Consider the following 72089-nt stretch of genomic DNA (forward strand, 5'->3'; position numbering starts at 1 on the left):
ACATTTTTTTATTTAGAGAAATGTTATGTTGTGGACATGCATCTTAGAATTTGTTATGAAAATGTTGTGGATATAAAATTTCTTTTTTTATTTATGGACATGTTGGTATTTGCTATATTTGTTTCAACATTAACATTTTTTGAAAAACAAATCATTTTTTAGGAAGTATTTTTGAGAAAAATATATCATTTTTCTATGTTTGGTCATAATCTTCAAATGACTTAGAAAACTATTTCTTAATTTCCCTTAATTAGATAGAGTTGTTTCTAGGAAATTTTAGTGGAATAAAACTATTTTATCTCATGTCAAACTAAATAAAAGAAGTTAAGAAATAGTTTTCCTTTGACCAATTTTTTCCTTGATATTACCAAACACTGAAAAATGTGTAAAACTATCTTCATATAAGGTTTTCCATTGAAACAAATGTAGGAAGAAAAAAAGAAAAATGTGTAATGTTATTTATGAGTTTGTGCATAGACACGAGTAAATCAAGGAAGATGGCTCACACTTATTAAAAATGATCATAAATTCTATAAATAGAAAATATATTTTTTTACAATTATTGACATGAAAAGTTATTATTAAATTGATATTATTACTAAATATACTCTCTTTTTTTAGAGAGAAAAACAATTTTTTTTATAGAGTTTTAACCTATGACATCCGCTATTGATGATTGTGCTATTTATTATCAAACCAAGACATTAATTGGTTTTTGATGTAGGCGGGGATTGAATTCTAAATCTCTTATTTAACCATCAGATACTTTACTTGTTTTGCTCACTATTGATATAGTGACCATAATTTATATTTTGATGATTATAAAATAGATGGGGAAAATTTTTAAATGTTTAAACTTCTTGTTTTATTATGGTTGTCATTTCTTTTTGTTTCTGGCTTCTATAACTAGGAACTAGGAAGTTCTAGAATGTCAATTCAAGATAAGACCAACTCAATGACTAGACAGTGACTACAATGGTTGTATCCTAACAATATACTATTAAAATGAGATTCCTCCTTAGTGCAGGTTAAGTATTTGATCTTACAATCTATCTTTCTTTAATCGACATTCACAAATCGATTAGCTAAGGACAACGAACAAGAAAGAGAATGACTTTGATAAAGGGTTGGACTGATTAAAATTGAAGGATTTTGACAAGGAAATTTTAAAAAGAAAATTGATCGAAAGGGGTCCTCATCAGTAAGCATATTCTTCTTTTAGGGAGGGATTTTTAACTATAATATTCATTTGAGTGGTTAATCGCATCATGATTCAGATTTGTGAGAAGTTACTTATCGAGTAGCTTTCAAGTTCCAACTACACCTTGCTGCGGATTTAGCATCACCATATAGATACGAAGTCCAAACAAGATCCCAATAAGCTTATTTATATATAATTATCTAGGAGCATCATCATTAACTGCCCATTAACATCCATGAGGGGTTTCATTCTTGCATGATATCATTACCTCTTTTCACCAAAATATACTACAATGGAACACTTTGTGTTTTATGATATACAACAAAATATATAGAAGATTCATGGGAGGTGCAAAATCTTTAGATTCCTGGCTTTTTGGAGTCACATGACTCTCCTTGGCATGATTTAAGGTGATGCTGTTTAGGGGGGAAGAGCAGTGTATCTTGATAAAAATGCTTATGCATGCAGCAAGTTTAGCTATTGCTGTCTCCCATAAGGGATATATGCCCACAATATAATAACATTTGGTGTGGATTCCTAGTTCCTACAATCTTCCCTTTCCATATTATATTTCCTGAAATCTTGTGCCACTAAGTAAACATGGCTGGCCATTTTTTGTGCGGGCAAGAGAGAATGTGTATGAGAGTTGGTACAGATACTAACAAGGAATCACCACCAATCATTAGCATAGGACCCTCTGTGTTCACAGGAAGTTTGGTTTTAAAAAAAAAGTTTGTGAATATCTTATCCACCAGTACTTATCAGTTATATTATTTTCCTTCCTCCTAAATGTGGTTTAAAATTAAATCTCATTGCAAGACCAAGAGTAGTGGCTTAAGACAAGGTGTTAGGATTTAGGTTTATGTTGGCAAATTCTTATGTAAAAAATGAGGGTTGTATATAATGGAAGTTTGTTAGGTCAAGTATTGGTTAATTGCTGCTTTGAAGATTGTGAGGTTTTTTTTTTTTTTTTTTTTTTTTTTTTCAAATGAGGGTGTCCAAACTTTTTCGAGTATTTAATTATTTCCTCGGGTGTTTGTAGTCTCCCGTCCCACACGCACCAAGTTGTTACAAGGAGGAATCCCATGGGGATGGCCCAAAGATGCTGGCAAAAGGTTTTGAACCTAAGATCTCATGGATATTATGAGCCCTTAGAAACCACTAGGCCAACTCCTTGGAGTTAAGATATTGAGTTCACAAAGGCTCGCTTGAGTGATCACTTAAGTCAAACATATACTTATCTCAACCCTTGCTCTAGCAAGTTTGTGGAATTTAGATTCTCGATGTTTCTTAAACACCTGTTAATAACCTAATCCTTAACGAACATATAAATACCTCTCCATGAACAATATCTAGTGAGAGAGATAGACAATCTAAGATCATTGAGAGAGCCTTAATTCCTTTTAAACCTAAAATGTTAAAAAACTTCTCCTTGTGAGTTTCCCTCAAACTAAATTTAGCTTTTAGGCCTTTACCTGTTCATTCTTAGAGGAAGTTCTATAGAAGAAGCCTAGAGTTTTGGACGTGCTATAGTGGTTTGTTTAGTCTACCAAGGTTTTATGAGTATAGATTGATTGTAACAACAATTTCTTTTATATTGAAAATTTTTTAGGGTGTTAGTTATTCTTATAGTGATTTTTCTTTTGAAGAGTTTTTTCGAAAGTTTTCCACTTCGACGTCAAAATCCATGTTTTACTTTTTATGCTTTGAATTGTGATGATTATTATTGTGGTTCTGTTGTATGTTAAACTATTATTAGGGAATCTAGATTTTTCAATTGTTATCAAAGTACATGTTCACTCAATTATAAATTACTTTCTTGAGTATGATCCTTGACCATCATTGTTAATGGATAAGTAACAGTCCCTTAGTATTCCCCCTTATTTTGATGAAAATCATTTTTCTTATTGTGGAGTGCATATGAGAATGTTCCTAACATCCTAGTATGCCAATGAAGCATAGGATAAAAAGAAGCAACTCATGAAGGTACCAAAATAGTGATAAGTTCTAAACCTTAGATGTTAATATATGGACCTAACACTTGAGTGTAAAAAGTAACAATAGAAGTTGAAGGAGAACCATAGGTTAGTTTCAAGCCATGTTGCTTCAAATACCTCTTTTAAATAATAGATTAAATTACTAATTTGGTCCTCTAAATAGTGGATAAAGTTTAATTTGATCCATCAACTATTAATTGCATTAATTTAGTCTCTCAGCTTTCAATATCAATCAATTTTATCCTTGGGTATTCCCTTTATTTAAATTTTATTGGAATTAATAGTTGAAATTGATTTGATTCTTAAATTTTTATACTTTATATAATAACCTTTTAACTCATGCTACAATTACAATGTTGACTAATTTCATTGAAATTTAAATACGGAGAAGATTCACGAATGAAATTGACTTGATTTGAAAGTTGAGGGACTAAATTAGTACAATTAATAATTAAGGAATAGAATTCACACAACTAAGAGTTGAGTGATCAAATTGAACATTACCTTAGAGTTAGAGGACCAAATTAATAATATAGCCTAAATATTATTCACCACACCTCGAGGTCGATGATCGAATTGATGTCCCACTCTACTAAATTAATTAAGGTCCATTGTCTAAGGCAGATGTTCTAGCAAAATCGATGAATTGTAATTTTTAACGTTGGCATATGCTTGGGCACCAATGTCAGTAGTTCCAAGTAGTACTAGTAAAAATATAATTAGTTAATTCTAGATAGTGATATATCCTACGTTTAGTTTAGATTAACAGTATACCACCAGTAGTGGAAATGTGAAAGCTATGTAAAGAAGGAAAATTATGTGAAAGCTGTTCGGTTCATTGTGGAATTGGGCATGTCACAATCAATATTTGAAGGAGATTGATAGTTTACAAGGCATTGAAATCAGTTGATGTGGGCCATTCCTCAATCGGTTAATATGTGAAAGACATTATGTCTATTTCCGGTTCGCTTCGAATTTTCTCTCTCTCATATTAGGAGGCAGAGTAATTGTGTGGCTCATGCCTTAGCCAAGAAAGCAAGATTTTCTTTTCCGTTGTTAGTCTGGATGGAGCATGTTCCGCCAGACGTGATTCTTGTTGTAGTTTCAGATTTATAGTTTTCTAATAATATTTTGTCGTATTGATTCTCAAAAAAAAAAAGAAAAAAGTACATTCTAATGATTTGAAAGAATATTCAATTGTGGAGGTGCCAAGATTAGCCTGAATAGACCGAGGTAAATAAACTAATAAAGAAAGAGCAACATATCCAAGAGAGCATCAACTATGATAAAGATATGTTTGAATGAAATATTTTATTCTCACTCTAACTCTATGCATAAAACGAGCACTCACAAGTTACAAATTACAATTAGGACTTCATGTATTTACTAATGATGACACTTATTACTAATTAAAGCAAGACACACAAATCCCAAAAGAGAGTGAGAGTGCTGATTGAGAGGTTTTCTTTTATTTCATACTTTATCCAATGGGCACTACACCTATTTTTAGAATCTGACGTGCATAATAGTCATTCTATGTTATACACAGTTGTATGAAATTTAGGGAAAGAAGGAGAACTATTGGTTATGGATATAGAACCAGGCTCATTGTGGGCATTCTTTTTGGATTAGTCCTGTCCTAAATTTCAGTTTTTATATGTAATTTTGGCCATTAGTTGCTTTATATTTTGTGCTTGATATAATATTAATGGGAAAAGTTACTTAATGCCTAGAGTATTGGTTTTGTGTTCATAAAAAAAAAAAAATAAATAAAGCATTGGTTTTGAAAATATTTTTAGAAATTTTTTATAAAAAAAGAAAAAAGTCAATTAATTTTTTTGATGGCTTTTTATATTTCTCATAAACATGTCAAAATTTTCTTTAAATGCTTTATTTACAGTTGCTCTAATAGCATTATTAACGTGATCCAGCATTGATTGCAATTCTTGCGATTTAAGTAGTTAAACTCAAATCTGTGTTCTTTTGTATACCCTACTGGCAATTAATCCAATACATTGTTATTGTTATTAGGGCCCGTTTGATTAGAGATTTTTAGTATCGTTGTTTAAGTGTTGTGGAAATACGTGTGAGTTAAAAAGTGTTGTGGAAACATGTATTTTATTGTTTAAACACTGAAAACTGTTGTTTAAACACTGATACCAAACACCTTTACCTAGAATCATAACAACCTTGGTTGCTTCTTGATAGGGTTATGATGAGTGTAATTAGGAAGATAATAAAGTCTACATTTCGCCGTGTCGTACAAATTGTGCTCCAATGGTATGACCCTTTGTGTAAAAATAATTAAAAGATTATGTGATGAAAGTTGTAAAGCTCAACCTTAGTGAAATTAAATATTATAAACAAAAGTCACTATTTCATTTATAAAAAAAAAATCTAAATATAGTCACTTAATTCAAGATTCAATAACACTTTTTTCAAAACATAACATGCATATATAAAAAAAACACTCACTCAAATGAAACCCTTCTTTTTTGGCTGAATTAGAAACTGGACTCTTCAGTGTGCAAGGACGGAGTTAGGAATTTTTGTTGGGGAGGCCAAGTTGCAGCACTAAAGAAAAAAGCTTAGTATTTTCAGTCAAAATTATATTTGATGGCAATCTTTCATAAAATAAAATCCATTTTTACCGTTTTCAAAGTGAAATTATTAAAAAGTTTCATTTTCGATACAAATTATCATATTTTATACTAGAGTAAGTAAAAAATCTTTAAATTGAATTAATGAAATTTTCAAAAATATGAATGATCCAAAACTTGGAGGAACAAGTTAGGCTTCAAACATATTTGAAACTATTTTGCTTTAATCCATTATGTGGCAACTAAAGAGTCCTTTCATCATTGTTAATGGATAAGTAACAGTCCCTTAGTATTCCCCCTTATTTTGATGAAAATAATTTTTCTTATTGTAGAGTGCATATGAGAACGTTCCTAACATCCTAGTGTGCCAATGAAGTATAGGATAAAAAGAAGCAACTCATGAAGGTACAAAAATAGTGATGAATTCTAAACCTCAGATGTTAATTAATATATGGACCTAACACTTAAGTGTAAAAAGTAACAATAGAAGTTGAAGGAGAACCATAAGTTAGTTTCAAGCCATGTTGATTCAAATACCTCTTTTAAATAATAGGCTAAATTACTAATTTTGTCCTCTAAATAGTGGATAAAGTTTAATTTGATCCATCAACTATTAATTGTATTAATTTAGTCTCTCAGCTTACAATAGTAAATCAATTTTATCCTTGGGTATTCCCTTTATTTAAATTTTATTAAATTTAATAGTTGAAATTGATTTGATTCTTAAATTTTTATACTTTATATAATAACCTTTTAACTCATGCTACAATTACAATGTTGACTAATTTCATTGAAATTTAAATATGGAGAAGATTCATGAATGAAATTGACTTGATTTGAAAGTTTTTTTTTTTTTTTTGAGGGGGACTTGATTTGAAAGATAAGGGACTAAATTAGTACTACTAAGTGTGTGTTTGGCAAAAATTATTTTTGCCAATTTATTTTATTATTCAGCTTATTTTTGCTATTATTTATAGGCTTCATTGTACTTTTTGGTATTATTCATGAGTCTCACTGTACTATTTCAGCTAACTTTTACCTTTATCTACTGTACTTTCAACAAAAAGTTTTCAGTTTCAACAAAATAAGTGAATCCCAAACAGATTCTAATAATTAAGGAATTGAATTCACACAACTAATAGTTGAAAGATGAAATTGAACATTACCTTAGAGTTAGAGGACCAGATTAATAATATAGCCTAAATATTATTCACCACACCTCGAGGTCGATGATCGAATTGATGTCCCACTCTACTAAATTAATTAAGGTCCATTGTCTAAGGCAGATTTTCTAGCAAAATCGATGAACCGTAATTTTTAACGTTGGCATTTGCTTGGGCACCAATGTCAGTAGCTCCAAGTAGTACTAGTAAAAATATAATTAGTTAATTCTAGATAGTGTTATCTCCTACGTTTAGTTTAGATTAATAATAAGTCACTTTACTCTTATTTCTTTAAGGCTATTAAGTTAATAGAAGTGCATTCATTAACCAAAAAAAAGAAGAACATTCTCATGATTTGAAAGAATATTCTATTGTGGAGGTGCCAAAATTAGCCTGAATAGACAGATGTAAATAAACTAATAAAGAAAGAGCAACATATCCAAGAGAGCATCAACTATGATAAAGATATGTTTGGATGAAATATTTTATTCTCACTCTAACTCTATACAGAAAACGAGCACTTACAAGTTGCAAATTACAATTAGGATTTCATGTATTTACTAATGATGACACTTATTACTAATTAAAGCAGGACACACAAATCCCAAAAGAGAGTGAGAGTGCTGATTGGGAGCTTTTCTTTTATTTCATACTTTATCCAATGGGCACTACACCTATTTTTAGAATCTGACATACATAATAGTCATTCTATTTTATGCACAGTTGTATGAAATTTAGGGGGAGAAGGGGAACTATTGGTTATGGATATTGAACTGGGCTCATTAATTGTTGGCATTCTTTTTGGATTGGTCCTGTCCAAAATTTCAGTTTTTATATGTAATTTTGACCATTAGTTGCTTTTATATTTTTGAAAACAAAAAAAAGTTGCTTTTATATTTTGTGCTTGATATAATATTGATGGGAAAAGTTATTTAACGCACTAGGTATATTGGTTTAAAATATTTTTAGAATTTTTTTATAAAAAAAGTCAATTAATATTTTTGATAGCTTTTTATATTTCTCATAAAAGTAGTGTTGAAATTTTCTTTAAATGCTTTATTAATAATTGCCCTAAAACTACCGTTAAGGCGTTAACATGATCCAACATTGATTGCAATTTCTGCAATTTAAGTAGTTAAACTCTTCAAATTTGTGTTCTTTTGTACACCCTACTGGCAATTAATCCAATACATTGTTATTGTTATCAGTTTTTACCTAGAGTCGTAACAACCTTGGCTGCTTCTTGATAGGGTCATGATGAGTGTACCTAGGAAGATACTAAATTCTACATTTCACTGTGTCATACAAATTGTGCTCCAATGGCATGACCCTTCTTGTAAAAATAATTAAAAGATTATGTGATGAAAGTTGTAAAGCTCAATCCTAGCGAAATTAAATATTATAAACAAAATTCACTATTTCATTTATATAAAAAAAAAAAAAAATCTAAATATAGTCACTTAATTCAAGGTTCAATAATACTTTTGTCAAAACATTACATGCATATAAAAAAAAAAGTCACTCAAATGAAACTCTTCTTTTTTGGCTGGATAAAAAAGTGGAGCCTTCAGTGCGGACTCATCCATCCTACGCCACGTCGCCACGTGATGACAGTAAGTAATACCATGTGTATCACTGGGGCTTTGTTAGAGCTATCGTTCAAACTCACCAAGTGAAGCAATTTGAATACTCCTACCATTAAGCCACATTTCTGCGGTGGTAAATGAAACTCATCTTTATATATATAAAACTAGAAAGAGCATTTATATACTGGGAAAAAGATTAATACGATCATCTATGATTAGAAGATGTAATTAGTTTGGATCATCAGTTCACTACCGTAATATTTTATGAAAGGAAAATAATTCACATTAGAGCTTACACTCGGTCATTTCTTATGAGCAACTATAGTAGTCCTTAAATTGGAAATATGACCCTTACAGAGACAAAGGCAGTATTGCAAATTAAATTAATTAATACAATTTTAATCTTTTTTTCCAGTGGCTAATATTTTTATGTTTGTGATGTTGAAGTATTCTAGCCCCCAAAAAAGCATGTATTTGATCTCTTTCTTCTATATGTCCAACACCATATTCTATATTTCTACTATAAAAGTTGGAAAAACTACCTTCAAAGCGCCAAAGCATTACAACAATATGCAACATAGCAACCTATAAATGCACATCCCAAAGTGAACTCAAGCCATTGAACTCTTTCTTTGCTCACAATCCCACAATGCCATTGCCTAGCCTAAAAATCATGTCACTTATAGTTCTTATAATCATTTCTAGTATGAAAAATTGCATGTCAATCTCTCCTGCAATGCCTTCATCAAGAGGAATCAAAGCGGCATAATGGTCATCAGATGATGAATTTCCAGCATCTCTCATCAATACCTCATTCTTCACTCACATTTACTATGCCTTCCTCTTACCTAAGCCGAGCACATACAAGCTACACATTACCTTCTTAGACAGAATAAAGATCAAAGAGTTCATGATTGCACCTTGTTTCAAAAACTCACACGTCAAAACTTTACTAGTCATAGGGCGAGGCAATAATGACTCAATAGTGTTCTCAAAAAATGGTTAGTAACAAGAAAACACGTTCTATTTTTATAAATTCGAGCATTAAAGTAGCTTGAAAATTCGGTTTCAATGGTCTTGACCTAGATTGGGAATTCCCAGCTAACAAAGTTGACATGTCAAACCTTGCCTTGCTATTCAAGGAATGGCAAAAAGCCCTAGTGAATGAAGCCAAGTCAAGTGGCAAATCACATCTCTTAATCACTTTTGCAGTATATTATGCATCGAAATTTATGGTCTCTGGAAAGCCAAGATCATATCCTAACAATGCAATTTGGGTTAGTCCAATGTGTTTTGATTTTCATGGGTCATGGAACAATGTCGCTGGATTAAACTCTGCATTATATGATCCAAAAAAAAAAAAAAAATGTTAGCACTAGTTATGGAATTGGGTCAGGGGCGGAGGCAAGGGGGGCGAGAGGGGGCAAGTGCCCCCCTTGACCTCCTAAAAAAAATCTAGAGTAACAACCTAAATATTACGTTATCAAGTATTTTGACCTTGACACAAAAACGTTCCACACCTAGAGACTAGAGAAGAAAGCAATATTAGGTGCAACTCTTCCTAACATTATTTTGTCTTTTTCTAAACAAAACAAAGTTTTGTGGGTCCTACTTAACACCCATACTGTTTTTCCTTGCCACATGTTCTCAAGCACTGGAAATTTTTTTTCTTGGGGTGCTTTTCTTAGGGCAATTTGTTCCTCAAATAAGGTATTCCCACATAATCATAATAAAAAAAAAATATATTTAGGTCCTTGTATATCAAACTAAAACCTTAGCGTTCCCTAATCTTTTTCTCTTCTACTTTAACTTTTTCATAATTTCAATTTTGAAACACTTTATTTTTACTATAGAACCAATTTTAACTACTTACTACTTAAAGAATAGAGTAAAAAATACTGAATTTTGCATAAACGAAAATGCAACTTTATAATTCTTTTATATTGATTTATTTTCTCAATTTATTTTAAGGAATAAAATTACATGTTTAAATTCTATATATTTAGAATAATCTCTTAATTTGATTGTTATTAACTATGATTTTTTTTAATATTTATTTTAATAATATGAAATATATACTTATAATCAATTGAGATTATGGAGAAGCCAAATTATAATAATGATTTAGATTCAAATTCTAAACAAACTCATATCGAGGTGTATTTTACTAATCTTCCAATTGAACAAATTAAATTATGTATGAAAAAATAAATTAGAGTTTATATTATATTAGATTTTGTATGACAATTGCATTAATAGTATATAATTCTATATCTAACATCGATTAATAATATTTAGATTAATTTTACTTTCAATCTTGTCATATAATTTTGCCCCCCCTAAACTGAAATCCTGGCTCCGCCACTGAATCGGGTCATGGATCCAAGTTGGTGTCCCGCCCCAAAAGCTAGTCATGGGTCTACACTTATATGAGCGGACATGGAAGCTCCAGGATCCGAGTATCAATGGAATTGGAGCACCCACAGTGGGTGTTGGGCCAAGAAATGGCACTATGGCACTCTTTGAAATTCTTGAATTTAACAATAAGAATAGTGCAACTAGTGGCAACTCTAGGAATTTTTTCTAAGAGGGTCATTAAGAAACTTAAATTAAATAAAAATTAAATTAAAAAAAAAACTTGAATATATTGAGTTATCGAAAACAAAAGCACACAAATATATGAAATTTTACAATTTCTTTCTACGAGTTTTCATATTTTGAAATCGTCTCATGAAAGTTTATTATCAGTTTTCATTATCTATTGTCAATATAAGTATAACCATTTTATTTTGTTAAGTTTGTATAATAATTTTGTTTTATGCAAATTGTGGTTATATATTTGTCATTTTTTTTTATGATGCCGAAAAATCGTCAGTGAGCTACACGGCACTCACGTGCTTGAAACAACGCCTGCACAACACAAAAAGAGAAGACCTCGCAGAGAGCACCGGTGTGGTGCCGGCCAAATACCCTCCGAAGGTCAAGTTAGAACTTCTCACAACTCTAAAGTGTTAGAGAGGGTAAATTATGCGTACCTTAGTTGGTGGGGGTATTGGGGTTTTTATAGTGGTAGAGGGTTGACCTCTCCTTATTGGATTAGAAGTCTTTTCCTTATAGGAGTCTCTTTAGACGTATTTTGCGAGATCATTTCCTTGTAGGAGTCTTTTTATTTAACACCAAGCGTGGGGCGCAAGATATTTCTTTATATATGCAAACATGGAGACCAAGCAAGGCCACGTTAGGGTCGTCAGCTTTGCCTACCCCCTCGTCGGGGTCGTCAGCTTCGCCTACTCCCTCGTCGGGGTCGTCAGCCTCGTCTACTCCTTCATCGGGGTCGTCAGCTTCGCCTACTCCCTTGTTAGGGTCGTCAGCTTCGCCTACTCCCTTGTTAGGGTCGTCAGCTTCGCCTACCCCCTCGTCGGGGTCGTCAGCCTCGTTAAGGTCGTCAGCTTCGCCTACTCCCTTGTTAGGGTCATCAGCCTCGTCGGAATCGTCAGCTTCGCCTACCCCCTCGTCGGGGTCGTCAGCTTCGCCTACTCCCTCGTCGAGGTCGTCAGCCTCGTCAGGGTCGTCAGCTTCGCCTACCCCCTCGTCGGGGTCGTCAGCTTCGCCTACTCCCTTGTTAGGGTCGTCAGCTTCGTCGGGGTCGTCAGCCTCGTCGGGGTCGTCAGCTTCGCCTACCCCCTCGTCGAGGTCGTCAGCTTCGCCTACCCCCTCGTCGAGGTCGTCAGCCTCGTTAGGGTCGTCAGCTGACATTACTCCCTTCAGCTTAGTAGTGTCAGCTTTCCATTTATAACAAGTTAACCCCGTCTTCCTAAAGCTGTAGACGTCCTAAAGTTGTTCGACTGCCATTTATGACAAGTGAGGCCGACGGGTCTATTTTGAATGTCGCTTCATGATACTATATTCATGAATATTCACATTCACAATTTTACCCTTATCATTTTTTATAAAAATATTTTAAACTAAATGAAAAAACTCAACTCCACTTGCATTGTATAATTATTAATTCACACAACCACACTCATTCATCCATAAATAATACAATAAGTTGTTGTTTGATTGTGAGATAAGTTAATATGTGATCTGAGTGTGCAAGATTTAAAACAAAGTGTACAAAAATATTTTTAAAATTATTAAAGCAATATTATATATATATATATATATATATTTTTTTTTTTTTTCAAGTCAGGGGGTTCAATTTATGTGCAGCCGCCCCTGTGCAACTGTTGTATATGACACCCAATTTGGATCCTATTATTCTTATTCGGGAGACTCTTGGATTGGGTACGATGATGTGGATTCGGTAAGTTTTGGGTTGATATTTTTTATGGGCTTTGGGCATGGACAAGGACTGGATTATCTCACAAAAAGGTAAACCTTATAGAACTCTGTATTTCAGGGGAAAAGAAGTTTAGAACTTGGCAAAACAGTTTTTTTTTTTTAATAAGTAACCCATAGTTACAACAATGAAAAAGAGGGGATTCAAATTCAAATTCTTTTAATAATAGAGAGTTGGTTACGCTACCGAATTACAAAATTCTTGACGGCAAAATAGTTTAAGCCTATGTAAGGAAAATAGTAACAAAATTTTTTGTCTGAATTGTACATGATTTTATTGATAAATTACCATCACAATGGAGTAGACACAATATGAGTTCAATTCTCACCGATCAGTGAGAAAAAGATTGGCTAAAATTTAATTAGAAAAATATAAACTAAGAATATCATGTTGATTTAATAAAAACAAACAGTGCCTTTAGGTCAGAATGGCCCCTGATGAACCCATTTAATTTAATCTCCTGCATGAGGACAATACAGTATTAAGTATACTACATACATTATTTGTAGAGCTCACAATGGTGTTACAAGACTAAGTCGTGTTATATTTAATTGGTTACAGCTTCAAGTGCATGGGGGCGACGACAGTGATGACTCTCAATAGGTCAACAATACATTTTTGTCCTGTGTAATTTATAATATTCTTTAATTTATGTGTTTATTTTGTTAACCATAACCGACATACAGTGCCTATTAAAAAAAAAAAAAAAAAACCAACAGACAGTGCCTCTAATTTAATCTAAGGCATTAGCTTAATAATATTAATTAATCAAGTAAAACATATACGTGTATTATAGCTGTACATATATAATTTTTTATTTTTATGATGATAATTGATTATTGAATGCGTACTGGCTACTACATTATTAAAACTCTAACTCGTATTATATTTGATTTCCTTACAGCTTCAAACGACAGTGATGGCAAGCCTATGATTCTGTATATCTGCAAAAATATGCAGTGACGATCAAATTGATTCTTGCAATCTGGGTTGGGAAATCAAGGGGAACGATGGAAGAAGAATGAATTGAAGCAAGTTTAGAGCCATGAAGAAGTCAATTTTTTTAAGATGGTATTTGTCCCACTTGATTGGATTTGCTAAAAGGTTACAGGCGAAGCATCTCAGGTTGTCAGGCAACTAATCAAGCGTTCGTTTGTCAAAGATTATTTTTGCCAACTTATTATACCATTCAGCTTATTTTTGCTACTATATATGGGTCTCATTGCACTTTTTAGTACTATTTATGAGTCCCACTGTATTATTTCAGCTAACTTTTACCTCTATTTACAGTATTTTCAATAAAAAGTTTTCAGTTTCAGCAAAATAAGTGGATCCCAAGTAGACCCTTGGAATTCTAATTTGGAGAATTCCGTGAATTTCTCTTGAAGGTGTGAAAAAATTGTAAAAAACTAGAGGAAAAACTGTGAAAAAATTTAAAACCGGAATTTGAATACAAATTTGTGTACCTTTTTTGTGTACCACTCTATGTTCTGCCAATCACTCTATACTCAGGTGTGTAAAGTGTTAAATTTCAAATCATAGGTAGACAACTTAAATTTTGGTCAAACCACAGGTAGGTAAATTGTAATTTGCCACAAACTATTATTTGTAATTTATTGATAATATAAATAGTCCATTTGTAGTAAATATATAAGTGTTATTAATACAAGGTTGGGAAATATAAATTTTATAAATTCATAAACGAAAATCATTTTGTCCAAGTAACTCAAATAATATAATTTAATTATATTTACTTATTAACATATATATATATATATATAGATTTGTGAAGGAATAAAAAAATTTAGTTATAATTTTACTATATATGAAAAAAGAATGAGTTAGTCACGTAGTTCATGGGAAAGAAAATGAAACATATAATCTTGTTTGGTAATAAGCTTGAACTTGAATCGTGTTCTAAATAAAATTAAATGAAAAATTTTGAATTTTTAGTACTCAACCTGGCTCAGTTTATTTACTACTCTCATGTGAGTTTTTGAGAAAGTACTCCAAGAACATATTCATAGGAATGTTACGGTCTGTCACTGTGGAATTTCGACAAATATATTTTATGATTTCTGCGTGAAGAATTTTGACTTAAAATGCAAGCTAGCGAGGCGGCTGTATTATAAAACTAAAGGAAAATATTAGGATTACAATTTTAACTACAATTTTTGTCACAATTTACTTACATAACAAGTTATGATCAGTAGTGAGATAAAAGTGGTAAGTCTATGTGGGTCCATAGCTCCACCATTCACGACTTGTCATGTGAGCAAATTGTGGCAAAAGTTGTCCTAGCATTACTCAAACCTAAAATGTGACCACAATTGTATTTGCTTCTTCTAGTTTCCTCCGCTAAGTTCTTGCCATCTCCGCCATGATTTCAATAATTTTCTAGTAGTGTCACTTGATTTCTAGGTATTTGACTTCTTACATCGCTGAAATGAAAAATTAAAGAATTGCTTGGTTTGATGACTTAATAGACCATTTAAACCTAAAATTTATCGAAACATCGACAAGAGAAATTTAAGTAATTGATGGCGAGTTAAACCTCAATGGATAATAGGACAGAACAATGTTTCTATCATGGATGTCAATACCGTATCGTACCGGCCGTACCGGCCGGAATATACCGTACCGGCCAGCAATCCGGTACACTCGACCCCCCTGTTTCGTACTGGAAAAAATACCGGCCGTACCGGCCATACCGGCCAATTTCGGGCAATACCGGCCGGTACCAGGCGTACCGGCCGGTACAGAAAAAAGTTTTTTTTTTTTTTTTTTTTTTTTTAAGTTTTGTAATTTTTGAATTTTTGTTAGGACAAAATGGTAACTTATTTGTATTAACTTATTAGTATTATTTGTTTTCTTAGTATGCAACGGTAACTTTTAAGCTTTCTATTTTATTTTTTTTCCCTTTTAATTGATACTAAAGTCTAAAACCATGAATAACTAGTTCTAAATTGAGGAAATGTTTTATGGTAAACTTTTATATTTATTATAATATATATATATATACACAAACACATACATACATATATATATATATATATATTTATAAATATAAAAAATAGCGGTAAACCCGAAACGGTACACCGATATTGACCGGTATCCGAAATATATCGTACCGGTGGCCAAACCGGTACGGCCTCCGGTACGGTATTGACATCCTTGGTTTCTATTCCACTATTTTCTTGCTGATGACAACAAATTAACTCAAGTAGTTTGCAGTATAAGAGAGTCAATTCATCCAAACAAAAAAGGTCAACAAAATGAAGTAACATAAGAAACAAACACCCCAGGCATGACCCATATTAAATGGTTCAACCAAGGTTGTCAAAATCAGGATCCTACGTAGGATCGTACGAGGTAGGTGGGATCATGGATCGTAGGATCGGATCGTGAATCGTAAGATTCTACATTATTTGAGAAAAAAACAAAAAATATATATTTGTATGTTAAATAATCATATAAATTGTACATTCATTGATATAATTACCATACATCACTACATTCATTTGTAAGCATTATTTAAAGATGCAAAAGCCTTAAAAAGTGACACTCAATTGGAATGTTTTTTATTTGAGTCTAACTGACACTCTCTCTATATTAGAGTGGAAAAACTTGGTTTATTGGGATTTTATTTTTCATTTGGGTCCAACTAAGCCTTCTGTCAAGTTAAAAAAGATTACAATAAATAAAGGTCATTTGGGATCATTAGAATCGTACGATCCTACCAATCCTAAATGATCGCTAAGATCCTTGAAAGATTTAGATCGTTTTGAGTAGGTGGGATTGTAAAATCGTAGGATCATAGAATCCAAATCGGGATTTTGACAACCATGGGTTCAACAATATATGCTCCTCAAATTTATGAATAAATTAAGAAGTTCTAGACATGCCTAAATTTCTGGTTAAAGTTTCTAAAAATGAGAATTATTATTTTACCGTACAACATCAAGAAATTTTACTGACTTCAAAACACATTATTTTTCTCTTGAGATCGATCAATCATCAAGAAATTTTTGCTGAATGACCTCAAAGCACATATTTTTCTCTTGATATCGATCAATCATCAATTCCCCCATGCACTCGAAGCTGCCAAACAATTAAAGAGAAACATATTAGTCTATATATTACTAAAAGATGAAGCGTAGCATTTAATGCTGCTGCGCTCATGTTGAGCCACGTCAGCGTCTACGTCATTATATTTTTTCTTTCCATTTTCTTATAATTATTTATAATATGTTTTTATTTCATATTTACACTTCTCCAACATTTCTCCCTCCCTTACCTTTTCATCTCCCCACTACTTCTCCAACCTTTCTCCTTCTCTCATTCTCTCACATTCTCATCTCCCCACTACCCTCTACATTAATATCATTCTTCATATTTGCCTTCATCTTCCTCTATTTTTGTCTCTTCTTATTCACACTCTCTTACTATAAATCTGTCACTATCTCTTTCATTCTATGCATAGTTTTCCCTTACAAAAAAAAAAAGGTTCTCTCTCTATCTATCTCTCTCTCTGTCTCTGTCTCTCTCTCCCTCTCTGTCTCTCTCTCACACACACACAATTTTTGAGTGGATTTTTATTTTTTATTTTTCTTGCATCTTCGTTTTAGGTTGATAATTTTTTATATTCTTTAATCTACTATAGGTTAATGTGATTTAGGTTTTCTCTCTCTCTCTCTCTCTCTCTCTCTCTCTCTCTCTCTCTCTCTCTCTCTCTCTCTCTCTCTCTTTGATTGTTAAATGTTATCCTATTGCGTTATAAAGGATTAAATATAAAAATATAATATTATTTTACTACATAGCATGATTTGGATAATTTAATTTGGTAGTTACTGTAATTTGATAACATGATTTTTATAGTGCTCAATTTAGATGTTAAACTATGAGACTTTAATCATTTTTGTTTATTTTTTAATCCTTTGTGGTGGACAAAGTACTCTATAATGCAATTTATTTAGAGAAAAGCAAAGGTTGGCTAAACAAAAGTTATTGGATGAGAGACAAATTTTATCTTTCGCAATTTTACTTTAATTATTATTATTATTATTATTTTATAATAATGCATATATAGAAATTTAATTCTTATATTTTGCTAATAATTGATTATTTGATAATATGTTTTGGGTGGACGAAATTACAATTTCCACAAAGAAAATAACCTTATTAGATTATAAATAACAAATTGTTTTCCTAATTGGTCCAATTAATCATAGTTAAGTTTTATTAATTTTTTTAGTTACTTTTTTCAATGTTTTGGATTGTAGGTAGAAAAAATAAATTTGAGAAAGTTTGTTTAAAACTAAAAGAATAATTTCCAAATTTTATATTCTTTTTAATGATTCAAAAAATGTCATAAATAACTTTTATTAAAAAATAAATATTTTCGTGAAATTGCCTTTTGAGTTCCTGAGAAAAATTGTATTTTTTTTTTTCATTTTGGTACAACAAAAATTATTAAATTTATGATTTATGACTGTTCCTATATTACATTTATGATTATTCTTATAATAAATAAAAATATAATTACAAAATACATTACTCTTTATTAAATTAGTTTAAATTGTATAAAAAAATTTAATAAAACCACCATAAAAATAATTATCATGCGCAATGCGCAAGTTCGCGGCTAGTTTAAATAAATCAAAACTACAACAGTAACAAAGTTGTTCATAAATTACATTCTCATGGGTGTGGTGGCATTTACAAATGCTACTCAAATTTCTTAACCAATTAAATGAGTAATTTTATGGATAATACACATTCTATTACATAACTTTTACAAACTAATAACATGTCACATTTTGTTATTAAAAATTCATTAATCATATTCATTACCAAATTTAGTATGGAAATCTTATGTGGTAGAATTGTATCTTTAGCATTTTCTTAATTAAACTTGTGGAAATAAATGAATGAAAAAACAAAAAAAATTAGTCATTTCAAAACAAGTTTACCTCGACTTGAGATCAAGGATGTCAATACCGTACCGGAGGCCGTACCAGTTTGGCCACCGGTACGATATATTTCGGATACCGGTCAATACCGGTGTACCGTTTTGGGTTTACCGCTATTTTTTATATTTATAAATATATATATATATGTATGTATGTGTTTGTGTATATATATATATATATATATTATAATAAATATAAAAGTTTACCATAAAACATTTCCTCAATTTAGAATTAGTTATTCATGGTTTTAGACTTTAGTATCAATTAAAAGGGAAAAAAAATAAAATAGAAAGCTTAAAAGTTACCGTTGCATACTAAGAAAACAAATAATACTAATAAGTTAATACAAATAAGTTACCATTTTGTCCTAACAAAAATTCAAAAATTCCAAAACTTAAAAAAAAAAAAAAAACTTTTTTCTGTACCGGCCGGTACGCCCGGTACCGGCCGGTATTGCCCGAAATTGGCCGGTACAGCCGGTATTTTTTCCGGTACGAAACAGGGGGGTCGAGTGTACCGGATTGCTGCCCGGTACGGTACGGTATTGACATCCATGCTTGAGATGGCCCAATCCTTATCCTTGCCAAGGGCCCAAAAGAAATATCCACCCAACTTCCGAGATCGTGCAAACCAGATGACCTTCATCGTTATTGACTAGACATCATCATACCCAATCCAATAGTCTCCCACATAAGAATAATATGACATAGTTTCAGTGTCAAATACAATGGTAGTTTTATTCTTATTGTTGAAATCAAGTATTTGATAATAATCCAACACACCATCAACTCCGGGCCGGCCCCACTCCTATTGCGGGTGTTCTGATACCATTAACTTCCAGGTCTTGGAGCTTCCATGTGTTTCCATACAAAGGTAGCCCATAACAAGCTTATGGGATGGTACACTAGCTTGGATCCATGACCCGATTCCAAAATATGTACTAATATTACTCTTAGGATCATATAGTGCTGAACGCTCTCCAGTTAACTTATCCCCCTTTCCATGATAATCAAAACACATTGGACTAACCCAATCTAGATATTTATGTATAGCCTGAATTGGGTATGAATACGGTTGAGGCTCACCAAAAATAAATTTTGAAGCAAAATATACAGCAGACATTAAAAGTAGGCGTGGTTTTCCACAAATCAAAGCTTCATTGACTAGGGCTTCATGCCATTGCTTGTATAACAAGCCAAGGTTGAACATGTCTGTGTCATTTACAGGGAATTCCCAATCAAGATCAACACCATCAAACCCATACTTTCTAGCTATCTCAATGGTAGATTTGATGAAAATTTTACGTGTGGCATCACTACTAACCATTTTAGAGAACACAGTTGGGTCACTAGCACCTCCTCCTATGGATAATAAGGTTTTGACAAGTGGGGTTTTCGCATGGAGCGTACCAATGAACTGGGGGATTTTTATTTGGTTAAATTAGGTCACATTGAGATTATATGTAGTTGGGTCAAGTAAGAGGAATGCATGGTAAATATGGGTGAAGTATGAGGTATCAATGGAGGATACTGGGATTGAATCAGATGATGGCCAATAGGCAGCCTTGATCCATTTAGATGGATAGGGAACTGGGCTTAGTGCTGGTGATACAGGATTCAAAGGGCTGGATTTTGGAGCAGGTGCACGCGGGTAGGGCATGATTGGTGAAGAAGGAGAAGTGTGTTCTTGTTTAGGACCTGGACCAGGATGATAGGAAGGAGAAGTTGGTTCTTGTTTAAGACTTAGATGCGGATGATAGGAAGGAGAAATGGGTTCTTGTTTAGGACCTGGACCCAGATGATAGGAAGGAGAAGTGGGTATTTATTTAGGACCTGGACTAGGATGATAGGATGGTGAAATGGGTTCGTGTTTAGAACCTGGACCTGGATGATAGGAAGGAGAAGTGAGTTCTTGTTTAGGAGAAGTGGGTTCTCGTTTAGGACCTGAACCCGGACGACAGGATGATGAAGTAGGTACTGGGGAATTATGATGAGGAGCCGGAATTTTTGGGGGCATTGCTGTGGAGTTTGACTCACAACGTTTGATGATTGTGTAAAAGATCACAAGAATTTGAAGGAATGTGAATTTTAGGCTAGCCATGGTTTGGGATTCAGAGCTAGGAAATAAATGTGAAGGTGATGGCTAAGGTCAATTTAAGATGTACGGATATATATATATATATATATATACACATATGTAATATAAAGATATGGTAGCATTGAAATTTACGTTGCATAGCTGTTTTGTTTGGAGGGTTGTGTTTTGGGGTTATGTTTAAAACTTTTCTTGTTAACGTTTTGAAGTTTGAACTTAATCTTGGGGACATTAGGAGTGCTGGACAAGGAAAATATCAAGCACATGCGGCTAAATGTACAAACGAGAGTCTAGAAGGCCTGACTGGAATTATTCAACATGGACACGAGAGCCTAGCTAAATATTACTAATTCCAATATATGAGGTATGCATAGTAATTTTCATTGTCTATTTTTGAGAAAGTGATATTTCAAGGGAATTGAATAGGATTTATAGACGAGTAAAGTAGTGATGTTATAGACATTCCGATTTCCGACTTTCTCACACCTTAATTGTGCAAGTGTGAAAAAGTTACTATATATTTATATATGTATAGGGAAAATTTTATTACCTCCTCCCTTTGAAATTGTGTTTTAAAATATGATTTCAACCCATGAGGTAGTGTGTGCATAGTAAGTGTACAATAATGAGTGTGTGATCATCATTACCCATCTATATAATATCTATAATTAAATTGTAGCATTTATTATTACTACGCTGCTTTTGAGCCACATTAGTGTAGCATTTTGGGTCCATTTATATCCAATTTTGTTATTTTGGTCTACTTCGGTCCATTCTATCTAATATGGTATATTCAGTCCACTTCGCTCTACTTTTGCCCATTCGGTCGACTTTAGTCCAAATCAATCCACCTTAGTCCATTTTGTCCAATTTAGTCCATTCAGTCTACTTCGCTCTACTTCTACCCATTTAGTCCACTTTAGCCCAAATCGGTCCATTTGGTTCACTTTGGTTTATTTGGTCCGTTTTGGACTAACTGGGCCTTAAATTGATTTTTTTTTTAGGTTACCTTTATTTTGGGCTCAAAATATTTATTTATGTATTCTTAATTTTTTGTTTCAAAAGTATGAAATTTTATTCTATTTCGGCCTATATCTTTTAATTTTGGGCAAAAAAGTACAAACAAAATAAGTATTAGAAATTAGAGATATGAGTCATAAAAAATAATAAAAATTATATATATATATATATATATGTATATATATATATTCAAAAGATTATCTTAAAATTCAAGTTTCATTGCGGTTTGAAGATGATAGAGACATGTAACCAAAAACAAAGCCAATAGAGGAGGCTACTAATTAAGGTAGTCTATGATACTCATCCAAGATGGTTGTTGTTGCGTGACAAGGAGGAAAGTCAAAGACTGGATGTGAAATAAAAATGTGCATGCCCATTAAATGTATTTGAAATTGCCAAGATCCTCATGTCAGAAGAGATTAGATCTGAGAATGACGCATATATATGAAGTTGTCAAGATAGTAATATCTATGATAAGGAATAGATTAGGACAACCCTGTAAAGTGGCAAGTAGTGATGGTGAAAAAAAGAACCTTAAATTTTTCCACAATAAAGAATAGACTAGGATGAGCCTAAAAAGCGATTGCTAGCAATGGTGTAACAAGGAATCTAAATTCAATGATGAAAGATATAAATTAATGGAAGCCACAGAAGCTTAGTTCAGATACCATAATAAAAAAGATAAAACATAACTTTGATACTATGTTAAAAAATAGGATATGTAGCTTTGAAATCAAGATAAGATCTTCGAAAAAGAAAATAAAGAAGTTAGAGATAGAAAGAAAGAAAAAGAGAAACAACATAGGAAATCAATGATTTAATGTGGTTTGGTTTCAAAGCCTTACATCTACCATATATGAAAAGTATTTAATTAATGGCTACAACTTTAGGATTAAGCTTTGTACTTTACAACAAGCCCATTAAACCGTGTTTATAGTATACTAAATCTTAAATAAATATAAGGTTAAAATACTTATACTACAAGTAGGATTATGATATTTTTTGTTCGCATTCAAATAAGGTTAGATACAATCAATTATGGTAGAACCATATAATAGATTTAGAGCCTTGATTAAGATTGAATCTTGATTAAGGTTAGTTTCAAATGTACTAGCCGTAAGAATAATGCAAATGTTTTTAAGCAAGTGAAGGAGTGGTATAGGTGTTAAAATATCTATGGTATAACTTTTTCTTAGGTGATCCATATTATAACTAGGTTACTTGAGAAGGAAGCAGCCACATGGGCTGACTTTTGATGTAAATCATGTATGTATGTTTTAAGATAAATTATGACTCCATCCTATCGTAGCACTATCGTTTTCATGAGATACAACCTTATCTTTTGGGTTTGAAACTGTTTCATTGGGAAGTGTACACCTACCCACTTCATATTTGAATTTAATTTCCATCAAAAAGTTCTTAGTTTTTACACTTTGAATATAGATACCCAAAGCGTTGACATCAAGGGTTTTTATTTATTTATTTTTTATCTATTAAAGATTGTGGCTTAATTAGGATTATCATCACCTTTTTAGAATGTCCTCGACCCAGATTGGTGGAGACAAGTCACAACTGTTTATCGTTATAGCATGATTCAGTGGGTTCGCTGGAAGAATTGCGTCTTGGGCGGTCGGTGTATCTCATAACACAAATCTCCCTCACAATGTGTGAATCTTATAATATAATTTTTTTATCAGTGTAATGTCTTTGTACCTACACTTATAGAAAATATACTAAGTTTCTTTTTCAATTGAAAAATTTTATAAACACAAAAAAAATTAACAACAAATTTGACACACATATTGATGTGGTAGATTGTTAGTGGTAGGTTAAAAAAATAATGTTAGTGATAGATTCGGATGATAAGCAATACAAGCTTGTCACAACAATATTTATAAAAAATATTGTCAATTTTTTTGTGTGTATAACATTGCTCTTTTTAATTTGCCGAACGCAGTCCCCAATCATATTTGTATCTTTCATTCATCATCTGGTTTGTTGGTAATTTATTTGACAAATTTCTATTTGTTTTTTATAGAGATTCTATTATTGTTCTTATTCATAATATCTTTGTTTGTGCTCTTTATGATGATTAGATTTGTTTGTGTTGTTGTTTACATAGTCACAAAAATAAATTAATTTCCTGCAATATAACCCAACACAAATGGGGTTTGAACAAGTAGTAATAAGGTTAGGGTTTCCTTATTAAGTATTATAATATGAGTGAAGGCCAACCATTGGCTAGATAGACTTCGATGCCTAACATCTTCTTAAGTTTGTACCCTAACTCCTAACTCAGTCCAAGTCTGTTAGACCTTTGTAAATGGAGTTCTAAGTGATTCCTAGCTCACAAAATAGGGTGGCGAATCCCTTCTCTACCCTAACCTTGAGTTAGCGGCATACTCTTGAATTCATGTGTAGAATGGAGTCAATGGACCCACAGTCCCACACCGAACCCAATCTCGCTTCACAACGGTAACCATTTTTAATCATTGATCTTAGCTTAGATTAGTTTAGGTAGGTCCTTTTATCTAGCAATGTTAGGCATTTCAATTCTTATTTTTGAATAAACAATTTGGCAATTCGAAGAAATAATTAAAAATGTTTTATCAATCCATGCCCGTCGTATTTATGATGATGGAGTCGTGCCTGTGAAAGGTTGCTTACATGCCTTCCTTATGATAACTGTGATTTTTTTTTTCTTTGTGGCACTTTTTTTTTAGAAGGATCAACCTTCTACACTGTTTTGGTTATGGTGACACCAAATCGTGCTGCCTTTAACTTTTGTTTGGAGTGCACTTTCGAGTTTTCAATCTTACAGTTTTTTTTCCCTGGTTATTGATTCATGTCCCTTGAGTTGGGCCAGCGCAGATTGCCTTACTCGGACTGAACCCTTGGGCAGTTCTTGGACTTGCTTAAAAGTACAATATTATACTTATTACGTGTATTTTTCTTTTGTAAAAGATTAAAATTAATCAGTTAAGAATGTAGACATGCAACCAAGATAATCCAAGGTCAAGATCAATTGAGATGTAGTATTTAAAGCAATTAACAAGTCAAAGATGTGTGGAAATATAAAAGGTAAGAGAGAAATTTGTTCAAGGCAAAGTTGGAAAAAATCCTGATAAGAAAATATTCTAATTAGTCTTGATATTTTGGCCACATCTCTTTACTCATTCTTGCGGATGTGAAAGGAATACTCTTAAGATCTAGAACTTTTTAGTTTTCCAACACTTCACATAATCGACCGTTTTCAAGGAAAAAAAATGATCTAGAAGTTGACTTACTGTTGAAAAACGAGAATTGACATTTTTCTTCTTCTTTGGGAGCATATGTTTTAGAGTTTTGGAGGTAATCTATATATATATATATAAAACCGAAACCTCTGCTAGCACCACAATTTTCCACGTCAGCACAATATTTAAAAAATAAAAAATAAAAATAAAAACATTATAACACCTCAAAACCCTAGCAACCTTATCCTCAAAACCCTAGCCACCTTACCTCTCTCTCAAGTTAAGAAATATAAAGCCACAGTTTCTGCAAACTCTACCTCTCCAAACGTAAATATCAAATCCAACCATTTTAATTTCTCTTTATATTTTTGAGGCTTCTATAGAGTTATAGTGAGTTATGCTGATTTTGTTTTGTGTGTGTGTATAGATGGTCATAATACTCCGGTATTCCAAGAGAAGTTTGTGTTTTCGTTAATTGAAGGCCTTAGAGAGATAAGTGTTGCAGTTTGGAACAGCAATACAAAAGACAATTTCATTGGTAGCGGAAAGTAATTACTTTGTCTCATATTTTTGTTTTTTGAATTGATTTTGTGTGCTTTTTAGACCCTTTTGGATCAATTTTGTTAATTGGATGTGTTTTTTTTTTTGTTTTTTTTAGGGTCCAATTGGGGAAGGTTCTTTCAAAGGGTTACGACGACCGCACTTGGTGTCTGTATACTAATAGTGGGGGGTAAGTGCTATAAATTACTAACCCTTTTAAGTGTATAATATGTTTTTAAAATTATCTATAATATTTTTTCCTCCGAAAATTTTATCTCTTTAATTTTATTATATTATGTTTCTTAAGCTATAGACAGATTTTCTTTATTTCTTATTTTCAATAATAAATCATTTTATTGCAATACCAGTAATTGTTTGAGAAATCCAATATGTTCATATCTCTATAGAATAGAGAATAGTAGAAGCCAATTTTATTACAACTACTTAAATTGAGTTGACTTAATTCCGTACAATTACAAAGTGTAGCATGAAAGATAATGGAATTAATTGTTGTAATTTTTATTTTCTTTCCATGTTTTGAATTTCCATGTTTTTATTATTGATGAGAAATTAAGGCTCAGTTATACAATATGTGTAAATTCTTCAGAAGGCTACTTTAAATAGTAAGTCAATGCGTCTCTTACATTTGGGTATTAGTTAGAATTATTTTCAAATGATTGTACCAATAAAAGTAAATGTGTATAAATTTTGTTTAACTATTCCGTGCATTGCACGGGTTAGCGACTAGTAAATATTAAGAGGATACGATGACAGCCACGTTTTTGGTTTCTAGAAAACCTTATTTTTCATCAATTTTTGAGAAATTTTCTTTTCTGTAGAAACTAAAGAAACTAAGTTAGGGTTAGAAGTGAATTCCCAATATTTTATGTTATCCACTTATCAATCTAAGCATGTTTTTAAAAACGTTTTGATTATTGAAATCAATTGTTCTCTTTTCATAATTGTTTTGTTAGATTGATGTTTAATTTATAATTCTTTCATAAGTCTATTCTTGGATCTTCTTATTGTTGGAATATGGTTTTATAATCTCTTTAGCAAAACACGGTAATTTTTTTATATATTACTTTTGCTATAGTATTGCCTCCAAGATATGCAATGTTCTAGGGTTTTCTTAACAAAGTTATTCTCTTCTAGACTAAATTGTTAAAACAATTGATTTGTAGAATCCACCAAAGAGAGTGTTAATAATAAAATTTATTTCTAACTCTTCTAATAGGATAGTTCATGTGTTTATTTACTTGATTTTGGAAGAAACTTGGATTTGGAGTGGATGCTTAACAATATTGGTGGACAAACCATGATATCCTAGTGATTTTAATTATTGAAATTTACCAAAATTTATTTGTGCTAGTTTCAATCATTTTTTCTATATATTCTTGGTTTTTTTTGACGTGTTCTTGTTTTTCTTTTCTCGGTGAAACGACAACTTTAGCTACACTATAATTTCATTCTTAAAATTGAACTACATCACTAACCAATCGTATTAGTAAAGACTTGAGCATTTAACACATATATTTTTGTGAATAAATAAAACATTTTATTAGTCTTCATATTCACACAAAAAAGAGAGAAGTATTATGTCTACAATATTTTCACAACACTTTCATAACAAATATTATGTGGTAGGTTGTTATTCGTAGATAAAAAATGTAGTTGCACGATTTTCCTGGCCCAAACCCGATTGATCAGGCCTTGGCCCGAGGCGCAACACACAATAAATACTTGTAGAGGATGGGTCAAAGAACTTAGCCTCAGTGAGCTTGGTCGGTCTGATGCATGGAAAATATTGTTGCAGGAATAAAAACACAAGAATGGATATTCAACAGAAGATTCTATTTCCTAGGTACAGATAATACATTTTTTCGTCCCCTTCTTTGAGGGACTCTACTACATTATATAGCTCTTTCATTCTTATCTGAACCTTACACTTGTTGATCATCTAAGCCCCCACTTGAGCACCTGTCATATCAGACACCCTTATCACTCCCTTGTGAGTTGCAGTGGCCAAGGTAGTACTGTTCAGGGGTCTTTTCCTCATTAATGCGGCCAAGAGGGTGGTTGTGACACATTTAATGTGGTGGTGGCAGCTTTCCATGAGATATTTTGGGTTTTATTATTTTTTATATGCTTGGAGGATGAATTGCAGTGGTTGGGGCGAGTTTTTGGTCTGGACTTCGTAGTGTCCGAGGAGGTGTTACTCCTCGGACAGGTTTCTTTTACCGCAGTTGGGCTTGAATAATGTTTTGGCTATGACTTCTCCTCGGACACGATACCTCTCGGACGGGCCCGTATTTAACTAGCCCATTATTTTAGGCCGGGCCCCACAATAGCCCCTCAAAACTCCGGCTTTTATCTCCTTCCGAGGAGAAAAGCGGGGTTTTGATGTCAGTGAGAGGATGGAAGTAAAGAGGGCTTGGGGCGCGCGTGCGGGCAGTTACTTTGGATGCGCTACAATTTACGAGGCGCAGCCATTTACTTTCGAAGGCTTTTTGTCCCCTTCATCCAACGGTGAGGCGTGGATCAAACGGCCATCATTATTTCTCGACTTTTTAGGAAAGATCGATCTTTTCTCTCTCCTCCCGGCTATATAAGACGTCAGACAGGCTCCCTTTTTCTTTTTTTATCCGCACATCAGAATAGAGACCTCTAGAGTATTCCAGCGCCCAGAAATCCTTGAGCACCTCCTTCCTTCAGATCTTCACAGTCGTTTCTGCGAAGCACCCTCCATAGAAGAGCTTTCCGATCAACTCATCGGTCATTTGAGAAGATATCTGTAAGTTCCGTTCGCTTTGTCGCTTCGATTTCTTCCTCGGATTTTGTTTTTCTCCTCGGTCTTTATTTTCATTCCTCCAGTTCAGCTCAGATGGGTAGATTCAAAAAACTAGTAAAAACTCCGGCCTTTATGGAGGCCTCTAGGGCAAAATACCACATTCCCCCGGGGGTGGGGCTGCAGTACTGTCCTCTTGAAGGAGTATTGACAAATAGAGGCGAGGGAGAAGTTGTTATCCCCATGATTGCTTTCATAGAGGGAGGGATGACACTTCCCATGCGTAGGATTACAAGGGAATACCTGTTCAACCATAGGTTGACGCCGCATCAGTGTGCCCCCAAACATGTTCAAGATACTAGGCTGTGTAGATGTCTTAGACGAGTGGATGAATCTAGGCCTTACTTGGCACGATGTGGTTTATCTGTACGAGTGCCACCGCCTCGAGAGCGGAGGGTATTATCTTAAATCCCGATCCGAGGTTGTTAGATTGATCTCCTGTCTTCCAATATCCAATAAGACCGTGAAGAATGATTTCCTTATTGCTTCGGGGGAGTGGTTCGATGGTATTCATTGTTCAACTCGGGCAGGAATCCCAGGTACGGCGTCTTTAGGGCCAATCCTTTTTGGGAAAGGGTTTAGTATTGGGGGGTTATTTTTCTCCATTTCTTTACAATTGGAGAATTTCATGAACTAATCCCACTTCTCTTAGACGTTTGCAGATAAAGTTCATGTCTCTCCTCGGCTAAACTTCGTGAATGTGCCGGCGCTGAACTACCTTCTGAGGTCGGAAATTTACGTTACTGAGGACGGACAGTTATGTGCGGCTCATCTGGTTCTGGGCTATCAACCTCTAAGCCGCTCTTTCCAAGCTATCGGTCACGCCATAAGGGCTGGCAGTCCGAGGTTGGCTAGGATTGACGTGTCTAAGACCGGGTTCCTAGCTCAACGTGATCTTCCACCAGTCGTACTACCCGGCGTTCGAGATCCCTATCTAGCAGAGCAACTTCCTCCGCCAGACGAGCCTGGCGTTGCTGTTCCGGTTGAGGGGCAAACCGAATCATCTCGTCTTTCCCTTGAGGAAGAGATAGACGAGTTTTATTTTGAGGAGGAGGTTCAGCAAGACCCCGTGGTTGAGCTTTCTGATCCTGAAGGAGAGCAGGACCGCAATTCCGTGGCTGGCGGTCCAATCATAATAACCTGCTCAGACGACTCCTCGGACGGAGAAGTAGGTGATATGGGAAAGTCTTTGCGAGAATTGATGTCCAGCCGAGGAAAGGGTCAGTCCTCAAAGGCGCCTGCCAAGGCACAAACCTAGGACCCTCCTCCAATTGCCCCTCAGGTCCCTACTGACCTTGGCCTCAAGGTTAACCCTGACCTAAAAAAGAAGAGGCAGTGTGACATTCCTGAGGAGGGTGAACTGGCTTCCCGACCTGCTAAGCAGCAAAAGGCTACTAAGGGACAGAGGAGTAAGAGGGCAAACTCCTCGGAGAGCTGGGATGAGGAGAACCGTGCTGAGGTGCGCGCTACCCCGCGTACATGGAGCCCTAAGTTGGAGCTAGATGGGGTTGCCATTCCCTACAATTCGTCGATCCGAGAGTACAATCGGGGCCGAGCAAGGTACGTGGCTGATGCCTTGGAGCAACCCCTACTCCTTCCTCGAGATATGGAGGCCTATAGGCGGTTCTCTCAGCCCGAGATTTTCCTATCCCTCAAAAGGGATCTCGCGATGGTAAGTAATCCTTTTACTGTGTTATTAATTTATTTAACCCTGTTAAATTCTAAATCAATCTTGTTTCGTTCGCAGATTACTCAGCAGGTATTTGTGGCTGAGGAATTTTGTCGTGATAATCGCAGTCGGGCTGAGGCTGAGACCCAGTCTCGGACAGAGATGGAGAAAGCCTTGGGGTCCCTCAAGCACGATCACCTTGAACTCACAGAGAAGTTCAAGGAGTCAGAGAAACGGCGCAAGAGTGCAGAGGCCGATTTGAAAAGTGCTGAGACCCAGGCGGAGGATCAGCGCAAAGAGCTGTACTCGACCCAGATCAACCTTGCCCCCGAGAAGCAGGCAGTGCTGGATCTCAAGGTTGCCTTGCAAAAAGTCGAGGATGAGCTACGGCGGGTCAAAGAGGAGGCCCAGCTGATCCGAGAAGTTGCAGAGGCTGAAAAAAGTGCTTCTCGTCAGCTCGGGGTCCAAGAAACGGAGGCCAGGCTATCCGAGGAAATCCCCGAGGTGTGCAGGGAGTACTGCAGCATCTCATGGGCTCACGCCCTTGATGCTGCAAGAATTCCTGCGGATTCGGCGTTGAGACTGCCCGAGAACATCTTCTATCCTCAGGAGATCCGAGAGAATCCTGATGGCGTCCAAGTGGCTTCAGAGCAGGATCTGGCGGTGCCTGATGCCGTCCCTGTGCCTGGTAAATCGAAGGATCCTGCTACGGACCCTACCATCGAGGCTCCTCCTCCTCAGCCAGAGCAGAAAGAAGATCCTCCTGCCAAGGCTTAGCTTTTAGGCTTTTTAATTTTTATATTCCCTTCCTCTCTTTATTATTATTTATTTATTTTTTTTGAATGAGAGTCGTCCTGTTTTTGCGCTCTTTTGTAAGGACCTCTCTTTGTATTGACCTTGGAATATTAATATAGAACGTTTGCTTTGCTTTCTATGGATGTATGCTAGTACCGCTCCTTTTTTTTTTTTTCCTTTAACGTTTGCAATGACATAAATAAATGTGAATGGTCGAGATAAAAAAGATGCTGGGCGGCGGATTTGAATGAGGGTTGCAATGTTGCTAGACTGCGCGCACGCCTTAAAATGATTTCCCTTAGGTAATAGTTTTCCAAATTGTCATAAGTAATAATTTCCCCTAAGTTTGTGGTCTGAGGAGCCATGCAGGACTTAGGTTCTGTTTAAAACTATGAATAGTTGCCATAAGTAATAATTTCCCCTAAGTCTGTGGTCCGAGGATCCATGCAGGACTTAGGTTCTGTTTAAAACTTGTATAAGTTGTGATGAGTAATAATTTCCCCTAAGTCTGTGGTCCGAGGAGCCATGCAGGACTTAGGTTCTGTTTAAAACTATGAATAGTCGTAGATAGATCAGTAGGCAGAGGATAATCACGAAACAAAACATGGGCTAAGCCATTTTCATTAATAACAATATCTTCTGAGGTTATTTACATTTCATGGTCGAGGTACGGTTTTTTTATCCAAATCTTCTAGGTAGTAAGCGCCTATCCCGGCTACGGATGTGACACGGTATGGTCCTTCCCAATTGGGCCCCAACTTGCCCTAAGAGGGGTTTTTTGCGCTGCTGAGAATCTTCCTCATCACGAGATCACCTGGACCTAGAGGTCGCAGCTTAACATTGGCATCATACCCTTGTCTCAGCTTCTGGTGATAATAGGCCATATGAATCGTTGCTTTTTCCCTTCTTTCCTCGGCTAGGTCTAGACTTCTTTCCAATAACTCGTCGTTATCGTTTGGGGTAAACGAGTTATACCTCAGTGTGGGAAAGTTGTTCTCGATTGGGAGCACGGCCTCAGCCCCATAAGTCATCGAAAAGGGGGTCTCACCGGTTGAACGTCTCGGCGTTGTCCGATAGGTCCATAAGACGTGCGGGAGCTCTTCTACCCATCTCCCCTTTGCCTCATCCAGTCTTTTCTTCAGTCCGTTCACTATGACCTTGTTCACGGCCTCGACTTGCCCATTTCCTTGGGGGTAGGCGGGGGTGGAATATCGGTTAATGATCCCAAACTCGTGGCAATACTCCCTAAAGTTCTTATTGTCGAATTAAAGACCATTGTCGGAAATGAGTGTACGTGGAGTTCCGAAGCGGGTGATAATGTTCTTCCAAATGAATTTCTGGGCATCCATGTCCCTAATGTTGGCCAAAGGTTCAGCTTCCACCCATTTAGTGAAGTAATCGGTTCCGACTATTATGTATCGCTTGTTCCCCGCAGCTTTGGGGAAAGGTCCGACAATATCAAGACCCCATTGTGCGAACGGCCATGGGCTAGAGAGTGGGTTGAGAACCCCTCCGGGTTGGTGGATATTCGGGGCAAATCTTTGGCACTGATCGCACTTTTTAGCGTATTCTTGGGCCTCTCTTTGCATGTTTGGCCACCAGTATCCTTGGGTGAGTGCCCTGTGCGCCAGCGACCTTCCTCTGGTGTGACTTCCACAAATTCCCTCGTGTAACTCTTCAAGTAGAGACTCGGATTCTTTTGGATGTACTCAGAGTAGGTACGGTCTAGAGTAGGTACGGTCTAGAGTAGGAGCGCTGATATTGTTTATGGTCCTTTGATAGCCAGAACCGAGGAGCATTTCTACGTATCTTCTCGGCCTCTAGTTTTTCTTCCGGTAAGATGTCGTTTTGAAGGAAGTTCTTTATGGGGTCCATCCAGCTGGGACTCTGTCTGATTTGATGGACTTGGGCCGGGTTTCTGCTGATGGGACTTGCCTGGACTAGATCTTCAACCAGGATCATTCGTGGCAGATTATGTGCCGAGGACGTGGCAAGAGTGGCCAGCGAGTCTGCATGAGTGTTTACACTTCTGGAAATGTGCGTCAGATTGAATGACTCAAAACTCGTCTGCAGGCGTTTGACTTGTCCTAGATACTCTTGCATCCTAGCATCTCTGGCTTCCAACTCACCCATCACTTGTCCGACGACCAACCTAGAGTCCGAGAATGCTTCTATTACTCTTCCGCCCAATCTTTGAACCATTGTCATCCCTTGAAGTAAGGCCTCGTATTCGGCTTCATTGTTCGTAGTCGAAAATCCGAGCCTCAGTGATTTTTTAATGGCGGCACCATTCGGTGATATTAAAACTATCCCAACTCCAGATCCTCTCTAGTTGGCCGCGCCATCCACGTAGACCTTCCAATGCAAGGTCCCCCCTACTGAAATTACACCAACCGATTTTCCATCCATATCTTTCTTCTCGGATATTGTTTCTATAGAGGGTTCAGCAAACTCCGCTACTAAGTCTGCGAGGACCTGACCTTTGATGGAGGATCTGGGCATATATTTAATATCAAAGGCCCCCAAAAGCGCACTCCACATGGCGATCCTTCCTGTGTAGTCAGCGCTTCGAAGCACTGCTCGAAGGGGAAGCTGAGTTAGAACGATGACCGTATGCGCCTGAAAGTAATGAGGGAGCTTCCGGGTGGCATGTACTACCGCCAAAATTGCCTTTTCTAGAGGTAGGTATCGCACCTCGGCCTCATGTAATGATTTGCTCACATAGTAAACCGATCGCTGCACCCCATTATCATCCCGTATCAGTACCAGGCTTACAGCATGGGGAGCTACAGCGATGTACGCAAACAACACCTCGTCTGCCTCAGGGCTGGACATGATGGGTGGTCGTGACAGATATTCCTTAAGCTGCTGGAAAGCCAGAACACAATTCTCCGACCATTCAAACCCTTTCCACTTATTTATCAGGAGGTAAAAAGGTCGACATCGATCCGCTGATCGCGATATGAACCGGTTTAATGCTGCAATCATACCAGTGAGCTTCTGCACTTCCTTCGGGTTCCGAGGAGCCTGTAGGCTGTTTATTGCTTTGATTTGATCGGGGCTCACTTCTATTCCCCTGTGGGTTACCATGTACCCTAAAAATCTCCCCGACCCGACCCCGAATGAACATTTGGAAGCATTCAACCGCAATCGGTGTTCCCTTAAGATAGCGAAGATTTTTTCGAGGTCTTTCACGTGCTCGGACACCCTTTTACTCTTTACAACCATATCGTCTATGTAAACCTCAATGATCTTGCCCAGCTGTGGCTCGAACATCCTCAATGATCTTGCCCAGCTGTGGCTCGAACATCCGGGTCATCATCCTTTGGTAGGTTGAGCCTGCGTTCTTCAGCCCAAACGGCATCACCTTATAGTGATAATTTCCGATGGGCGTCATGAAAGCCGTCTTCTCTTGGTCTTCTAGCGCAAGGGGGATCTGATGATAGCCCTGGAAGGCGTCCAGGAAGCTCGTCCGAGGGTGACCCACGGTTGCATCCACTAACCTGTCGATTCGGGGTAGGGGGAATGGGTCCTTTGGGCACGCCTTGTTCAGGTCCGTGAAGTCCACGCAGACCCTCCACTTCCCTGTCTTCTTCCTTACCACCACCGTGTTTGCCAACCATTCGGGGTAAAAGACCTCTTTAATAGCCCCTACTTTTTTCAGTTTTGCCACCTCGTCTCTTACGGCACTAGCATGTTCCTTTGAAGGGCGTCGGGGTGGCTGCTTCTTCGGAGTGGAAGAGGGGTTGACGTTCAGGTGGTGACAAATAAGGCTAGGATAAACTCCCGAGGCGTCGTAGGCGTCCCATGCAAACACGTCGACATTTCCTCTGAGAAACCTGACCAGTTCCTCTTTTTCTTGAGAAGGCAACTCAGAGCCGACCTGAAAAAACTTCTTCGGGTCGTTGTTGATAGCGATCTTATCTAAACTTTCACACCTTATCTCCTCGGCTAGCCCGCCCCCTTGCCTGGCCGAGGAGGCTGGTTGCTATAAGCTCTGTGGGGCTGAGGACTCGGCATCGGGCCGATGTAAGATGGCGGCAACCATACACTTCCTGGCTACGGCCTGATCTCCTCGGATCTCTTCTACTTGTCCTTTGGATGGGTATTTTACTTTTTGGTGGAGTGTGGAGGATACGGCTTCTAGGGCGTGGATCCATGGCCTGGCAACTATTGCGGTGTAGGGTGAGTAAGCGACGACCACGATAAAATTTACCTCCACCACCTCCGACCCAGTCTGCACGGGTAGTCGGATCTACCCTTTTGGTGTAACAATCCTCCTTTCGAAGCTGAGAAGGGGGGAATCATAAGCTGCCAAATCTTCCGGCTTCAGGTTCAGCCCCTTGTATAGAACAGGGTACATTATCTCTACCAAGGCATCGTTGTGAGGTTGAATAGTTCCTCTCTTATCCTCGTCCGAGAATCCCAGTATCAAAGAGCTTCGCTTTTTTGACCTTTTGGGTTCCCTATGCCTGTCCTCGGAGGGGAGCCGATCAATAGCCAGTACCCTAGGGATGGATGGCCCAGTTCTTCCTGGTGCAGCGAGGATGACATGTATCGTTCTTGTGGGGGGTCTTAAGGACACATCCTTTCGAGACTCTTGTATTGCTTGACCGGGATGGCCGCTCGAGGGGTGCAGAAGGTGACGTAACTTCCCTTCTCGGACCAACTGATCTAGGTGATTCCATAGATTCCTGCAATCCTCAGTGGTATGCCCATGGTCCTGATGGTAGTGACAGTACAGGTCCTGGTTACGTTTGGAAGGGTCTCCGGCCATCTTTCCTGGCCATCTAAAATAGGGCTTGTTCCTTACTTTTTCCAGCACCTGTTGTACTGGCTCCCTGAACACGACATTCACTGTTTGTGGGTGGCTCTGTTCAGCTTGTCGCGAAAAATCTCTCCTCGGCTGGCTAGGGTTATACCGTTCCGACCTAAAGTTATTTGCTTTGGGGGGGATGACCTTCTCCTTTCCCCTTCCTTGCAGCTGATCTTCCTCCACCCTTTTGTACTTGTCGATCCTATCCATCAACTGATGAACGTCGGCAACTGGTTTACCAGTGAGGGATTTCCTTAAGCCATGCTCGGTGGGAAGGCCACTTTTGAACGTGCTGATAGCAACATCATCATGGTTGTCATCTAAGTCGTTATACACCTCCCAATATCTATCCGAGTATGCTTTCAGGGTCTCTCCTTCGTGCATGGATAAGGACAATAGTGAACTAAGGGGTCGAGGGACTCTGGTGTTTGTGATAAAACGGGAGCAGAAAGCCTGAGTAATCTGCTTGTAGGAGCCTATGGAATTTGTCTTCAGGCTGTTAAACCACCTCATCGCCATTGATCCCAAGCTGGATGGGAAGATTTTGCACATTAGGGCTTCATTTTGCGAGTAGATTGCCATTTTCTGGTTAAACTGGCTCACATGCTCTACCGGGTTTGCTTGGCCGTTATAGATGGCGAACGCCGGTTGGTTGAAGCGTCGAGGCAGCTTAGCCCCTTCAATTCTATACGTGAAGGGTGACCTTGAAACCTGGTCTAGCGCCTTCTTCATAACATCGTTCCCCGAACCCTTGCTGGATGGGTTCTTGTACTTCCGTACAGGGCGTGGTTCCCTTTCGTAGGAAAAGGTTTCACTTGGGGGGGTCCTTGACCTCCGTCGGTAACTCGCATCCTCCGCATTAGAAGAATCGTCTGAGTCAGAGGGAGATTGTTTTCGCCGCACACGTCGTAACTTCCTTTTCAGGTCATCTATCTCTCGCTGCATGGCCTGATGACTATTTCACCTCTGGGACATGTGACTACCTATCTGAGTGTGGCTCTGACTCGTCCGGATAGTATGCACACTTCCCTCACGATTCCCCCTGCCGCCTGGGTTGGTGGGGTTATTTTGCCTCTGGGACTCAGCGGGTTGTGTCTGTTGGGAGTTAGCCTGGTGAGGATTCTCCTGGTGTGGGCCTAGTTCTACCATACTCGACCGTTGTGCTAGCTGATGCCCTAGTTCTTTCCCACAGACGGCGCCAATTGTAGTTGCACGATTTTCCTGGCCCAAACCCTATTGATCAGGCCTTAGCCCGAGACGCAACACACAATAAATACTTGTAGAGGATGGATCAAAGAACTTAGCCTCAGTGAGCTTGGTCGGTCTGATGCATGGAAAATATTGTTACAGGAATAAAAACACAAGAATGGATATTCAACAGAAGATTCTATTTCCTGGGTATAGATAATACATTTTTTCGTCCCCTTCATTGAGGGACTCTACTACATTATATAGCTCTTTCATTCTTATCTGAACCTTAAACTTGTTGATCATCTAAGCCCCCACTTGAGCACCTGTCATATCAGACACCCTTATCACTCCTTTGTGAGTTGCAGTGGCCAAGGTAGTACTGTTCAAGGGTCTTTTCCTCATTAATGCGGCCAAGAGGGTGGTTGTGACACATTTAATGTGGTGGTGGCAGCTTTCCATGAGATATTTTGGGTTTTATTCTTTTTTATATGCTTAGAGGATGAACTGCAGTGGTTGGGGCGAGCTTTTGGTCTGGATTTCGTAGTGTCCGAGGAGGTGTTACTCCTCGGACAGGTTTCTTTTACCGCAGTTGGGCTTGAATAATGTTTTGGCTATAACTTCTCCTCGGACACGATACTTCTCGGACGGGCCCGTATTTAACTAGCCCATTATTTTGGGCCGGGCCCCACAAAAAATTAATTCAATTATGGATTTAAATTAGAATTAGTAATAACTTACTATTTAAGGTTTATTGTGAAAATATTGTAGACGAAGCAATTCTATTAAAAAAAAAAAAAACCATATTTATCAATACATAACCTCATAGCCCTTTAAAAACTATGAGTTATGTTATGGGTCACATAATTTGTTTACACCCTCAATTGTAAAATGTTGCCTTTTATTTTTTTCACCCTCAACTAAAAGAAAAGAATTTTTGAAAATGAAAAAGTTAGAGAAGTGAAGTAATAAAAAAAAAGGTTTTTTCTTTTTTTCTTTTTCATGAATAAATAGACTTTTGAGAAGAAGAAAGAGGGGAGTAGGGGCCTGGACCATTTTGATCCTCAAGAGAGGAGATGAGAAATGGACTTGTCCAACTTTAGCTACACTATAATTTCAGTCTTAAAATTGAACTTCATCACTAACCAATCGTATTAGTAAAGACTCGAGCATTTAACACTAATATTTTTGTGAATAAATAAAACAATTTATTAGTCTTCATATTCACACAAAAAAAAGAGAAAAGTGTTATGTTTACAATATTTTCACAACACTTTTATAATAAATATTATGCAATAGGTTGTTATTGGTAGATAAAAAATTAATTCAATTATAGATTCAAATTATAATTAGTAACAACTTACTATTTAAGATTTATTGTGAAAATATTGTAGATGAAGCAATTTTATAAAAAAAATAAAAAATAAAAACCGTATTTATCAATACATAACCTCATAGCCCTTTAAAAATTATGAGTTATGGGTCACATATTTTGTTTACACCCTCAATTGTAAAATGTTGCCTTTTATTTTTTTCACCCTCAACTAAAAGAAAAGAATTTCTGAAAATGAAAAAGAAAGAGAAGTGAAGTAATAAAAAAAAGGGGGGTTTTTCTTTTTTTCTTTTTCATGAATAAATAGACTTTTGAGAAGAAGAAAGAGGGGGAGAGTAGGGGCCTGGACCATTTCGATCCTCAAGAGAGGAGATGAGAAATGGACTTGTCCAATTACAAAAAGTAGCCCGACCGATTACGTTATATGGGTTAGATGAACAAAAGAAAGTCCCAACTCCCAACAATAAAAGGGTTTATAAAGCACACAAAAGGAAGAAAAAAAGAGAAGGTAGGCAAAGATAAAGTAGATAGAAAGATATGGTTTAACCAAACAGAATAGTCAATATACATGCCCAACTTGGCCTTTATCATGAGTCTGACTTGTCACGATGAGAGAGAGAGAGAGAGAGAGTAGTGAGGTCTCTGTCTGTGTATAACATGGTTTTTAGTGTGCTTGGAAGAAGAGGGAACATTGAGAGTTGTCTTCTTTCGAGTAGTCCACATCCAGATACATCTTTATGTAGGGAAGTGATAGTACCTCGTGGCTTTTCTTTTTTTGGGGCTTTGAAATGGGAAAAATTGAGACTTTATGGAGACAGACAGATCTGTTAAAGTGATTTGTTTTAATTTGATTACATTAACAAATGGTACATGGAATCAGAAGTTAAGTGTTTATATTGCCCACGCCAATAAAAGCAAAATGCCAAAGTCCACTCCGGCGCATTTTCTTTTTCCTAACAAACCTTTGTATGTGGGGTTAGGATTGGGTAAGAGAAAATTAGCAAAATTTCGGAATATGCTCGTTTTAATAATAATGTTAATTATTGTTGTACGCGCTGAGTTATGTATTGTCGTACATATTGTAACTAAAATTGTATATACGATTTTAGTCATGGTTGTAAAATGGTGAAATATAAAACACGATTGCACAATTGTAAATTGAATCGTATTTTCAATTACGTGTCCCGCACATACACACTGTATAACTATCACCAATCTTTTCATAATATTAATAACATAAGACTAAAGATTCTACTATCTTAAGGGTTAACTTTGGAGATTTGATCTTGTTAGATTAATAATGCAGCATAATATAGCACTATCATGGCAGAAGAGGGACTCCACATCAGCTCCCCCTTTAACTTGTCGGCCATTTGTCCCCATCTCCCACTATCCATGGTTTACAACAAGACAAATATAAAAAAGATGTCATTTTGGCCAAATGTCTTGACATATTAGCATGTTATATGACCTTGGTGGGCCTTTAAATGGCAAATGCATCTGTGATATACATAATCTCAACTATAAACTCGAAACTTGTCAAGGATTGACCCCCCAAAAATAGTATCAACATTTAAAAAATAAAAAGTTAGAATATATCTTGATCATTATTAGTAAGTAGAAGCATCTTTTAAGAATTTATATTTTTTCTTTACAGTTATTAACATGGCAAATTGTAATTGAAGTAATATAATTTTTATGTAGGCTTGTTGATATTATTTTTATTAGTATCAATATCACTTTAGGAGATTGTGAAATTATTGTATCTTTAGACTTATTGATTCTAGAGATGAAAAGACTTGAGAAAACTTAACCATAATACTGTTCATTCTTTACTTAAAAAAGGTTTCTAATAGAGTCATTTTCATGTTGAATCAGTGCTTAGTCAAGCTTGGATGGAATGACTACATCAACTCAATCAACTTAAACCATGCGTGATTAGCGTGAATCAAATCTAAATTATTCACATTGTTTAACAATGCAGTATTCTAAAATAATTGACATTAAAATTATTACCTCTATTGCATCATTTTGATTCATATGATGGCAATAATAAGTTGTAGTTAGTTAAAATGAGTAAGTTCTAGTTAGTTAAAATGCGCTTATTTAAGCTTGAACAAACAACCATTTACCTTAAGTAAAAAGATATATATATAGTATCAAAATCAATTACGAATTATCAAACTTTTGGTTCTCAAGCCACTATTGTTGGAGCTAGTATTCTTCAACTCCTTAAATTAACTAGTGGGAGAACATCATAGACATAATATATTCGCTAATAGGGTTGGAATAGTATAATGACTTCTAATTAGTTCCTCATCAAAGTTTAAAACGTTGACAGTATCTTCACTTTATAGATTTGTTCAGTACGATCCTTAAGAAAAGCAGGTGATGGTGGGAATTAACTTGAAAGTAGTCAGGCTCTTTTTGGTGAAGGAATGTTAAGTTCACATATTTTTCATGACCATGTACAATTTATTAGCAGAAATGTGGTAATAGCACCAACAATTTGAATTTTAATTTTTAAGTACAATTGTACAATTTATTAGCAGAAATATTGTGGTAAGTTTGTAAAGAATATTATATGACATTCGATTAGAGCAATAATTCAAATAGTACTTACATGATGAAATCAATTGTCCTCTTAACATGCACAATCAACAGATGCTTTATATGAGATGTGAAGAATGATAACACTTAATTTAGATGGTAAGCTAGAGCAGGTAATCATTGCTAGTGGGTCTGATCACACTTATACCAACATAGCATGCTTGGCTTAAATATAAATATATGACCCAAGCATTCCTTTAGATTTAAAGCTTAGGAAACATAGAGCATTAGCATTGACCTAGCCATTTTTTAGGTCAAATATTTAGTTAGGATTTCAAATACAACTCATGCCCAACTCTCATTTTTTATTTCTCTCTCTCCCTTTACAATTTCAAATGCAGACTTTTAGCTTTAATCCAAAAGAGTCACTGAGTAAGTTTTGAGACAAAAAAAAAAAAATGTTTACAATCTTTTACAATTTGCTAAGATTATTGTGATTGATTCTAATAAAAACAATGCTAATGATAAAGCCATATGAGAGTGATCAATGTTCTAATCATAACTAGCACTCGTAAGGTTGCCATTGTGAAAACTTTTTTGTACCTAGCTAGCATTAGCCTAGGTGGTCTAGGCTCCCTCTATTATCATGGTTACAATTTCTACCACAATGGTTTGCTGCACTTGCAGTTGCATCCTGGGTGACAAGGTCATTGTGTGGCTAATCGCTCACACTGTCAAATAAGACAAAAATAGCCTTAGATAATCTTATCTCTGTTATGGATAAGAATATAAATTATTGTTTGTTCAACTAGATGAAAAATGTTAGACATGAAGAGAAAGAAATGCCCCCACAAAAATGTGCAGAGGGAAAAGCACAACAACAACTGGGGCCATGGCAGCATTGCGAGTGGCCTTAAATACAGAAGAAAATCGTATGGTCTACTTAACAAGGTTTGCATGTCTTATGATTGAAGTACTTCAACTAGTTGCGCGTGATGGAACCACTCAAATATTTGCTGATTGAGGTACTTCAACTAGTGGTATGTGCGTGTTGGACAAGATGAGTTCGTACATACTCCAAAAACACAATTTCAGTTACAATTGTGAAATTTAACTGAAATTGTGTTTTTAAAACACGATTTCAACTTTGTCTTATACACAGTATATAACTATCACTACTTTTTATATATATATATATATATATATCCTCTCATGTCACCACATGTTATGATACCAAGATGTAGTTTGCTTACGTTGATTAATTACTTTGTCGCATATAGAATAAAGGGTAAAAACTATTTTGCACAGTATACCGCCCTAAAATAACACTTCAAAGAGCATAATGCTCTCACAATCATAATGAAAAATTATTCTCTTTCACGATATAGACACATCAATAAATGCCAGGACTGATATATATTAGGCTCCTTGACTGGATGGATATCTAAAAATGCATGGAGTTCCAATCAAAATGTTAAGCGTGTGACAACAAGTAAGCCTACTAATATACGTCCCAATACTTTTCCACTTTAAAAGTTTGTTGCACAGTGAATCCTTGTTGCATATATAGCACAAAGCATTTACTTCCCATCAATGACCTTTTATCTTTTTCTCATAATCCTCCAAGAAAAAAAAGTTGTTCTCCCATGGAACCAACAAAGAATGAGCTATGTATGTCTAATCCTCCCAGCACCTTCTCTGCTCCAGAGGGTCCTCCATGTCCAAATACACCACTGCAAAACCAAAAAGAAAACAAGCTGCAGAGAGTTGAAGAAGAAGAAGAAGAAAAAGAGATAAAGTCAGATATCCTACTAGATCTAAATCTCTCTAGTAAAGATTCCAATCATGGTTCTGATGCAGAGCTCAATCTCATTGATTGTTTGGAAGTGGGTTCATCTCAAAATCCATTAGAAACCCCCCAAACTTCTTCTGCCGAGCCACGAATTTTCTCATGCAACTATTGCCAAAGAAAATTCTATAGTTCACAAGCACTTGGAGGACACCAAAATGCCCACAAAAGAGAGAGGACTCTTGCGAAAAGAGAACAAAAGATTGGAGCACATATGATGGCCTCAGCAGCAGCTTTTGGGCGCTCTATCAACCATGACCACTATTCAAGCTTGGCTTCTCTTCCTCTCCATGGTGCTTATAATAGATCTCTTGGAATTCAAGTGCATTCAATGATCCAAAAGCCTTCTCACACATCATCTTGTAGCGGCTTCTTTGGACCTCGCAGCTGGTCAAGACCACCTTTTATTAACCAACAACCAGCAATTGGGAAGCTAGGAGTTGAGAATTTTCATGTAAAAGCAGCATCACAGTCTCGAGCTAGTGTTGGTAGATTTGAGGTTGTAAGAGCAATGAATGGTTCTCTGGCCAATGATGAACTTAGCGGATATTGGTTGGCAGGAAGTGGTGGTGGTCTTTTCAAGCCTAATCAAGAGGAGATGAAGAAGCTTGACTTGTCTCTCAAGCTCTAAGTCTAAACACAATTCATCTTTATTCTCTTTTGATCGTCTTCGCTACTCTTGTTTCTAGGAAGTTTCAAATTTTCCTAATTTCCTCTCTGTAATATAGTGTAGATTTGCGTATTAAATTGATAGATTTTTTTCTCTCTTGGTTATTTACGTGAAATGATTCATATTGTTCAAGATGCATTTAATTGAAACTTGGAATTATGTTTGTTTTGTGCTTGGATGAGAATCTATTTACCCATTTAAGATTGGATCATTTGTCTATCCGTGGACTTAGGTGGACTTGGGGTGAAAAGAAAACATAAGTGGAGCAAAAAATTATGGAAAAATTGGTAATAATTTCTGCAAAAATCTCATGTTCAATAATTTAAAATTGAGATTTTACCTTGTTAAGAGCCTTGTAACTCAACTAGTTAAAACCTCCTAATAGTTATAACGTAGAAATCCCAGTTCAAATCCTCTCCCCCAACAATAGAATTAAAAAATATAAATTGAGATCTTACACTTAAAGTTCAACTATATTGTACCAAATGTTTGATCTTTAACTAATAAAACTGACAATCTTCACAACAAGCCGTCTTCCAAACTTGTTCACTATTTTTTACCAACAATTTTAGTCCAAAAAACAGTCTCAAGTCTTAATTGCCACAGTACCTATAAATAAAAGAAAACCAACATGATCAACTGTTACACTAGGGATGGATAATGCATCCATCCAAATGTTTTGACTTTACTAGTTTAATAATGCCAATCAATGTTGTCAGGAGCCAAATCCAAAAATGAAAATACAAGACCAGGTAAAATTTTTTTAAGGAATCCCTGAATTCCTGGTTCAGGATAAATTATGCCACTATCATTTTTGGCTGGCATGACATATCGGTTTCAGAATTAAGACTTGACAATCACAAAAGCTTGCATAAACAGAAGAAAGCCAATAAGAAACAGAGAACATGGTGTACCCACTTGAAGGAAAAAATGGCCTTTAGGAACATCAAAGGACCAATAACAAAAAGATTACATGGAATATGTGAAGCCATCAACCAAACATACGAAAAAGCAAAAATAATGAGTTGGATAACTTTATGAACATACTTTGATTATAAAAAATGTCTCCTTGTTCACACATGCAAAGTTAGATAAAGACTTGCTCCATTATTTTATCTCCACAAGTGGAGGGGCGTATTTGTCCTCTACCGAGGAGCGTGTACTGAGTCACTTTCATCAAGTATCTCAAAATCTAGGAAAGATTTAGTTGTGCATTAATCTAATGTAAAAGACTGTCCATATTGCATCACATTTTAAATAATGTCTTTATAATATAGGAAGCTTCCTAGATGGGTGCAAGTCATTAAAAACCTGCCACCCCCTAACAAATTAGGTTCTTTCATTTGCTGCCCCCACAACATGTCATATTTTCATGTTAGTTTAAATAGAAGAAAATACAACCATATTCATCAAAAGTCCACAAGGGCATCATAAACAAAGACTACAAGAGAGAAAATTTATCGAATATTGAGTATAGAGTATATGTAACTATCCTTTCACACAGGAGTGATACCACAAACTTAAAATCCCACCCATGTGAGAGGGTGATTACATATGCTGGATACATAATATACTATTTCCTACAAGGTTTTAAGGAAGCAAAAAAGAAAATTTAGTCGAAAGGTGAGCTGGTTCATTTTTTAGCTTACTTTATATAGTCTCTAGCTTTTCTTTTTCTTTTTTTGGGGTTACATTTTATAAGGTCTAGATATCACCTTGAGAAAGCTCCTAATTATAAACATAGGAATCACTCAAGGTAGCTTCCCTAAAGGGAAATACCATGGGCACAACAATTTTCATAATATTTTTTATAATGGTTGAGTTGTCAAATTTTTATTGGTTTCATCTATGCCCTTTGTTGACATAACTTTAACATCTAGCATTAAAAACTTACCACCTAACAATCATGAAATATTTTTTGAAAACATTGTGTGTCTAAAATTATTATTATTTCTCTAAAATAAAAATTGCATTCATATAAATATAATTTTTAAAAAAATGCGGAAGAAGAAGAATAATAAGAAGATGAAAAGGCTTGCGGCAGCTCATGCTCTCTCCTCTTCTTTTTTTTTTTAAGTGAATTAAGAAGAAAAATTTTTTTCTTATCAGATTGTTTCATGAAATGCCTCTAACAACACCAAGCAAACATGAAAGAGACACTATAAAATAGTATCATCAATAACTTTCCCCTTAAAAAATAGTGGATGAGGCTAAGGGTAGTGTCATGCCTACTTTATTCTTTATAAGAAGTACTCTGCAGTCTGCACAACCAATGCTTTTACCAGCTTGACTTACTCAACTTCCTTTTATTTATTTATTTTTTTTATTTGATAAATTAATAATACTCCTTCCACATAAAAAGAATGTATAAAATTGTCAAAATTGTTACCAACCACAAGTAGCATCGGCTGGAAAGTCTCTATAATTCTCTTGTAATAGTAAACAACTAGACTAACTAAAAACATAATGAGTATTGATCAAAAAAAAAAAAAAAAAACATAATGAGTAAGTGAGAATGGAGTTCTTTTGCAACATTTGCGGTTAAATAGAGAGCTAGAGGTTTGTGATGATCTTAATTTTGATGAGAAATGGATAGTTGACAGAATTTCTAGAGCTGGAGGTTTGGCTCTCTTTTGGAAAAGCTCTGTGAATATAAAAATAGTTGGGTCCTCCCTTAATTTTATTGATGCAATAGTTAATGATGGCCAGGTTGATGCATGGAGGTTTACCGGTATCTATGGTTTTCCGGATTCAGGCAGAAAGGTGGAAACATGGCATCTCTTACGTAATCTTAATAATAAGTTCCACCTCCCCTGGGTTTGTGCAGGGGATTTTAATGAGATCCTCAGAAATCATGAGAAACTTGGCGGGGCTCATCGAAGGGAAGTGGAGTTGGAAGCATTTCGGGATGTGGTTGATGAACTTGGTTTCATTGACCTTGGTTTCACGGGAAAGAAATTTACTTGGAGGGGAAAAAGGGGTGAGGCTTTGATCTTGGAGAGACTTGACCGGGCCTTTGCCACCCCTGCATGGCTGGAATTTTTCCCAGCCACCCGGGTTCAACACTTACACACCAACGTCTCTGACCATAACCCTATTATCATCAAGCCTGAAGGGATAATGCATTGCAAAAATAAACCGTTCCGTTTTGAAAGCATGTGGTTGAAGGATGTTGGGTGTAGGAACACAGTTAATGCTGCTTGGGGTTTACCTTCCCCCGTGAGTGATTTGAGCCTTGTTGCTTCAAAAATCAACTTGTGTGGAGTCAAGCTGGCTGAATGGAGCCGGTCTGCCTTTGGGAGTATCAAAAGGCAGCTTTCTGAGGCCTCAAAATCGCTTGCCCTTGCTGAGGAGGCTGCTGCAAGGGGCGGCTCTTATGACCAGGTCCGTGACATTAAATTGGTTATCAATGAGCTACTCGACAAGGAAAGCATGATGTGATTTCAGTGAGCCCGTACTTTATACCTTCAATCGGGGGATAGCAACACCCGGTTCTTTCACAGCAAGGCCTCCCAAAGATACAAGAGAAACCGCATCCAAGGGCTTAAAAACATCCAGGGTATTTGGTGCACGGCTGAGGACCAAATCCAAGAGATTGCTTGTGCTTTCTATCGCGATCTCTTCACCTCATGTAGTCCGGAGGAAAACCACCCAATCTTCGACTCTATCCAGCCAGTGATTTCGACTGACTTGAACAAAGACCTTGCTAGGGTCTTCACAAGAGAGGAGGTGAATGCAGCCCTAAAAGATATGGAACCGCTCTCGGCCCCTGGCCCGGATGGTATGCCTCCTATTTTCTTCCAATCTTGCTGGTCTGTTGTTGGTGACGATGTTATATCTGCTGTTTTAGACTGTCTTAATAATTGCTCTATGCTTGTGGATATCAATCACACTTTTATAACTCTCATCCCTAAAGTTAAGAGTCCGGAACGCATCTCTGAGTTTAGGCCTATTAGTTTATGTAATGTGATTTATAAATTGGTCTCGAAAGTCTTAGCTAATAGACTCCAGGGGTTACTACCTATTTTAATCTCTGAAAATCAAAGTGCGTTCCAAGCAGGAAAACTTATCTCTGATAATATTTTGATGGCTTATGAAACTCTTCACTATATGAAGCATCAATCTCGAAAATCTGGTTTCTTGGCTCTTAAATTGGATATGAGCAAAGCTTATGACAGGGTAGAGTGGTCTTTTCTGAAAACATTAATGCTAAGAATGGGCTTTCATGTGAATTGGGTTAACTTGATTATGATGTGCATCACAACAGTCTCATATTCTCTCTTGATAAATGGGGTCCCTTCTGGAAAAATCACCCCGACCAGGGGTATCAGACAGGGTGACCCAATCTCCCCATACTTGTTCCTTCTTTGCTCTGAGGGTCTTCATGCCTTGATTGAGAATGCAGCCCAAGCTGGGCTTATCCGAGGCATTTCTATATGTAGAAATGGTCCAAGATTAACACACCTGTTTTTTGCAGACGATAGCCTCATATTCTGCAGGGCTTCTATTCAGGAGTGCACTCACATCCAGTCCATTCTTTCAGAGTATGAGGCAGCCTCGGGGCAAAAGCTAAATCGCGAAAAAACGACCCTCTTTTTCAGCAAAGCAACCCCAGCGGGTACTCAGGAAGACATTATCAACTTTCTTGGGGTTCCGGAGGAAAAGCAATACGAGAAGTATCTTGGCCTCCCTTCTTTTGTGGGGCGAGGCAAGAGGGCTAGCTTTGCCTTCATCAAGGAACGAGTTTGGTCGAAGTTAATGGGTTGGAAGGAAAAACTCCTCTCTCAGGCCGGGAGAGAAGTTCTCATAAAGGCGGTAATCCAAGCGCTCCCTTCCTTTGCCATGAGCTGTTTTAAATTACCTTCGACTCTTTGCCACGAAATTGAGATCATGGTTCGCAAATTCTGGTGGGGGCAGCGGGGTAACCGAAGGAAAGTTCATTGGGTGAAGTGGCATACTTTGTGTCTCCCTAAACAGAATGGGGGAATGGGTTTTAGGGAGTTTCAGAGTTTCAATGATGCTCTTCTGGCCAAGCAAGTGTGGCGGCTTCTCACTAACCAAGACTCTTTGTTCTACAGATTCTTCAAGGCAAAATACTTCCCCCGGGGTTCCATTTTTGAGGCTAAAAATCATTTGGGCTCTTTTGCTTGGAAAAGCATACTTAGAGGTCGGGACATCATCAGTAGGGGTGCTAAGTGGAGGGTTGGTAATGGTAAGAATATCAAGGTTTTTACGGACCAATGGCTGCCTTACGGAGGCTCGGGTAAAGTCTCCTCTCCTCCTGGCCCCTATGACCCTGGTTTACGTGTGGCTTCCTTAATTGACCACGATCTGCATTGCTGGAAAACTGAATTGGTGGACTCTATTTTCTCCCCAGCTGAGGCTAGAGCTATTAAAGCCATCCCTTTGAGTTTCACGGACTCTCCGGACTGGTTGTTCTGGCCTTGGTCTCGTAACGGAGTTTACTCGGTTAAATCGGGGTACAAGCTTGCTCAAGACAAGGAGCCTCAAAATCCCCCAGCCGCCCCTGCCCAAGCAGTCAGCAATTGCACCTGGAAAAAAATTTGGAACCTTCACGTACCAAACAGAATCCGGTCCCTCCTCTGGCGTGCCTCCATGGACTCGCTCCCCACTAAGGCGAATTTGACCCGCAGAAAGATGCTGCAAGTTGACACTTGCCCAAACTGTAACCTGGAACCCGAGTCAGTAGTCCATGCTCTGTGGTCCTGTAAGAAGCTCGACACGGTATGGCTCCCTAAGTTTGCAAAGCTTAAAGAGCTTGCTGCCTCCCTCTCCAGCTTTGCTGAACTCATGGCCTTAGCACTTCAGGATCTTTCGTGTGTGGAAGAGTTTGCAAACACCATATCCCTGATTTGGATGACTAGAAACAGAGCATTCTTCAAAAATGTATGCATGCCCCTTGAGAAAATCCCAGAGCAGGCCCGTGCTTTGGTGCATGAATTCCACCATATTCGACCCACCCATGCAAAAATCCCAAGAACTGCCCGTGCGGTCCGCTGGAAACCGCCACCCCACGGTCTGGTGAAAATAAACTTCGATGGTGCTATTTTTTCAACCCATTCCTCAGCTGGTCTTGGCGTGATAATCCGTGACCATGCTGGACTGGTCTTGGCTGCCCTGTCACAATGTATTCCCCTGCCTACTTCGGTGGAGACAGTGGAAGTGATGGCAGCGAGAAGAGCTCTTTTGCTTGCCAAAGAGCTTGGTTTTGAGAGAGTTGTGGTGGAAGGTGATTCGGAAGGGGTCATTAAAGCTATCAAAGATAAATCTCTGCTCTCTTCTGGCTGGGGTCACCTCCTTCAAGATATCCATGCTCTATCTCGTTCTTTTAATTGTATTTCTTTCCTTCATGTTAAGCGTTCGGGCAACCGGGTTGCTCACTCTTTAGCCCGTAGATCTTTTTGTAATCCTTTACTTGTCTGGATGGAAGAACTACCCCCAGACTCTGTTGATGTTTACAACCAAGATCTTGGTTTTATTAATGAATAGCCTCTGCCCTCTTTTGTGGGCTTCCCTCTCAAAAAAAAAAAAAAAAAATAGAGAGCTAGATATTTATTTTCAAAAAAAAAAAAAAAAAAGAGAGCTAGATATTTGGGATTTTGGATTCAGCTATTGCACCATGCAATTACCATGTGAGATGTAAAAAAAAAAAAAAGAAGGTAATTTAAAAATAAATAATAATATATATATTTTTTATCCTATTAACCTTTACATCTCATATGGGTGTGTTAATTGCCTAGTGCAATAGCTCTAACTATATTATACGAGGATTTCAATTCATATATTTATTGACTCAACTAGTGCTGCCATGTCAATTTTGAAAAGTTGCGGTTAATTCATTTTTTTTGATATTTTCTTCTCTTTTATGTACAAATTTCCTGGTTACTCTTTTATTTCCTTCCTCTTCCTTTCAAATTCCTCAAATGTAGAGTTTATAATATACAAAATTTAAAAATTTAAAAAGCTGGGTCGGTAATACGTTAGATTTTTTTTTTTTTTTGAAACCTAAAGTGTTAGGTTTAAGATTGGTAATATCCGTTGATAATGTAAAATGAAAAGTGTATGTAAAGTGTTAATCAAACACTTTATAGGATCATGATAGGTAGTTGGTTATACCTTGCTGCAAGCAGACCTGACATTTCTTTTTAGTGTAGCTGTCTTTTGCTAGGTTTCAAGCTAACCAAAAAGAATCCCACTCGAGTACTATGAAACGTATCATTCAATACATCAATGGTATTGCCGACTATGGTATTTGGTTCTCTAGAGATAACAATGTGGATCTTGCTAGTTATTCCAATGCAGATTGGTTTTGTAATGTTGATCATAAATTATGCACTTCATGTGATTGTTTCTATGTCGGCACAAATTTGGTAGCTTGGATGAGCAAAAAGCAAAGATTCAATATTCTTGTCCACTGTTGAAGTGGAATATATTGTTACTGGCAGCTATAGGGCGGAGCTATAGCAAGGCTTGGCCCCCCCAAATTTTTAAAAATTATTTTATATTATGTATAAGTATTAAAAAATTTAAATATTTAGCTACAAAAATAGAAGTTGGTCCCCCCAAATGTTTGAGTTAGTCCAATGATGCTCTTAAAAATCAATAGAAATTTTCAATTAATCTAGTAGTTATAGAGACAAGGTAGTTTTGTTTTCTCTAATTCTTTTTTTGTACATGTTTAATATCAAACTAGACAGCTTTTGTATAGTATTGGAGTTTAAAACATGATGAATTCTCCTAAAAAAATTATCTTGTGAATATACAAATGTGAAAGTTATTAATTTTATATACAATATATTTATAAATTATGACCTACTCTAGTATCAAAATATTAATGTTTATATTTGTGTATGCGCGTTTATGCCTGAGTGTGATGGTTTATCTTGACTCGAGATTAATATATTAGTAACAAAATTTGGCCCCCCCAAACAAAAAATCCTACCTTTGCCCTTGCCTATAGCACTCAACTTTTTTGGATGAAATAGTTGTAAGATTTTGGCATTGCCCAAGCCCATGGCACTATGACTGTGCACTGTGATAACACAAGTGTTATCAACATTTCCAAAAATCCTGTCAAACGCTCTCAGACAAAGCACATTAATATTCGTTATCACTTCATCCATGGTGGAGTTGAGACGCAAATCTTCTCTCTTGAATTTTGTTCATGGTGAATACGATCTCTTCACTAAGGCTGCGTTTGTTTCGGGTGAAAATCTTTTCAGGAAATTATTTTACACCCTTGTATGTGTTTGGTACCAATGGAAAATATGGTCAACCTGAAATTCTTTTACACTTTGACTGTAAAAAACCCCCCCTCACCCGTAAAACCATTTCACTTCTTATTTTACCTTCAAATGTTTTACACTTCTCATACAATCCTCACACGCACTCACAAACATCACACACTTGAAGATCTCAGCCCACCCCTCCCCCATCACCGATTCACAAACACCCAAGACCCACCTCTCTGATCGCCAGCCATGCATCGACGAGTTTAGGTTGAGCTTCGATCTTGACAACCGACTGCAGGCCGTGCTCCACCAGGCTCTCCAACGCACCTCTTCACCATTTTCCTTCCCCCTCTTGCTCAACATCGCCAATCTGGCTGCCACCGACCACCAACCCACTCCACTCCACCCCAAAACCCACCCGATTTGGCCGCCGCCGTCCTCTATCCACTCTAATCTCTCTCTTTCCTAATTCATCTATCTTTCCCTCAATATGTCACTCTTTCTTCCTCCTTTCACCAAGTATATTATGTATATGTTGTGAATAAATGTTTTTATTTTGATTTTTGGTTGTGTTAAAGTGTATATTTTGAAATTTTTTGTTATAAAATTTGTTTGGAAGCTGAGAAAATGGCTGAGAAAATGTGAAAAATTTGTAGGAAAATAACATTTTCAAAATGTTACAGAACATTGGAAATCGTTTTTCGGACTATTTTCTATTGCAGAACCAAACACTTGGATTTTATTTTCTTTACAGGAATTCATTTGCCCCTACATTCATTTTACACTTGAAATTCGATTTACATAGAACCAAACACAGCCTAAATCACACTGAATACCAACTAAATATTACCCTATCACACTGCCTCGAGTCCTGGCATATTAGCTCAGCAACCAATGGAAACCGAGGGATCAAATCAGTTATAGCACTTGACATTTCGCTATGAAGGAATCCACGGGTCCTCCCCAATCCAAGTGTTGAGTCCATTCCCAATCTTGTGGCACAGTCCTTTGTGGATGATTTATGTGCATTTGAAGATACTATGACAAATCCAAGATGACAACTTGGGAGGGAGTATATTCATCAAATTTCTGTCTCTAACATATCGTTTTTTCTGCATTTTTAGCCACATCCCACATTAACTTGGCAATCAAAGATTTGTGGGTATCCTCAAATTTCCTGAGGCCCAGCCCCAATAGCTTTTGGTCTACAGATTGAATCCCAGCTCTTTAAACAGCAATCAGGATTTTTCTCATTGTTCAAGCCCCACTAGACCTATATGTTTAAAGCATCTAAATGAGAAGTCACTGACTTTGGGAAAAGGAAGAGGAAGGCATGTAGTATGAAGGGTTAAAGAGGAAACTGATTTGATCATAGTGGTTCTCGTTGCTTGGAAATGAACCTTATCCTTAAGCATCCAACCTTGAAATATTTTCTTTACTCTTTCAATAACTTCGGAGAGGGCAACCCTTCTATCTCTGCCAGTACTAGAAAGGGTGAGGCACATATGGCAAAGAATTTATGGAAATTTATCTTCTGACTTGGCCTACTTACATTATTCCTATATCTTATTTTAATTATTTCTAAAAATGAGGTCTAGTCGACTGTAAATAATTCTTTTATCTTCAAATAACCTACTCCTCTCCCTCCAAACATGCCATGTTAAACCACCAGGAACAATATTGTATATTTTACTTCTGAACGTGTCAGCCCAACCTTGAAGGACACTGCCTCAGACATCAACTACTCCACTCCAAAAACTAGGAACATAAAATTCCACAGCTACCAGACAATGAGAAGCATATGGTCCACAGTTTCTTCATTATTTTAACACATGATACACCAATTTGCGAACACCACACCCCTTCTAGTTAAATTATCCATATTGAGAATTTTCCCAGTCACAAACCTTTTGAAGAAAAAAAAAAAAAAAAAAAAAATCCTCTCCTACCCCCAACACCTCTTGACACCTCATAAAATAATCGAACACTAAAACATACATTTTTACCTCAACCTCCAGAGCATCTTATCGTCTGCACCCGTTTGGGCCCTTGTGGAATATAGAGTTTCTTAAAAATTAACAAACATTTCGACCTCCCAATCTTGGGCAATCTCACAAAAGTAGGGATCCATTGAATTTCACCATTCTATATGTCAATGCAATCCAATAATGCTTGTTTAAAGTAATCCAACTTTCTAATGCTGAACCCTCTTGCAAATGAAGCCGTACTGGCAATTTTCCAATCTAACATGATCTCACTCTTATTTAGATTCACCCTCAACCTTGTCATTACCACAAAAAATTACATGGCTCTCCACATTCTTGTGTGCTAAATCTCTGCTCCATAAATAATGATTGTATTACATGCAAAAAAGCATATGGGGGGAGATAATTAAGGCCTCTCTATTACTCCCCCTACTATAAACCCTGACAAATAAACCTCCCCCAATAGACCTATGATAATCTTTTTTTGATCGGTATTAGACCTATGATAATCCTAAGTAGTATGAATAGAAGTGATAATAATGGGTCTCCTTTCCATAAACCCTACAACTTTCAAAGAATCTTGTAGGACATGCCAATTCAAGTCCTCCATTTCTTCCCAAGTCCATGTTGATTTATAATATAAAAAGGACTATTGCAGTTGACATGATTGTAAGCCTTCCCAACATGCAGCTTGTAGAAAACCCACGTTATCTTGCTACAGATTTTGCCATTCAAATGTTCATTTTCTATTAAAAACAATGTGAAGGATTAGCCTCCACTTCACAAATGTGTTTCGCAAGTTTGAGATGAGTTCACATTCTACCTGCCTCAACCTATTGGATAGCACCTTGGCCAAAATTTATACAAGCTCCCCACCAAGATTATGGGATGGAATTCACTAATGTTAAAAGCGGTAATTTCTTTTATGGTATAAAGGCAATAAAAGCATTATGACTCCTATCAAAAGTGTGTATCATATTAAATTCATACTCTATAACACCTTTGACAAGAGACTATGGTGAAACCATCTAGACCAAGTGCTTTATCACCATTTATATTCTTTATAACCAAAATGACTTCCTCTCCCTCAAGGTGCCTCTTAAGCCACTCTCTATCCCTTCCCTCTCAAGAGTTGCTAACTCAATACTGTCTATCTTTGGTCTCCATTCAACAGGAGCTTCATAAAAATTCTTGTAGAAAATGAAGACGCCATCTTTTACCTTATTTTCCTCCCTCTATAAAATTCCATCCACTTCAATATTCCCAACAGCATTTCAAAGCTTATTTTTTCCAACTACACACTTCAATTTACAATCACATAATAGGAGACATACATTTGGACCTAAAAAAAAATTTGGATCAAGTAAACTAAACAATAATAATTTATGAATAGAAAACATGGCTATAATTAGACTTAAAAAAAAAAGCTATAATTAGAATGTATACATGTGTCATTTTTTATGGCCCATGCATCAGCTGCATCATATTTTCTAGGAAGACACCCCCCCCCCCCCCCCCCCAAAGAAAAAAAAAATCTTGAAAAAAATATTTCATTTGGCTCTCTTTGGCACACTAGGAGGCCCAGACTAGGCCAACTCATTGGAAACAAGATAGAATTCAAAGGCTAGATGCAACATTTTGGGGCTATAGGAGGTTATGTGATATGGGCAACACCTAAACTGTATAAGGGAAGCACCACCATATTGAGAATTCAAAATCATACTCATGACACAATAAATAAAGTGATGCATTCCAAAGTACAATTAGCCACCTCTAATTAACAAAAATCAAAAAGAGATTTTGTTGATTTTAACTAGAGATTCCAAAGTTTCCATTACTTTTTGTATCAAGGGCCATATTATCAGATGATTATAATTTAGACAAGCATGTAACAGCATATCAACACACTTAAAACACAGATATGAGGGACTGTTGCAAGGCCAATAATAATTCAGATCTCACAATAAAGTAAAGATGGAGATATTGGCACCTACCTCAGGTCTCTATTTCCTTACTTTTGTCTCTGTTATAACTGCTCTATTTTTGAATGAGTTCTTCCTGTCACGATATTTATGTTTATGCCATAATGAATGCAACAAGTAATGTGAAGGCTTTCCCACATGCAGCAATCTGATTCTTTCATTTCTTTAACCTTGGTTTCTGCACCTTCTTAGCCTTAAACAAGTTTATATAATTTTATCCCCTGGTCTACATGCACATCTTGGTGGAAAATCGAGGCAATGAAAGATTTCTAAGTTACATTTATCTTCATCCGTAAATAACATTATTCCCTATGCATACAAACATGAGAACATACTAACTTTAAGAAAGTAAATATACAACTGTTATTTTCTCACGCTATATTCCAAATACTGTTAATATGAGAAGCACATTAGCATTAACATTATAACCTGAATCCACAGGTAAGAATCACAGAAGGCATTGGAGAGGCAGGAATATGGCACATAGCAAGGAAGTATCTTAGAGATGACTTGAGCCCTTAACTTGTGAAACAATGACAGGATAAACTGACAAGATAAACTAACAAGATATACCATGAAATTATCAGTGATAAAAAGAAGGATATGAGGAAAATAAACTGAGTGTTTAGAACATCAAGTTCAGCTTTATATCATACCAATATGTCTACCAATAAATGCCTCAGAAGCTTACACTTGGCACTATACTTTCAGAGTCCGTTTGGGTCCAGCTTTTTTGCTAGCTTTTGTCAAGTCCTATAATTTTCTTGCTGTAAATTTAAACAATCAAAAGAATCTCAAAGCTGAACCACACATTTTGCTAGCTTTCAGTTTTCAGTTGTCACATGCTGAATAATATACACCTCAAATATTGTTACTGATTCTTGCATATAAAGCATAAAAAATGACTACCTACTGCAGAGATTACAATCAATGAAAAAATTTGGGTAATGAATCTCACACATGCAGTAAAAAGCAAAATCTTCTATTCCTCCACAAAAGTCTTGACATTTCCCAACCATCTGATAAGTTCAGCTCTATCCTTGTTCACCATAAATTCATGCAAGAAAACAGCGAGTTCATCATTTACCCCTCTTGCCTCCAAGTACTCCTTAAGTGCCTTCTGCAACTTAGCATCCATTTTCCTGCAAGTAATAAACATGATCCACACAAAGTCACCACCGATCGCACACCTCCAAAGTCCAAACTCAAAACACCCATATAATTCCCCCCCCAAAAAAAAAAAAAAAAAGGGTTTCAAAATTCCAGCAAAATTCAGTCCTAAACTTGCCAATTTCAGGTCAAATAATATATATATATATATATATATATATTTTAACAAACAAATTAATGAAAAATGACCATTTGTCACAAACCCAAGGAAAGCATTAGTTATATCTGCGCCATACTCCAAAATGAATAGTCAAGTTAAAATATTTGCTTCTTCTAATCACTTTATATAGCCCAGTTCAACCTAGTAAACACCCAATCTGAAACTCAACACATGCACGCACAACACACATTTATCCAATCCAATCCATAAAATCCGGGTATCACAGTAATCAGGGCCAATGCTTCTCAACTACCAAACAAACAATAGATAGAGAAAAACATATACACACACACACACACACACACACACACACACACACACACAAAAGAGGTATGCTAGTACTACCTATAATCAGGTCCCAGATAAGGCATAGCCAGCAATGCATCACGCCTAAGCATATAAACCTTCTGAATCTCCAAAAAGTTTGGCCAAGCAGAGCACACAAACTCCAATTCATCCAAACCATCACCCTTGGAGATATCAACAATCAAGCTAAGATGAAGCGCAAAATCTTGACCAGAGCTCTCATCTCCAAGTTTAGGAACAGCAACACACCCATCAAACATAGTAGCTTCGATTCTGACATTCTCGGTGTCTCCAAATTTGCCACTCATCGTGATCAGCTGCTCCCCCGGTCGATCTTGCACCGTAAACGAATCGAATTTCGTCACAGCCTACAAAAACAAGAAATGGGTTTTGCTTTGATTCAAAGATAAAGCAAACTAAATATAAGAATTTGTAAAAAAGAAACAATGCAAGAAGCACGAACTTGATGAGGAGGAGCGTAGTCGAACTGGTAGTTGATCTCGGTTCGGAGGATTCGGAGGATGTTGGATTCGAAGGGCGATTTGGTAATTGCGTCCGAGGAGTAAGGTCTGGTTGTTTGAAAGAGGAAAGAAGAAGAAGAAGAAGAAGAAGAAGAGCGAAGAAGGGTTCTTTGAGCTGTTCGGATTAAGGTAGCCATTTTTGCTAATGTGACTGTGTATTTGCTTGGCGCTACTTTTGTATAGGGTTTTAGTTTTAATGAGAGTTTTATTAAGGAATCCGAATTTCCTTATTGGGTACCCCGTACCGTACCGTACCCTACCCGACCCAATAGGAAATTGGGGATGAAATTTCATTTTACTGCACCTATCAAAACCTATATGCATTACACGCCTCTCTCTCTCTCTCTCACTCACTTCGGACTTCGGTGCCTCTCACTCTCACTCACTCTCGTCTTCTCTGTGCCTCTGCTTCGGACTTCGGGTAAAAACTAAACTGAACTTTCTTTCTTTCTATTTTGTTTGAATCTCTCTGACTCTCTCAGTCTCTCTATCACATTGTTTGCTGAAGGTTCTGCGTTCTTGTTCTTTGCCTTCAAATTTTCAGTCAGTTCAGTCCACTACTCCACGGGTAACTTCTGTCATCAATTATTCTTTCAATTATTAGTATTTAATGAATTATAGAGCATTATAGTTTACACTTTACAGAGCATAGCATTTTAGTTTACGTGCGTGCCTGTGTGTGTGTGTTCATAGTTGGTGGATTTATTTTGTATACACCGGTATTGTTTGTGAATTATTTATTTTTGATTTTGTGTATGTTGTGTTGATGGATTTATTTGTTAAGTGGAATGGAGTCCGCCTCTGTAGTCTGTACCATCTAATGAACATACATGGGATCATATAACTGAAGAGTTGAAAGACAGAAAAAGTAGTTATAGATGCATACATTGTGGGAAAGTTTATAAAGGAGGGGGGCATCAATAGGATGAAAAGACATCTAGCTGGAATTAAAGGCACCATGTAAAGCTGTACCTTATGATGTTAGGTTTCAGATGGTGGAAAATTTGAAGGAAATTTCTAAGTCTAAAGAACAAGCAAAACAGGATCAAGAAGCATCTAATTATTCGCCATTAGAGGAATCACCAGAATTTGAAGATGTCCAAGAAGTTACTTCTAGTGGTAAGAGTAGGAGTTTAGGTAGGAGAAATAGAAGTGATCTTAATAGTCTGATTTTAGTTTAGCGCAAACCCAAACCCAACAAACACACCACCACCTCATACCAATCGGAACTTACAAATCCAAAACTAATAGCGCCACCACCTCATCCCGATCGGAACCTGCGAACCCAAACCCAACAAATGCAATACAACCTCATCCTGATCAGAGGTGAGCTTTGGTGGGGAACAAGAGATATGGAACAAGATAGAGTGAGAGAGAACCACCTCGGTGATGAGCTTCAGCCTTGGAGGCCCGATTTGGGCTTGATCTAGAGAAAAAGCTAGAGAGAAGAAGTTTAAAGAGAGAGAGAAGAAGAGTCATTTTTTTTTTTTTACTTTTTCATTTGGTTTTCTTTTAAGGAACTCAAGTCTCACAAGCTTGAGTTCCACATGGATTAAAATTCCATGTCTGCGTTGCCAGAACATGGAACTCAAGTCTCTTGAGCTTGAGTTCCTACAGTAAACTTGAGTCTAAGAGACTTGAGATGCTAGTTTCCTTAATAGTTTCGGAAACCTGCTAACTAATGAAAATGATAGCAAAATGATGTGAAATGGCCAAAAAAAAAAAAAAAAAAAAAAAAAATCCTCATTTGAATGGCTCTTTAGATGTTTGCTTGTAGTCTGGTGTTATTGAGTGCATTTTGATGGCATATCCCCTCCAACCTCCACATCTTTCACTTCATGTCCTTTTTGGGTTAGGGTTTATAATCTTACTCTCATGGCTATGAGCCCTGAGGTGGGGGAGGATATTGGAAAAGGCTATTGGAACATGTGTGTCTACTGAGCTGTTGCAAATGGCATAGGGTGGGGGTTATTCATACGTGTCAGGGTTGAAGTAAATATTGCTAAACCATTGCTACATGTATACAGATTGAGATCGAAAATGAAAAGCCGGTATGGGTTTTCTTGAGGTATGAATGGTTTCCAAGCTTTTGGTACTGGTTTGACTGTACGGGTCATACGTAGCATGATTGTGAGAGTTACTCGATAAAGATGCTGGTTAGAAAACATATGCTTTTCCCGTATGGATCATGGTTGAGGGCTGATTTGGATCAAAGAAGTACCCCTAGGTCCTAATTTCTAGGAGAACACAAAGATGAAGATACCGATCAAAGCGAGGAAGATTTGAATGCCGGGGTCAATTACAATTCTTTGAACAGAAGCCCTACCTTGCAAAGTCAACAGTATGGATGTGCATGGATCGAGTTGGGTAAGATTAAAGGGTTTTTTCAACCCAACCCACATAGGTCAGTGGGTTGTGCTCTAGTACTTAATGTTTCCTATCCCAATGAGCGTTGCTAGTCATATTGAAAAATTATAGAGGGATTTTGTGTGGTAAGGGATTGGAGATGAGTTTAAGTATAACTTACTTAATTGGAGGACTGTTTGTGCACCCGTTCAAAATGGGGGGCTGGATATTTGTGACTTGGTCCTTTAACAAGCCTTTGTTGGGGAAATGACTGTAGAGATATTCTATGGAGAGGAGTGCTTTGTGGAGATGGGTAGTAAACACGAAATATGGTAGCATTGAGGGGATGGTGCTCTAATAGTGTTCAAGGGCCTTATGCTGTGGAAATATATCAGGAAAGGGTGGGGATGCTTTCCATCGTTTTCTCAATTTTAAGGTAGGGGATGGCTCTTCTATTAAATTTTTGCATGACCTTTGGTCTGAGGGACTCCCTTTGAAAAATAACTTCCCAGAGAATTATACAATATTGCTTGTAATAAGGATGCTTCAATGGCTAAGTTGTTATCTTTTTCAGAAAAATAGTAACCTGTGTAATATCATTTTTTTACGACCGGATCAAGATTGGGAGCTAGAGTTGATTGTCACCTTTATGGACCTAATGGATAAATTATGCTTGATAGGATTTTCTAACTTTGTTCTTATTATGGGGCATTTCAACACACTAATCTGTTTTCTTTTCCATGGAAGCCATTATGGAAAACCAAAAGTTTCTACAAAGGTTAGTTTCTTCCTTTGGACTCTGGCATTGGGTAAAATTTTGACTGTTGATAAGCTGAGGGTGAGGCAAGTGGAGGTGGTGGATTGATGCTGTATGTGTAAGAGGAATGGGGAGACTGTTGAACACTTACTTCTTCATTGCCTTGTAGCTCAAGCGTTGTGGAATATGGTATGTTCGCTTTTTGGGGTTCATTGGGTTATGCCGCATGGTGTCTTGGAGCTTCTTGCTAGTTGGACAGGCATGTTTAACAGAAACAGTTCCATGGTGATTTGGAGTATGATCCCTCATTGCCTCATGTGGGGTATTTGGAGGGAAAAGAAAGTGCATACGTTTGAGGGGAATGAATGATTCATGATTTGAAGCTTTCCTTCCTTCAAACTCTATTTGAGTGGGCAAATGCATTGGGTGTTTCTACTTTCAGTTCCTTGCATTACTTGATTTGTGTACTTTCATTACTAGTTAGTTTAGACGTTCTGCTGGTATCATAGCACACTGCCTGTGTGCTTTGGTACATTGTATTTTCTCATCTTATTTCAATGAATATATATATATATATATATATTTATATATAAATTTTACTTTCATAAACTATTTAAGCGTTTGTTTTTCAGAAATTATTATAATTCACATAATATGCCTTGATTATTTTCCAAATTTCCAAATTCATCAAAACTAATTCTCAAAATACCAAAATAAATCAAACTAAAAAAAATTAAAATAACGATAATAAAATAAACGAATATATATGGTGGATTGGGTTGGGTTAGATGGGTTGAAAAAACTATCAACCCAAACCTGACCCAACTTGAGGCTTAAAATAAAATTACAACCCAACCCAACAACCCACGATAACCAACCTGAGGTGTCGGGTTGGGTTGGGTCTGGTTGGTTTTGTCAGGTGGGTGGGTTAGATGCATTCACCTAGTCAATGGATTGATATCCATGATTTAACGGAGCAAGGTCAGGAACTTTTTGTCAAGGACATAAGCATAGGGTTATAGAAGACTTGAATTTCTTTTGACTTTATGAACTATTGAATTTCTTTTGCATTTTTTGTTGTTCCTCTTGTTTTCTCCCAATATTTACAAGTTATAATTATATTTAACATTGCAAACATTATTTTGTCTCATTTTATGTATGTGCAGGAATGGTTGGACTATCTCTGGGAGAAAAACACTTCATACAGGGTGGCATTGCTCAAGACATTCGTTCTGATGGTCGAAAAAGATTAACTTACCGTCCTATTAATGTTGAAACTGGAGTTATACCCCAAGTATAACATTCTTTTCAAATACTTTATTAAGATATAGTTTGAATGCTGGAAAAGGATTCATCTGGCTAAACCCAATTAATTAGAATTAAGTGTACTTTGAGTTGCTTAGTTATTTACATCATGGAAACATGGAAATTAATTTCTTTTACATCAGCATTGGCTTGTTTTCTACCAGAAAAACTGAACTTCTGCTGGTTTCTATGTATTCCATGGACTTAATTGCAGGCAAATGGTTCAGCAAGAATCAGGATGGGGGCCACAGATGTTATTTCTACTGTGAAGGTATTTCATGGTTCAAGATGCTTGATCTTCCTGGTGGTTGTTGTTGTTAGTTTTTTTTTTCTTTTTTGTTATTATTATAGATAAGGACACATATCTACAGTAAGCAATTTCCTCCCATGTTTTGTGAATACTTGTAATGTTGTTTACTAATATCTATAAGTGCAGGCTGAACTTGGAAAGCCAATTTCACTACAACCAGACAAAGGAAAGGTTTCCATATACGTTGACTGCAGTCCAACTGCAGCCCCAATGTTTGAGGTTTGTATACATTGTTGTTATATTATCATCTAATTTTATCCATTTTTTTGATTGCTATCGTCTAATATTATCTAATTTGTTGATTGAGCTCATATAGATTTCTTGAGGTGTAAGGTGTAAGGTGTAGTGAGGCTTGTGTGTTTGGTATTAGTTTATTTGACTTTTTGCTGAAAGTGGGTTAGAGTTTACTTGTGCTTTTATAAAAAAATAAAATAAAATAAATAAATAAAAGAAAAGAAAAAAGCAAGAGGTTTTAAAAAGCAGTAAATGAACAAAATAAGCTAAAAGATAAACAAAAAAACCTGTGGCAAACTAACAAAAGTAGAAATAAGCAGACCTTTTTTTTTTTTTTTTTAATTATTATTATAAGTAATACAAATATATTAAAAAAGATGAAGGGTGACACCTGAAAAGAAATTAGTAGACATTTTAAAGCTAAAATAATAAACCCTTAATCCTTTGTTTGAAAAAGAAGAAGAATTAATTACGTAAAATAGCTTTTCTAAATAATCCAGTCAAAATGAAATTATGGCACAATGGAAAGAGCTATTCTCATTGCCAATTTTCTTCATAGCTCATACATATGTATGTGGGGCCTTTCAAAGAATATTCTTTTGTGAACTTTCTTTCTTTGTATGATTCAAATTTCAGTATGTTAAATCCAGCATGATTGATTGCTTACTCAGGGTAGAGGGGGTGAGGAGTTGTCCACAGAACTCTCAGTTGCTCTTCAACGTTCTCTCTTGGGTGGTAAAAGTGGAGCTGGTATGAATCTAATGAGAACAAGAGAAGTTACCATCAATTTATTGCCCATGCTTTCTATCATTTCGCATTCGTCCTCATATTTGTTTTATGATTATAGGTTCTTTCTTTTCTTAAATTGAATAAAAAGTTCTTATTTAATTTTCCACAGGGGCTGGAATTGATCTCTCATCTCTAGTAGTTGTGGAGGGAAAAATTTGCTGGGATCTTTATATTGATTGTCTTGTGGTTTGTTCAGACGGGAATCTGCTTGATGCCCTAGGTGCTGCCATTAAGGTAGTTTTTCTCCACATATGTCTATATATTTGCAATTTAGTTTTCTTTTCATTTTGTCAGGATGTGATAAGGGTTTTGCTGGTTGTTGATAAAGTCTAGTGAGCGGACAAGCCATATCTCTTGTGGTTGTAACACTTCAAAACCAGATTGATTGAATTTCAACTTCACTGAATTTCATACTTTCCGATAGGTGTAGATATTATAGGATGTAGTTAGTGCATAAGACTTAAACTTTCTAGGTCTGGGAGAGGTGGTTGGTAGGCAACCTTACCCCCTATTTTGGAGAGGCTGATTCTCGTTTAAACAATCTTTTGTACTTATTTTGTATCAATTCTACCATGATGGCAGTATACATTTTAAATTTTTTACATCATTATTCTCCCAAGATGTTTGTGATCAGAGGCATTGTAAATGGTTGATGAATTTGTTGCTGTTGGAAACTGAAAACTAATGTATCTTGTTACTGTTGTTCCCGAAGGCTGCTTTGAGCAATACAGGCATCCCGAGGGTTCAAGTTGCAGCTGGTGCATCAGGTGATGAGCAACCAGAGGTTGACATTAGCGATGAAGAATTTCTGCAGTTTGACACATCAGATATCCCTGTCATAGTTACATTAACAAAGGTGACAAAACTGCACTTTTAGTTATATGTTCATAATCTGCAAATGTCTGTTCTTCCATCATGAAGTATTTCTCCTCTTTTATAGGTGGGAAGGCACTATATTGTAGATGCCACTACAGAAGAGGAGTCCCAAATGAGCTCTGCCATTTCTATTTCTGTCAACAGGAAAGGACACATTTGTGGGCTGACTAAAAGAGGTGGTGCAGGCCTGGATCCAAGCATCGTTCTGGACATGATATCTGTGGCAAAACATGTAAGTGAGCAGCTAATGAACAAATTGGATTCTGAGATAGCTGCTGCTGAAGCCGGTGAAGATGAATCATGACATGGTTAGAACCTGCGATGCCATTATAATTGGTGCATTCAATTGGGATTGGCTCAATGAAGTAGTTTGGATAACTTACTAGGAGATGAAGAAAGAATGGCGTGTTGTACACTTGGCATGTTAACCACAATTGTCAGAGCTATACTATGCAATTTTTTTTTTTTTTTTTTTAAGAGTTAGGTCTGGTTACTGGTTTATGAAAGCTTGCCCGTCTCTTAGGTTTTTGGCTGCAAGCAGCCAGACACGCATTCATCATGGTTCTAAAGATCAATTTCCTGCTAGTTAAGTAGCATTGCTGCATTATTGTTGTCTGTTGCATACCTAGATATTGTTTTCACTTGTTTTAACAGTTGCCTTGTGTAAGCCCTATTTTCTACTGTTGAGGTCTGGTTTTTGTATCATATTATAAGTTCCATGAGTTAAACATAGAAGAAATCAAAGTTCAAATCTGAATTCAAAGGTCAGCCATCCCTTAGCACGCAGCAGTAAGGTATGATGGGATATACTTCTTACCGTGCTTTAAGCCATAGGAGTGCCATCCATCAAGTGGGTATGGGGGATAGTGACAAGGGTGAAGAGAAAAGAGAGTGTTGACTCTAGGGCTGTAAATAAGTCAATCCGTTCATAAACAAGTCAAATTTGGCTTGATACAAAAATGTGTTCATGTTATTTGTTTATAAACAAGTCAAGTTTGAGTTCTAATTTTAGGCTTGTTTATTAAATGAGATAAGCATAAAACAACAATAATAATAATTCATGAATAAGCTTGTGAATATTAAGGCTCAATATTAAATAAGTTGAGCATAGGCTCGTTTATGAGTTTGGTAATAAGCTTGATATAAACTTGACTAATAAAGCCATATTTTATCAAGACTAATTAATTTAGAATTGGGATTGCTCGTCCAAACCAAACGGGCTTGATAATAAACTTGATATGGGTTTGATAATGTATTTGTGTTAGATCTCAACCTCAAAAGCTTGATATTGAACTTGAACTTAAACATTTTATTTTTGTTGTTGAGTTGAACATGAACATTTACTACTTGAAAATTTTGGTTTGTTTAAGGTCATATGGTGAGGGAGAGAAAAGGACATTTGATTTGTGAGGTAATGAGAAAGGAAATTATAAATAGTGAGCATAGAAATTGAAAGGAAAGGGAGGGTGGGGAGGGTAAGGTGTGATTTGAGAGTTGGGGCTGATAGAGGAAGAGAAGAGATGGTCAGGACTACCATAAGGTAGAGAGAACTGTAGAGCAACAGTGTATTGACAACAAAGAGAACTATAGAGCAACAGTGGATCTGCAACAAATGTGAATGGTTGCCCAATTGAGTATTCAAATAATTGGGGGCTGTTTGGATTTCACGTTTTCCATCACCCATCACTCTGATTTTATCACCCATAACTCAAAACTGATGGGTCCCACGGTAGAAGGGTGTGTTTGGATTTGTTTTCAGTTTTTGTTTCCACCACTTAATTCTCTGATTTTTGAGTGATGAGTTATGGAAACTGAAAACACATTTTGGGTGTTTTCAAGTTATGGAAAACTGAGTTACGTGGCATTTTTGTAATTTTACTCAACCAGATGGGACCCACCTTATGCCTTTGTCTCGTCAATCTGACTTCATGAGCATGTGCTCTCCCCCCTTTCTCTCTTATCTTTTTTTTTTTTTTTTTTTTTTTTTTTCCCCTCTTCAAACACAGCTCTCATCTCCTCTCTTCACCGAACCTCCACAAACCCATAACCCACCGCCACATGAGCATCACATGCCACCTCCACAAATCCATAACTCACCGCCACCACGAGCATCACAGCATCACCGGACCTCCCACGGCAGAAGAGTCCTTCATTGTCTCGAACCATCGTGGTTTCCAGCTTTCAAGCTTAGCCCGCCGTGGGCCTTGCTCTAGCTTTCCTCTCTAAACCGAACCACCATGGTTTAAGCTTCAAGCTCCACCCTCTTTTTGAAACCCTCTTTCTTTTTTATTTTCTTTCTATTTATTTGCTCAATTTTCTCTTTTTTCTTTGAGCTGAAAGTTCCTTCCTTTGTAGTTGTTTGTGGATTCGGGGATTTGGTTGATTTAGGTTTGAGGCTTTGACAAATGGAATTTGGATTCGGATTTGGGGTTTCAAAATACAAGATTTTTGTTTATAATATCATATAAACAAAAAACAAACCAAAAAAACTTCTCCTTCATTATTTTCTCACCAACCAAACAATAGGGAAAAACAAAGGCAAAGTAGAGTTCAAGCTAAAATCTAACAGTTTTCTCAAAACCAAAATGCCAAAAACATAAACCAGATAAAGAAACAAGCTGACAAATCAAGGAAATAGGTCACATTTCTTCACACTTCGTCGGTACCGCTGGGTCACGACGGAGGAGATCGCATCACCGGTACACATCGGAGATATGGATCAAGCGGCCTTGGTGATGGTGGAGATTGGCGTCTGAGCTTCTTCTATTTTAGCTGGGTTCGGGTTTGTGTTTTGGGAGAGTAACAAGGCTGAAGGGCTGATGGGGAAATGAGAAGTGAAGAAAATGGTGGGGAATGAGGGTGAGGCGGGTAGGCTAATAGAAATCATGTATGGGTCAAGGTGTCTCTGACCAAGTGCTCAGGTATGGGTCCCACAAAAAGTAAAAATATTTGAGTGATGAGCAGTTGAAAATAGTGTGCCAAACGTGCAGGGTTTAGGAAATTGGGGTATTTTAAGTGATGAGTGATGAGTGATGAGTGACGAAAATTGAGTGAGGAGTGATGAGTGATGTGCATACTTATATATCATCTTAAGGAGTTACGCTATATGAAAATTGACAAGTGGCAATTCTAGTTACAGTAATGTTGATCATTTAGATGATGTTATTTGGATTAATTGAAGAAAAAAAAAATACAGGGAAGAGTTAAGATTAAGTGGTCCTCTTCACAATATATATACCAATTACTATGACTAAGCGGAGTGCAAAGTTTCCTCATGTGATATGAGTTATTACCCCTTGGTTTGGATAGAAAGACCCTATAAAAATTCACTGTTCTTGAGATTGGCTTTGAGCCTTTCCTATGCAGTTTAGGTGGAGGGCAAAGAAGGCCCCCTTCCCGGGGGCCTTTCTATTTGAATTTAATTCAAGTGAACATTCAGATATTATTACAAAATTTGATATAAAATGAAGGGTAAGTTATGATTTTGGTCCTTAACGTATCCTTTTATTATTAATTATAAAAAAAAAAAAACCTCAGCCAACTAAATACAAGATTTATATATCTCATGAAATTGAGAGAGAGGATTAATTTGGGAATTGAATCCCTATACTTGACTGGAGAGGAGAACTAAATCTCAGTAATAATAATAATAATAATAATAATAATAATAATAATAATAATAATAATAAAGTTGTTGTGTCTTTATTTCTTGTCTGTGTCTACCCGAATCTTTGGTACTCTATTGTTGTGTTCCCTTCTTACCGTCGTTGGCGCCACCCTAGTCGTAAAGTGAATTCCCAGAACCGAATTGTAAGGCCCGTTTGAGCCAAGAGAGGGCGTGTAGGGCATGAGAGGTATAGGGTTGGTTAGGGTATGTGTTACGAAATGCAACGGTTGTGAGAAAAACATGATAATTGAGTGTTGAACCTAGGATAGTATGGATAAGTTGTGGAGATCCAACTCCTCTGTCAGCTCCAGGACTGGTTGTCCTCCTGTTATCGTAAATGTAAGTAACTTGAAACATGATAAAAGTCACAAAAATTACAGCCATAAAAAACATAAAAGATACAGAACCAACTTTGTTAAACCTAATGATTTTTATGCTAAAAAGAAACATATTAAACAAAGATTAGGTAAAGGTAAATGTTTTAACTGCAAAAAACCTGGACATTTTAGTAAAGATTGTAAACAAAAACATGGTAAGTTAAAAAATAAGTTTAACATGTTAAACATTAATGATAAAGAGCAAGAAGAATTATTCAAAATCCTTGAATCAAACAATTCGTCTGATTCCTTGGAAGATGATTTTTCTTCTTCTTCTGATTCTTGTTATCAATCTGCTACTGATTCTTCTGATTCTCCTAATATTAAAATTGGTTGCCAAGATTCCTGTTGCAATGTTATTAAATCTGTTAAAACCCTCACCAAGAGTGAAGAGAATGAAAAATTAATAATTCAACTTATCAATCAAATTCAAAATCCTGAATTACAAAAAGAATATTTAGATAAGTTCAAGAAAAATTTGGTAAAAAAGGAAACTGATAAAAAACTAAAATCAACTATAAGCTTTGAAGAAACTTTGGAAAGATTTAATAAAAAGAAATTCAAAGATTTAACTGTTAATGATTTACAACATGAAATTAATATTGTTAAATAAGAGATAAGTGAATTAAAACATGATTTTAAAAATATTAAAAGTGATAACAATAATCTTAAACAAGAGCTGATAATGTTAAAAGTTGATAAAAACCTTGATAAACAACAATCTGATAAATCTGATAGTGAACATGATGAGCACAAAGATGGAGATGAATCCAGTCAACAGACTCTTCTTTCTGATAAAGGTATTACTGAGGCTTTCAATGATCCTCAACTTACTCTTATTAATAAAATACTTCCTCTAAAATGGTTTACAAAAGTTAAAATTGTTGCTTCTCCTGATTATCATTTCATTGTTATTGCTATGATTGATTCTAGTGCGGATATGAACTGTATCCAAGAAGGATTGATTCCTTCAAATATTTTGAAAAATCTACTAAAAGATTGGTTTCTGCTAATGGTTCTTAGATGGAAATTAAATATGAATTGAATAATGCTCATGTTTGCCATGATAATGTCTGTTTCAAGATTCCTTATGTTCTTGTTAAAAACATGACTGATAAGGTGATTCTTGGTTTACCTTTTATAAATGCTTTGTATCCTTTTCTTGTTGAACATGATGGAATTACTACTGATCCTTTTGGACAAAAAGTAAAGTTTAAATTTGCTTCAAAGTTTGAAATTGACATTGATGCTGCTTCAAACATGATTCATGCTAAAATTAAAAATCTCAACTTCCTTCAGGAAGAAGTTAGATACAAGAAAATTGCTGAACAAATTTCTGATAAATTGTTGCAATCCATAATTGTTAACATGTTGATTGATGATGTTTGCGCTGATGCTCTTAATGCTTTTTGGCATGAGAAAATACCCATTGATGATTTGTTTTATGATGACGACTTTCCTATTAATGTTGTTAGGTTCTAAATGTTTAGAACAATTGGCAAATCGTGAACACAAACTTGTCTAGATATAGATCTTAGAGTCTATAAGTTTTATTAGACAATGCTCAATGTGATTCAAGTCAAGATTCAAGAACATACAAGCTGCAGGAAGAATATTTCATAATCTGTCTGGTTCGATCGATCGAAAGACGGGCTCGATCGATCGAAAGTCGTATCTGCAGAATTTTAATTAAGCTCAAATAGCAGTTCAAGCCCATTAAGGATTAGGGTTTCTAATCTACTTCTCCCAGTATATAAAGGAAACCCTAAGCACGTTTTTATGTGGCTTTTCAGAGAGAAAAGAGGGTGCCTCTTTTGTATTTAGGTTTTTGTTCCTAAAAATCTCTCTTATGTCTTCTACCGGTGCTATTCCTTGAAGAATCTCAAGATCCGGTATTGTAGAAGTTGCTGCCTTCTCTAGTCATCAAAGGTGCTGATGATCTAAACCTTCAAGGGTGGTCTTGGAGTCACAAACAGGAGTGTTTGTGTTGCTAAACCTTTGAGTGGGATCTCAAAGTCACAAACGGAGGTGTTTATGTTTTGCAAAGGCCAAAGAAAGAAGGAGTCCGTGGATTCAGAGCTTGCATGTGGTCGTGTCAGTAAGTTCTCCTAGTTGGTAGCAATAAGAAGTCGAGCGTGGGGGCTTGTAAGTCTTATTGTATGAACTTCGATTCTTTCTAGTGGATTTGCTTTTTACCTTGAGGATAGCTAGGTTAAATCCTCCACATGTTTTTTACCGGTTTGGTTTTCTTGGGTTATCATATTGTTGTGTTATTTATCTTTCCGCTGCTATGTATGATATGATTGTTTGATTGTGATAACCTAGACTTGTAATTTGGACTAAGTAATCACTTGACTAATTACCTAGGTAAATCAATTGTGTTTTAAGGGGTCTAAAAACTGACAAATGTGCCTATTCAAGACCTAATGATAGGTTCTTGCCATTATTGCACAGATGATTTTAGAGGTAATATTCATAGTACCAAAATGTTAAATACTATCAATTATCCTAACATTATCAATGATTCTTTGCAGGAATCGGGCAATGATGCGTGGATAAATACCACTAATAAGTGGAATAATAAATAATAATATTCATATTTATACTACTAGTAAGTGGATTATTATGGAGAAGAAAAACAAGGGAAATGCTCCTGCACAAGACTATTCTCAAAACAAAAGGCTTCCAGTGGGACAACCTCTTGAAATGCATGAAGGCGCATCTTCTGGGGTAAAACCCAGCAGATCAACATCTCTTCAGGGATATGTCCCAGCTAAAATGACATATTCCAGTGGTGATATGATAATTGCTTTACAAGAAGTCTTATCCAGATCCTTACAATTTCATAATGGAGTCTATAGTGAATTACCAGATTTCATAAAATTAATTCTTGATAATCTCTAGGCTGCTTTTACTAGAAACCACCATTCCCTGTTTGAAAAAACCCTCCAAGCTCTTGAAATCCACCTTGTTAATCTTACAGCTCAGAATGAAGCTTATATAAACCACTATGCTAACCTTGTTTCAAAAAAAACCCTTGCTTCGGAAAATGACCTTGTTTCAAACTTTGTTCCAGGAAATATTCTTGTTTCAGAAAATGAGGCTTTTAGAAGCCATATTGTTAACTATCCAAATATTACAAATGATCCCTACATTAGTCAATTCTTTGGCAAAGAGGATATCCATTCGAAGGATAAAATGACTATAATGGGCACTGATTATGCTAGATTGAGTCTTAAGGCCCAATCTATGTTAAGAAGTGCTTTTGCCAACTTGCCATCAGATATACAATCTCGTATTCTGAGAAGCAAGGCTATGTTTAGGTCTTTCGACCTATGATTCAAATGTTTCAAGAAACTTGTTACAACCACCATTCCTGATCCTGATGAATTAGACGAAGGTGGTAATGTCTTTATTCAGCTTGATTGGGAAGAACACTTTGGGAGTACTCTCAGAGTGTATGAAAAGAAACACCCATTTCCCGGCCTCTTGATAAATTATGATGATGGTTCATATGTTGCTGATGATTTAGATGATGATGATGACAAGGACCCTAATTGGCTTTCCCAAATGTTTGAATATG

The 72089-nt window shown here is 36.5% G+C and overlaps 3 protein-coding genes and 2 pseudogenes across 4 annotated transcripts; 3 read left to right on the forward strand and 2 right to left on the reverse strand.

The window, feature by feature from the left end:
• Positions 1 to 9220: 9220 nt before the first annotated feature.
• On the forward strand, positions 9221 to 13492 carry LOC126696065 (class V chitinase CHIT5-like; annotated as a pseudogene).
• Positions 13493 to 16899: 3407 nt separating this feature from the next.
• LOC126696073 (class V chitinase CHIT5a-like) lies at positions 16900 to 20877 on the reverse strand (annotated as a pseudogene).
• Positions 20878 to 42190: 21313 nt separating this feature from the next.
• LOC126712848 (zinc finger protein 3-like) lies at positions 42191 to 43628 on the forward strand. Its single transcript, XM_050412341.1, has one exon. It carries the CDS (start codon positions 42597 to 42599, stop codon positions 43428 to 43430), a length of 834 nt encoding a protein of 277 aa, XP_050268298.1. The 5' UTR covers positions 42191 to 42596; the 3' UTR covers positions 43431 to 43628.
• A 12664-nt stretch (positions 43629 to 56292) lies between these two features.
• LOC126712851 (uncharacterized protein At2g39795, mitochondrial) lies at positions 56293 to 58000 on the reverse strand. 2 transcript variants are annotated; one of them, XM_050412344.1, is made up of 4 exons: positions 57788 to 58000; positions 57364 to 57692; positions 56647 to 56830; positions 56293 to 56455 (listed from the first exon to the last, which is right to left on the reverse strand). In XM_050412344.1, exons 1-3 carry the CDS (start codon positions 57980 to 57982, stop codon positions 56671 to 56673), a joined length of 684 nt encoding a protein of 227 aa, XP_050268301.1. In that variant the 5' UTR covers positions 57983 to 58000; the 3' UTR covers positions 56293 to 56455; positions 56647 to 56670. The 2 variants fall into 2 exon arrangements, with proteins under 2 accessions (XP_050268301.1, XP_050268300.1); XM_050412343.1 differs by having other exon boundaries at positions 56293 to 56830.
• A 127-nt stretch (positions 58001 to 58127) lies between these two features.
• Positions 58128 to 65143, forward strand: LOC126712850 (uncharacterized). Its single transcript, XM_050412342.1, has 9 exons — positions 58128 to 58266; positions 58354 to 58413; positions 62115 to 62242; positions 62468 to 62524; positions 62690 to 62782; positions 63469 to 63547; positions 63696 to 63820; positions 64299 to 64442; positions 64527 to 65143. Exons 1-9 carry the CDS (start codon positions 58128 to 58130, stop codon positions 64764 to 64766), a joined length of 1065 nt encoding a protein of 354 aa, XP_050268299.1. The 3' UTR covers positions 64767 to 65143.
• The last annotated feature ends 6946 nt before the right edge of the window (positions 65144 to 72089 follow it).

The sequence above is a fragment of the Quercus robur genome, chromosome 2 (genome assembly GCF_932294415.1).
Source record: "Quercus robur chromosome 2, dhQueRobu3.1, whole genome shotgun sequence".
Lineage (NCBI taxonomy): Eukaryota > Viridiplantae > Streptophyta > Magnoliopsida > Fagales > Fagaceae > Quercus > Quercus robur.

Excerpts from the sequence above, each read along its gene's own strand:
- LOC126712850 (XM_050412342.1), top strand. The coding sequence starts at position 58,128 with ATGAAATTTCATTTTACTGCACCTATCAAAACCTATATGCATTACACG. Across the intron at positions 63,821-64,298 it reads CCCTAGGTGCTGCCATTAAG|GCTGCTTTGAGCAATACAGG; the intron begins GTAGTTTTTCTC and ends TTGTTCCCGAAG. Across the intron at positions 64,443-64,526 it reads TCATAGTTACATTAACAAAG|GTGGGAAGGCACTATATTGT; the intron begins GTGACAAAACTG and ends CCTCTTTTATAG.
- LOC126712851 (XM_050412344.1), bottom strand. The coding sequence starts at position 57,982 with ATGGCTACCTTAATCCGAACAGCTCAAAGAACCCTTCTTCGCTCTTCT. Across the intron at positions 57,693-57,787 it reads ACTACGCTCCTCCTCATCAA|GCTGTGACGAAATTCGATTC; the intron begins GTTCGTGCTTCT and ends TTGTTTTTGTAG. Across the intron at positions 56,831-57,363 it reads TATCTGGGACCTGATTATAG|GAAAATGGATGCTAAGTTGC; the intron begins GTAGTACTAGCA and ends TATTACTTGCAG.
- LOC126712848 (XM_050412341.1), top strand. The coding sequence starts at position 42,597 with ATGGAACCAACAAAGAATGAGCTATGTATGTCTAATCCTCCCAGCACC.